Below are 63,768 nucleotides of genomic sequence, written 5' to 3' on the forward strand. Positions count from 1 at the left end.
ATGGTTTGTGCACGTGGAGGCTCAGTTCGACCTTCGCAGCATCTCGGCTGACGACACGAAGTATCACCATGTGGTGGCCTCGCTCGACCCGCTGGCCACCCATCGTGCAATGACTCTCCTCTGCCCTTTAAGAGCTGCTTCTTCGGCGCTATGCCCTCTCCGACGCTGAACGAGCCGAAAAGCTCCTCAAACTGTCAGGCTTGGGTGGCGGTACTGCTCTCGAGCTGATGGAGAACATGCTGTCGTTGCTCATGCCGGATGACGGGGGATTCCTCTTCGCCCCCCTCTTCCTCCGCCTACTACCAGCTGCCGTGAGAGCTGTCCTCGCCAACTCCCCGCTTCTGCCTGCGCAGGATTATCGCTCCCTGGCTGAAAAAGCGGATCGCATTCTCCTGGCTAGCCGCACTTTTGACATTCACGCCCTGGCTACGGACCCGCCGGCGGCACCTTCCACGCCTCCACCTGCCTCCCCCTGCCTCCCTCGCAGCATCCGCCCCTTTGCTGATGGCAGGGGTTGCTACACGCCAGCACAGCGGAAAGAGCATCTGTTTCTACCATCAGCATTTTGGCGCCAGAGCGCATCGCTGCCTGCCGCCTTGCTGTCACAGTCTGGCAGAGGCAGACTATAGGGAGTGGAGAGGTTGGACCCAAGTGCGTACACGCAAAATAACAAGACTTAATATTAACTGAAAACTAAAGCAAAGACAAAACTAAATCATAACCTAAACTGGGTGAGCTAAACATAACAAAACCCTGGAACATGAACATATACATAGACATAGAGACCTGGCATGGAGACAAGGTAGGATAGCAGACGCTTGGACCAGGCATGAATGAACACACACAGACTAAAAGCACACAGCAGGTGATCAGGGGAAGTGGAAACACATGGGGAAAAACAGCAGACACAAATAAACATAATGACATGCAATAGAAGAGTAAAACTAAACACAATGAACACAGGAACACGTGACCTCTTCAAAATAAAACAGGAAACACAATGAGACAGACATGACAATATGAACTTGACAACAAATGACATGCAGACATGAAACGGGAGACTTAATACAGGGGTAGAAAACACAAAGGGAAACTAACAAACAAAGAACTATAATGACAACCTAGGCATGATAGAATGAACTTAGAAAACCTAAAGGACTTAAACATAACAAACTAAAACCAAAACGCTGATCGTGACACTTGCGCTTTCACGGTGCACGGTAGCAGCCGCGACCGCTGGCAATACAGAAAGGCTGCTCTTCATAGAGGACTCGCGCTCCGGGAGATGTTTTCTCGTGGACTCCGGCTCCCAGAAGAGCCTCCTTTCCCCCTACCGCTGCCGAAAGGCTAGCAGCAAACTGTGGGCCGCAGCTCATTGCAGCTAATGGCTCTCCCATCACAACGTTTGGGGAAAGGTTGGTGACTGTTTGTTTTCATGGCCGGGATTTCCAGTAGAACTTTGTTGTTGCCTCTAGCTCTGTACCTATTTTAGGTGCTGGCTTTCTGTGTGCTCATGAACTGCTTGACGATGTTGCTATCAGACGTTTAATTGATGCTCTCTCGTTTTCTTCGCTACCCTGTTTTACTCGGGCCGCCGAGCCCCTGATTCGGGCTAATGTAGTGACCTCCTGGGTTGCTTTTCAGCGTTTGCTTTTAGAGTTTCCATCGCTGTCTGTCCCTAATTTCTCTAGCACGGTAACGAAGCACACGGTTGAGGCGCCGCCTCGACCCTGCGAAACTGTCCGTCGCTCGGGAAGAGTTTGCAGCCATGGAGCGTGCCATGGCAATGTACAGCGTTCGAACAGTGCATGGGCCTCTCCGCTTCACATGGTGCCCAAATCGGACGGTCGGTGGTGGCCATGTGGAGATTTCCGGCGTTTAAATAATGCCACGGAGAATGACCGTTACCCCATCCCCCACATTCAGGATTTTTTGGCCAATCTCGCCGGAACCTCGATTTTTTCTAAAATTGACTTGGTGCGGGGGTATCACCAGGTTTTGCGCATGCCATTTGGCCTCAAAGGTGCCGCCCAGACCTTTCAGCGGCTGATGGACTCCGTTTTGTGCGGGCTGCCGTTCGTTTTTGTTTACCTGGACGATATATTGATGGCCAGCTGCTCAGCGGCCATTTCATAGTTTACCACAAACATTCAGCATGTGGCTGGTAAGTCCGATCCAGTCGCTGACTGTCTCTCACGCGTGTTGGTTTCTCCGGTGTATGTCGGCGTCGACTACGCTGCCATGTCCGCTGAACAACGTGCTGACCCGGACATCCTTGTCCTTCAGTCAACGAAAACGGGCCTCGTGCTGGAGGACACCTCCGTGTGGGACGGCGGTCCGCACCTGCTTTGCCTCCGGGGGGCAACCGGGCCCCCGCCCGGTGGTTCCCCTTTCATGGCGTTGTCGTGTGTTTGACTCGGTGCACGCCCTCTCTCATCCCAGCGTCCGGCCTCTGTGTTGCCTTTTTATCCTCCAAGCCACTCATTTCCTGTTCCTGGTCCTGTGTACCACTGCCTGCCTGACACTTTTGTTCCGAGGTCGTTGGACTCTGCTCGTTTCGTTTTCGTCAGGCACGATGCCCATATGACTCCGCTGTGTCCACCATATGACGGGCCACACAGTGTTCTTAAACTGGGCGAAAAACATTTCTTTTTGGACTTTGGCAGTCAGCAGGAGGTTGTCTCTGTTGACAGACTTAAGCCTGCACATGTTATGCAAGATGATCAGGTTGTCCCGGCCCAAGCCCCTCGCCGCAGCCACCCATCTACCACCAGGCTGATGGATTCTGTTCTTTCCCCCAGGAGCGCCCCACAATCAACGGAGTCTGGGTTATCTGCAGCTTTTTCTAGCCGCCAATGCCAGCCTCGCCGCCGGGCTGGGTTTCCCTCTGTCAGTTCTCCACCCCCCCGATTCAGCCGTTCCGGCTGTTTGCTTAACCCCGGGTCCTGGACTAGCTCTGCTGGGTGTTCGGGGGGGGGGGGGGGGGCATGTCTGGTGGACCACTAGGGGGCTCCACTCACACCCAATGTGGAGGAAGTGTGTTGCTGTGTTTTGTGGCGCGATGTGTTCAGTTGATGTTGGAGAGGAATAAGGAAGGAGTGAGAACTGAGAGCTCCGTTTCATCCATGCTTACGAGCATGCAAAAGAGAAATTTAAAATGCATGCTGTGGAAGAGTTCGGGTCTTAGGAGGTTAAAGTAAAAATTAAGGACAGACTAGTCACTAACAGAAAGCCAGTAAGCAGACCTCAGAGACCCTCTTCCTCTTGGATTCAATAAACCTATCCTGTGGCAATCCACCAATATCTCTGTCATTCCCAGAAAATTAAAACTTGCTCTCCTAAATGTCAGATTTTTAGCAAAAAATACTTTTATCACTGATATCACTGCCAACAGTAAACTGAATTTTACTGCTTCTTACTGAAACCTGGCTTTATGACACTGGAAATATAGAGCTGATCGAAGCATCACCCACAAATTACACTTTTGAACATTGCATCCATAAAAACAAGAGGGGCAATGTGATTTATAACAACAAATTTTTTTATTGTAAAACTTTGCTACTTGAAAATTATCTGAGTTTTAAATATTTAGTTATGTAGATTAAATAATTCTATTTCGTCGATTTATTCTAAAACGTCAGTTTCTCCTGCTGTATTACTGCTTACTATATATCATCCTCCCAGACTGAGACACGGCTTCCTGGAAGAAATTAGTGAGCTATTTTTCTCTTTTCATAAATATTTTATTCATCTGTCAAAAACAAATACAAATTGATTTGTCAATAAGCATCATATCAATGACAGCAAAGCTGAATTCATTCATCAGTGAGTTTTCAAAGTGTACACTACTGTAATTATGTGATGAAATGATGGACACGTTCTGTAGTACCATTTATTAAATGATTGACCACATTGCCTCTGTCAAAACTATTAATGAATGTGGTTCATCAAAAGCATCCTAGAGAAACCGTGTAAAGGTAAACGTGGTAAACAGACACTGCTGGAGATCCTAGAGAATGATGCAATAATAATAATCATCATCATCATAAATTAATAAAAAAAAAAAGAAATAATGCACTTTACTTCTACAACAATGGAATCAAATCAGCCAGACAATCCTACATCTCCCAATTGATCAATAAAATCCAGTCTATTCCATTTTTTTGTCTTCATCCACTGATAAACTGTTTAATGCCTCCAAAAACATACCAACTGAATTTCTTTCAACAAATAGGTGTGATGAATTGGTGTCTTGTGTAATATCTTAGCCTCTCATAGTAATCTATCTAGCACTCCCTCACATAATGATCTAATTACTGCCACAGGCTCAATGCTCACATTCTAACCTGTAAATCCTAAAGAAGCAGTCCTTCATCAAGTCTTATACCTCTTTACTCGACCCCATTCCCATCTGTATTTCACTGTTTTAAAAATAATTTCAACAGCTCAACAATTCGCAATTTTAGTTCTGCACAAATGAAAAATTCAATCAGTTGTGTCTCTAAGGTCAGTCCTCGGTCCATTACATTACACAGTATTACTTATCACTTTCCTCTGATGATAAAAAAATCCATCCACAAATTAATAAGCTGCACTAATGACATCAACTGCTGAATGTCTCAACACTTCTTAAAAGTAAATAGATACAAGATAGAGATGAGACAAAACTTCTACAGTACTTGTTGTTGATCCAAAAAGTCCAAGAAAGAAAATCTGTTCACATCAATAAGGTTACCAGAGCTGCTAAAATGTGCTAGCATTACTATCTTTACAGCCATAGTTTATAAACTGAAAATGGACATACTGAACCGTCATAATTAACATGGTAAAAGATTTATTTTAAAATGATTCACATTTTTTATGACTTATCACACAGTATCAAGGGAGTACCGGGTATTTTGTCATTTTAAAGAAAACTGAATACAGAATACACCTTAAATTTGTATATGTTCCATATATACCAGACTTACCTAATCCAAGGCAGGATACTCTGAGCCCTGATTTACCCAGATTTCTGTTAACAAAGAATAAATAATAAGCAGTAGGAATAGATTTATTTAACATAAAAACTGTAACAAAATACATACATGAACACTTTGGAACTCAAGATTCAAGATAGATTCTTTATTTGTCACATGCATAGTTATACAAGTACAACACAGTGAAATGTATCCTGACACACTCCTCGACTGTGCAAAAGGGGAGAGAAGAACATTATATACATTAAGTGAATATATACATGGGGGGCACTATGTGCAGTAAGTGGCATTGAGTGCAGCAAGTGGGTGAATTATGTACATTAAGTAAGTAGCATTTTATGCTGTAAGTATTGTGCACAGTAGTAGCATTGTATGCAGCAAGTAGGTGAATTCTGTACATTAAATGAATTAAATAAAATAGACAATCTGAACTTTTTAAATTAAAAATATGAAATGTACATTGTGCCTGTGGGTGTCTAGAAGAGAGTCTCAGTGCTGTCTCAGTCACTTATGGATGCTGTACGAGGGTGTGTCTGTGTGTGTGTGATAGAAGCTCAAGCTCCTCTTGAGCTTCTATCTCAAGCTTCTAACTTGAGCTTCCTATCTCTTGAACTCTTTTAATTACAGAAAATGTCTGTTAAATTTCCATTATTTTAAAGTGTTATTTTAAAAGCTCCCAAAGAAGCAAAAATACTGAGAATACAGAAAAGGCGGCATCTGTTACCTTAGAACAGGGTATGAAGCTGTCCAGTTGGATACTGTCTGAGCTGTGCCAATATGCGCTCTCACAGTTTCACTCATGTTAAATGAGCAACTTATTCTTTTGAAAGCATGAGAGTGGTGATCACTGACCAAGTGCATGAGAAAAAAAATGTATATTTTATGTATATAAAAAAAGTTTGGTAACATTTCCTATTACAGCTCAGTAATAAAGTGGCAATAGTACACAACACACACAAAATACACAAGAATGTCATAATCTGGTAGTTTCTAAATTATTACCACTCAATTACCTGGTAGTTTCTGTGTAATAAGTGGGAAACAGAGCTGCAAAATGCAAAACAACCGGTTTCTATTTAATAACATATTAATATTTATTGAAGCAAACCTAAAAAGTGTGCATTATTACCTATAAAAAACCTGTGGTAGTTTCTCTTTAATCAGCATAATTGGAAACAGTAGTGATGGGTCGGTCGCGAACGAAATGGCTCTTAGAGCCGGGTCTTTGACGTGAACGACGCGAGCCGGCTCCTTATCGCGAGCCGCTTTTTTTTTTTTTTCTTTCTCTCACCCTCTCGCTCTCTCGCACTTTTTTTCCGCTTCACTCAGCATGCGAGCCTTGTGCTTTACGCTGGGCAGAGGGGGGAGGGGCGGTAGTTACACTCAGTAGCACAGGAACAGAGCAGGAGGGAGAGAGAGAGAAAGAGAGCCAGGGACAACAACGTCACATTAGAAAGGTAATCATCCACAACTATTTTCAGTTGCAGATGATAAAGGATTCAGAAAGTTTATTCATGCAGGTCCATATGAGAGAGAATATGCATGTTCTTTTTGTTTTCTTTCTCTCTCTTTCCCTCCCGCTCTGTTCCTGTGCTACTGCCAGTGTAACTACCGCCCCTCCCCCTCTTCCCAGCACAAAACACAAGGCTCGCGTGCAGAGTGAAGCGGAAAAAAAGTGCGAGAGAGGATGAGAGAAGGAAAAAGATAAAAACCCATGGCTCGCGATAAGGAGCAAGAAATACACAGCTGGACACTGTGATACTTATTCTTTCATGACATAAGACGGCTGTGTGATATGTGATATGTAAACTACTTTATCTCTGTGGAATGTAATAGCTAAGCTGTATGCCTGGGTAATGCTAGCAAGCTGTTGCAACTGCGCTTGTCTCCATATAAGACGCACCAATCCGGTTGGGTTTACAGTTCCTGATAAACTTGTAGTTTTGTGTCCATGACAAATGTTTTGTATAACGTGTCTGTAAAGTGTTCCGAGCCAGCCTAAAGTCATGTGGAAACTTGCTGTTTCAATGTTAGAATCTAACTAGCCTGAAAAATACATATAAAGCAAAAGAGCTACGGCCAACAAAAATGCTGGCAAGGACAAGAAGTGCAGTAATGTTGAAGGTAAAGTTTCCTTTCTATGATAAGACACTACGATGATGATGTGAATTATTTTATTTATCAGTTTTAAGGGGAAAGAGGGGCATTTGTCATTTGTTTCATTCATTTCAAGCTTTTGTTGTTTTATGCCAGTAGTGTGGCTTAATATTGAAATGCACTGGTGGAAAACGAGCTATTTGAGGGAATGAGCAGTTATGGTGAAATTGAGTTACAAAAAGAGTGGAGAACATATGCTTGTGTTGTATGAATAAATTCTGGCAAGACTGACCAGGCAAATGGCAGCATGTCTCCTGTGTTCACTTTCTCTCTTGTTTTACAGGATTGTATTCTGGCTGACGCCCACCATAGCGGGGCCTGTAACACTTGCTAGCATCTGGCACAATGCTATTATGTGCTGGATTGTCTCAGAGGCATCTTTACACAGCCTGCACTTGGGCTCTTGTCTGGTGCTGTAGACCCCATTCCCAATGGATCTTGTTTTGCCATGATTAGCGCCTCTGTGCTGCTGAGGTCAGCTGCCATCTTCCTAGTGGATTCATGGATGTTTGTTGTCTCAGTCTGGACCGTGGTACTGACACTGACTAGTCCTGGTCTCCTTTCTTCCACTTAGCGTACAGTCTCAAGGTGGTGGACTTGGGGTGAAACCCTCCATGCATGGTCAGGAGCTTCCTTGTCTTGATGTCAGTGGCTTCCATCTCCTCACCAGCTTATTATCCCAACAGGGTACCTGGTCACAGGCAGGGCGTAGGTGTTGATAGCCCGGATCTCTTTCGTTTCATTCAGCTTACTCCTCAGGACTTGTCTAACTATGTGCCAGTACTCGGTGGCTGCAGCTTTCCTAGCGGCCTCTTAATGGTTCCCGTCTGCCTGTGTGATTCCCAGATACTTGTAACTGTCCTCAGTATATGCAATGTTGCTTCTAGTAGTTCGATCTCCTCAGTTCTGAATACCTTCCCTCTCTCGTTACCATCTGACTACACTTCTCCAGTACGAATGACATTCCAATGTCATTGCTGTAGATCTTCATGGTGTGGATCAGTGAATCAATGTCTCATTTACTCTTGGCATACAGCTTGATGTCATCCATGTACAGGAGTTTGCTGACAATTGGTCCATTCCGTATGTCTGTGAATGTTCTCAGTCATCCAAGTCATAGTAGTCTAAGGAGCTTGGAAAGAAAAGTGTCTGGACTTGTTTAAGTTGCTTGAAGACATTTCACCTCTCATCTGAGAAGCTTCTTCAGTTCTAGGGTCAAATGGTGGAGAGTCCCAGGTGAGCTCATTGTAAAACCTAGCCCATGATGCCTTAATGCCCACTCACATCCTGGGCCATCTGACCTCAGGAAATCACATGATAGGGTGCCACTAGGTTTGACAATGAGCTTACCTGAAACCTTGGCTGATTGTGACCTACACCCATTTTCACACCTTGGCTCATGTGATTAGGTAGAGGATCATTAGGGGGTCCATTGTCCCTCTTGGTGGGTTACTCCCACAGTGCTTAAATCTGGGACTCTCCACCATTTGACCTTAGAACTGAAGAAGCTTCTCGGATGAGAGGTGAATCGTCTTCAAGCAACTTAAACAAGTCCAGACGCTTTTCTTTCCAAGCTCCTTAGGTCCATTCCATAGTTGGTATTTGTAGCCTGTTTTGTTAAGGATCTTACTGAGGGGGTTCAGGCCTATGCAGAACAACAGTGGAAATAGAGCATCTCCTTAGTAGATCCCTCGCTTGATGCTATCTTGTGATATTGGGTTGAACTTAGCCTCCAGTGTTCTACACCACATCCCCATCGAGTTCCTGATTAAGGCTCTTAAGGTTCTATTGATCTTGTACAGATTGAGGCATTCCAGGATCCAGGTGTGGGGCATCAAGTCATAGGGCTTCTTGTAGTCTCAGGTGTAGCTGGTGTTTGCTTCACTGGTATTCCTGCAAATTCCTTTCTGTGCTCCGCTCATGTATTTGGCCATGTGCCTGTTAATCTTAGCTGCTATGATGCCTGACAGGAGCTTCCATGTGGTACTGAGGCAGGTTATTGGCCGGTAGTTAGATGGGACTAGTCTTTCTGGGAATCCTTGAGGATCAGGACTGTCCGGCTTTTAGTTAGCCATTCTTGCTGTCTCTCATTGACTAACAGTGGGTTAATTTGTCCTGCCAGATGCTCATGGATTATAGTCAGCTTCTTCAGCCAGTAGGCATGAATCATGTTGGGGCCTGGTGCTGACCAACTCATGCTATGAGACCCTCTCTTGGATATCTGCCACTGTGATGGTTACTGGACCCTGTTCGGGGAGGTTGCTGTTGTCTGCTCTTAGGTCCTCTAGCCACTGAGCATTGCCATTGTGGATTGGGTCCTTCTCCCATATGTTGTTCCAGTATTGCTCAGTATCCAGCCTTGGTGGTGCTGTTCTCATGTTGTCAGCTTATTTAATTAATTTCAATTCAATTTTAATTGTACAGCACCAAATCATAACAACAGTTGCCTAAAGGCGCTTTTATGGTAAGGTAGACCCTACAATAATGCATGCAGAGAAAAAAAAAAGACAATTAAATGACCCCCTGTCAGCAAGCACATTGGCGAGAGTGGGAAGGAAAAACTCCCTTTTAACAGGAAGAAACCTCCGACAGAACCAGGCTCAGGGAGAGGCAGCCATCTGCCGTGACCGGTTGGGGTGAGAGAAGGAAGACAGGATAAAAGACATGCTGTGGAAGAGAGCCATCCAAGTACACCTTGGATGGTTCTGTGGAGAACAGCTGGTTTATTCTCCTGCCTTTTCTTTTTCAGGCATACCGCTTCAAGCGGCTAGCCAAGTTGTGAGTCTTTGTTTGGCATATAAAACATAAACACAAAACACACTTTAGTGAGTGAAAATTTTGGAACATATAATGAAAATTATATAGTAATGATATTAGAAAGGAACTTGTGAAATCCTCTATTATGATGCAGGTACTATATGTTCTCGTATACAAAGTTTTTATTAGAAAAGGTTGATCCCCTAATGGGAAGTGGACAGCATCAGGTCAGAGAGTGTTGAGTGTGCACTTATTTTTTAGACAGTGGATGGTTAACAACTTTAATATACATACATGTGAATACATGTTGCTATATAAACATACAAGGAGTTCCATATGTAAGCGCCTTGAGGCAACTGTTGTTGTGATTTAGCACTATATAAATAAAACTGAATTGAAATGAATTGGTATTTATCTTCTGTTTATATAGACAACATCTGGCGTCTCTATTTTCTTATTTTTCTCAACTTGATTAGGTATATCAATTTACCAACAGCAAGAATAGGCCAAATAATATTGCAACATATGTGTACTTGTATGTAAAGTATACCTGCTCACCAAAACAGTTTACAATAATTGAATAATGTTAAACAACCTTTACAATAATAAGTTTATTGTCTACCTTTATAGTGGTAGTATAAGAAACTAACAGTATCTCTTCTAAATTATCTGTAAGTGTATCTTACCTGTAAATCATGCCAGTGGTGTAAGACACACTGTCCCTAAGTGAAATGTGGTTCATCCTAAGGAAGTCCTCAAGATTTTTGAGCTGAGCGGCTGCACGAACTTCTCTCAGGCGCTGATAATCTGCTACGTGGTGACTGCGCTGTTGCTTTTCTTCCTGCTCCATTGCTTGCTCTGACAACAAACAGCTTAGGCCACTGTGCACACTCTCACTCATTGATGACAGGGAAAGTATCTTGCCAGACACTCCACTTCCACTGCTGATGCTACCGCTTCGATAAATTCCATTACTGTCTCGACCTCCAGGTGCCACCCCTCCACTGGTCCCAGGTTTGGGCATCTAGAAGTAAGAGGACAACTTTTTTAAAAATTAAACAAGAGCCCGAAAACCCTGTATTAAGTACATCATCATACATTTAGTAAACTGTAGCACACCCACATGCATATAAGTTTGTAATACAATCACAGCCTTTTTTTCTTGGTATCTACTATGCTGCTTTCAATATTCAAGTGCTAAAACTGAATAATTCATGGGTAGGGATGGGTACCGGTGTCCGGTGCCATGATGGCACCGGTTCTGACATAAACGGTAGTAACCAGACCGAAAAGCAGCGCACATTTCGGTGCTTTATTTCGGTGCTTTTTTTTTTCCTGAGCTGTGATACACTTTAGATTCTAGCCAATCATTTTACGTTTCCGAGGATAGTAGGCGGGGCCAGGTACGTAAGTTCTTTTAGAGCAGAGCTACAGATTAAAAATGCCCAAGGCGAAGCAGTCAAAAGTCTGGCTGTACTTCACAGCAAAATATGCAAACTCAGCAGCCTGCAACAAGTGCTTTAAGCTGATACTGTGACACTGTCAAAGGAGGTAACACCTCGAATCCGATGAAACACCTGGCGACGCATAGCGCTTTTTTTTTAAAGCCGAGAAATGCGCCGTATTTGATAGCTTGCTGCGAGACCTCACACCGAGCACATCTACTGCGGGTGTGGTGCCTGTTATCGGACCCGGAGCCCTGCTAGTGTAGCAGAAATGATGATGGCAGCAGCAGCCGTTCTTCTCTGCGTGAGTAGCTTCATGTTGTTCATGTGTAATTTACGTTGAGTAGGCTAACCACGTTATTACATTAATGCATGTAAGGTGAACTAGCAAACACTGTCATAGTTACATGCGGCTGTCTTCTTGTTTGATGGCAGATACTCCCTTCACCCTGGCCAAAAAGGCTAAAATGACCAAAGAAAAAGTGGAAAACAGCTAAACATGAGAGGTTTTTGGACAAAGTTTATGTTTTTTCCATTGTTTAAGCACTGCTTCCAGCCAAGAGTGATACCATATATGCCCCATAGCTGCAGAAAAGGCTAACATTGTTATCTTTTTACAAAAAAAACAGCTAAACATGAGAGGTTTTTGGACCAATTTTGTGTTCTCCATTCTTTAAGCACCGGTTTGAGCACCGTTTAAGCACCGGCACCGTTTCAAAAGTACCGGTTTGGCACCGGTATCGGATAAAACCTAAACGATACCCATCCCTATTCATGGGTGAGTGGGGATAAAGGTCTGCTGTGTGTTGGATTTGAAAAAAAAAAGCCAGTTTTTCTCAGTCAGTTTCATGCAGTGTTTCAAGTGTTGAAATATGGTGTTCAGAATGTGTGTATTGACTGTTGAGGTCAATAAATTTACATTTCTATTTTATTTATATAGCACCAAATCACAACAAAAGGCATTTCAAGGCACTAATAACTGCCATTTTCCCAGAAAAATTCTCATATTATAAATGACTGGGGAAATTTACTATGTTTTGTAGCCAGACATATTTGTGGTTTCACTGGAATGGCACCACACAAATAGACATTTGTGATCCATCGCTGAACAAAATTTAACCTACTGTAAGCTTGTTTTCTTCCGTTTAGGTGTTAGCACTCTTTTTGCTTTTGCTTTTCTGTATCCAAACCCTGTTTCATTCAGCCCATTTCTTTTAGTTCCATCACAAACACTGTCTACAGTTTTCCCCAATTATATTTCATTTATATTGCTGTGCAGTTTCTACTTTCAATTCGTCTTGCTTTCAATTTTCTGTCCAGTTTCACTCCTTCTTCAAAGTCTCTTCAGGTATCCTGTCACTCCACTCAAGCTGGCTTCAAGCTAAAGCACTGGAGGGTTTTGTGACTGGCCTCCTTGCTGGCCCCCACAGCACTTCATAACCACCACTGGGCTCCCAGTTGCCCCCCTCAACTAGTTATCCTTTTTAATTAAAATTATGTTTCTGAGATTTTGTAAAGTTTTGCATTCTATTTTTATTTATATTTACACAGCACCCCACTCCCCAAATTGGGATTGCAGCTAAGATAATCATGTTGTTTTGTAAATGTGAAACCAAAAAACACAAAGACAAACTGACAACAAACTGTTCGGCATATTCCTTGTGCTGCTGAGACTCCAGAGTGACCACGCCAAAAGAAGACACTATTCAAAAAAGATGTAACTCATAAATGAGGAGTGTTTTATCATGATATATTTCCAAGCTCTAGAAATCAAATTTTACTCAAAGAGAGGGTATCAAGCTTGCAACTGTTAACTTCATGAACCCACACAAAGTAAAATTTAGCTGTACAATACTTGAGTACAACTCAATCCAACCTTTACAATATACATACCATACAAATAAAAGAAACAGTATCATCTTTGCCCTCTCAATTTTTTAAAAACCTCTGACCTACATCAGAAAATCCTCAGTCACTCAATAATTTAAAAGCCTCTCTCCTCATGGTAATGATGATGGAACATGTAGAGGCTATTGTATTTTATTGTAGAGGCTACATAATGCAACATCATGGAGCGTCAGTTTTTTTTCTCCCTCTCATTATCAGTATATCCAAAACAATACTTACCCGAGATGTTGGTGTTCGGCTGATATAGGGATTCTGGACTACGCTGCTCATGGTAGAGATTGTGATTAGCAGATATAGCAGTATTTTGTAGTCAGCCTAATGCTAGCAGTTTCTGGACTGCTTTAAAAGTAGTTACTGAACAAGTTAATATGGCTTATCTACTCCCTCCTACTTGGTCACGTGGCACACAGAGCCCTATAACCAAGCCTGTCTGCACTGCAGTGGGCAAAAAATAATCTCACAAGTAAATTATTTAATAGCACTGAAACAAGCATCTACACTAAAAGCTTGTGATTGCCTAACAGGAAAGCATACTAAGGCCCTGCAATTTTGCTTGTCTCTACAGTAATGTGTCTGTTTTTTTTTTATTATTATTATTATTTTCAAACTAACAATAGGTTCAGGTTGCTATTCACCTTTGTGCACGTTTTTAAAAAACAATTGGTTGCATAGCTATGGGTTTTGTAATTTAATTGTCTGTCAGCTCAGCTCATATTATATTTATAAAAGCATGTGAATGAGAATATTTAAAGAAGGGTAACACAAGTATTAAAATTAGAAACTTAAAAACCTAAAGATTTAGCTGCTATTTAGGAATACAATTATACTTCTACTTCTGAGAATAGAATAGAATAGAATAGAATAGAATAGAAATATATTCTTTACTTTAGTGTGAATCTAGATGCTCCATCTGCCTGGAACTTTGCTGCCTGAACATGTGAATTTCCCCAATGAGGGACAATAAAGGATAACATAAAGAACAAGAAATAAGACACTGTAATAATATAAGGAACAACAGTGCGCTGTAGTTGTTCAGTTGTAGTTGTTTGTTAAAACAAATTTTAATATTAGACAAAGTTAACAGAATGTGTGATGGCATGTCTGAGCACTTTTATGTGTTGTGTTTGGATTCAATAACAGAGACAATTTTTCTTTTAAATGTGATTTTATTGTTGTCAAGGAGACGCAGGGCTCGACAAAAGAAAGGATGAGAGGTAAGTGTGTTAGCCTAACTGTTAGCCTAAAAATCCATCATCAGTATTATATGAATCATGATAAAACATGCCTACCATGTTTTGGGTTCCTGCATCTGGCCGTCGGGTTATTCTCTCCCCAGAAACATTTCCCTTGTGTTTTTTCCTATTTCTGTTTTCCTTTTTCCTATTTCCATTGTCGTTTTTCCTATTTCCGTTGTGTTCTTAAGTTGCAGTCCGTTTGGCCTCTCAGGACCACCGTATCTAACAGTATTAACAATCCAGTTTCCTTGAAGGCTTCCTCAAAATCCAAACAGAATCCAATCATCTCTCAAATAAACACAAAAGTCATCTCACCACCCCATGTTGTGAAATCCCCAAGTAAATCTGGGCACAAAGACAGGCAGACACAACAACAAGATTGGGAGACAGGCTGAACTAACTGTTTCTCTAACAACAACCCAGTAAGAACTGACTGCTGCTTATTTTATATTCAGGAGGGAGTAGAAAGTTATGTTAACTTGTTTAGAAGCGGCCCTATGAGGTCATCACCAGCAGCTGTGTGATTAATGGGAGGTGTGTCGGTACTAGGACGGGGCTATTGTGGCTCAAGAGTTGGGAGTTCGCCTTGTAATCGGAAGGTTGCCGGTTCGGGCCCCGGCTTGGACAGTCTCTGTTGTTGTGTCCATGGGCGAGACACTTCACCCGTTGCCTACTGGTGGTGGTCAGAGGGCCCGGTGGCAGCCTCACCTCTGTCAGTGCACCCCAGGGTGGCTGTGGCTACAATGTAGCTTGCCATCACCAGTGTATGAATGTGTGTGTGAATGGGTGGATGACTGGTTGTGTAAAGCGCTTGGGGTCCTTAGGGACTAGTAAAAGCACTATACAAATACAGGCCATTTACCATTTTACTTAAACTGCAGGAATGTCTGAAACACATAAAGACCTGGATGGCCTCTAATTTTTGCTTCTTAATTCAGATAAAACTGGGGTTATTGTACTCGGCCCAGAAAATCTTAGAAATATGGTATCTAACTAGATTCTTACTCTAGTTGCCATTACCTTGGCCTCCAGTAACACTGTGAGGAACCTTTGAGTCATTTTTGACCATGATATGTCCTTCAACGCACATATTAAATAAATATGTAGGACTGCTTTCTTCCATTTGCACAACAACTCTAAAATTAGAAATATCCTGTCTCAGAGTGATGCTGAAAAAGTGGTTCCTGCATTTATTACTTCTTGGCTGGACTACTGTAATTCATTATCATCAGGATGTCCTAAAAAAACTCCCTTAACTGAAGGATTTCTTCAGTTAATCCAAAATGCTGCAGCAAGAGTACTGACAGGGACTAGAAACACAGAGCAGATTTCTCCTATATTGGCTTCCCTTCATTCGCTGGTCGAGAACTAGTGAGTGTCTGTAACACTGTCTAGGATGAGACAACGAACATCCGCAAGTACATCAGGAAGATGGCCACAAATAACCTCTTGCTCAGTGAATACCTCAGGCAGCAGAAACCCAAGAAAGAGGAGCAAGAGGTGGGACAATCATGGAAGGACAAGCCCCTGTACAGTATGTACCACACGGCAAATAGAGGAAGTGGCTGAAATCCAGAAATCCTTCGAGTAGCTGGACAAAGGTGGACTAAAAGACAGCACAGACAATTATGGCAGCACAGGAACAAGCCCTGAGTACAAGATCCATAGAAGCTGGGGTCTACCATACCAGGCAAGATACCATGTGCAGGCTGTGTAAAGATGCCCCTGAGACAATCCAGCACATAACAGGAGGGTGGAAGATGCTAGCTGGCAGGGCATACATGGAACTCCATAACCAAGTGATTGCCATAGTATACAGGAACATCTGTGTCGAGTATGGCCTGGAAGTGTCAGATGCCCCCTCCAGGTCCGTGGGAGTACCTGGAGGGGGTTTCCTTCTGTGGCTGCTGAGCCATCCCTTTGGGGCGGGGACTTAAGTGCTTCAACTGAGCCTCAGCTGCGAGCAATCAGCGGGAGACCTACTTCAGCTGACTCAACCGGCTCCTCCTCGCCAGTTTGTTCTACTCTTCTCAGTGGTAAATGATGTTTCCCTTCGTGGTTTTCCTTGTGTGATTTGTCTCTTGGAGTAATTCCTGTCTTCCCTTCATTCAGCGGAGTTTCAACCCTGGCTTCACATTACTGGGACAGTCCCTGTCTCCCAGCCTGCTCGCCCGCCTGCCCTCTAACCTCCACGCTTCAGCTTGAGACCCTCCAGACGCTTTCCACGGACCTCTCTCCCCTCCCCTCAGTGATACTAACCTGGACTGGCACAAATATTCCCTCGGCTCTCTGACCTCTTCCTCGTTCCTGCAACTAGCCTTTTTGGGGCCCCCTCATCACTTTAGGCCACCTTTTCAAATAAATATCACTGTAAGCATTCCTCGCCCGTGTTTGTCTGCATTTTTGGGTCCACTTTCCTGGGCGAACAGGAAGTCCAGTGGTCAAAATGGGGGCCGTACCCTTGGGTGGTCAAGAATGACTGAGCTATGTTCCTGTGGGACTTACAGATATAGATGGACACAATGCTTGTACACTGGGTACAGTGGGTGCAGTGACCCCCAAGCTAGGCGAGTGGCTCCAGCAGATCACAGGAACAATATCCCAGATATCTGTCCAGAAGAGCAGGGTCCTAGGAACAGCAAAGACACTGCGCAGGACTCTCAGGCTCCCAGACCTCTGGTAGAGGACCCCCACTTGAATGATAAAGACCGCCTAAGGTCAGCTGAATTCAACGCTGGATATGGTTTCCCATCTACTGAAGAATCAAGAGGCTTTTTTTTGCTGCTTCAGACAAACAAAGCTCAAGCTAGCAACTTTAATGCCAGCAGAGCTGGTAAAGCTCCAAAAGCTGGTGACTGTCCTCGAGGAATGCAGGTAACTAAAACTAAATAATTAGAACTTATTGTTACTGTTTCTTCAAAAATCTCTATAGCCAATAGATATTGTGTAGATTAATAATAACTTTGTGACTGAGCTTCTTGGAGATGAGACATATGTCTCAAGTTCAGTGGTTTTAACTGCTATCTGCCACCTTCATCACAGCATGGAGGTCTCTGATGATGACTCAAACTACATGGTGAAATCTAAGACTGCTTTCACATAGGACCTATCCCAACGTGTAGCTACACTCAACCATCAGTGGCTCAAGATAGCTACTGTGCTTGACCCATGCTCTAAGGATTTAAAGTGTCTTGCAAGGGGAGAGCGAGAAGAGCCTCCTCCTCTCTTCATTGTCTTCAGACTCTGATTCAGATAAGGAAGCCCTGTGTACCAGGGCCCTGAGTTTGTACAGAGCAGAATCCACCATCAGCGAGACAGACTGCCCGTTGCAGTGGTGGTCCAGTAGAGCAGGGACCCACCCACAGCTATTTGCAAGTATTTGATTCGTCCTGCCACTTCTGTCCCATGTGAGAGACTGATTAATCAAGATTAATTAATTACAAAGGCTCTAATTAATTAGATAAATTTTTTTAATCGAGTCCCACCCATAACACATACACACACACACACACACACTACTGGTCAAAGTTTTAGAACACACCAATTTTTCAATTCTTTTTTAAACTGAAAATAATGCTTAATGTTTCATTGAATGCTGAAATGAAAACATAGTACAAATAAGTGATTGGAGTGAAAAAAGAAATCATGGACTCAATTTGTAAACGACTCATTAAAGTAGCCACATTTGGCAGATTTATATCTGCTGGACACACCCGTGGCATCCTTTATACAATACAAAAAAATATTCTCCAGAAAGTTACTCCAACATCCGTAGCAGAAGTTCCCATAAATGTGGACCTTGTAGGTTGCTTTGGTTTCACTTTTCTATCCAGTTCATCCCAAACCAGCTCGATGGGGTTTAAGTCTGGAGACTGTGCTGGACACTCCATGTTTTCAAACTCTCCGTCTTGTTCTTTTTTCCTGAGGTAGTTCTGGGATAGTTTGGACTTATGTTTTGGGTCATTATCCTGCGTATACCAGAGGGTATTGCACGGTGTTGGAGAATACTGTGGTAGCCATTTTGGTTCAGGGTGCATCTCGCTCTGAACACATCACCGACCCTGGATCCAGCAAAACAGCCCTTCCTCCTCCATGTTTGACAGTCAACGCCTCACACTATGGAACCATCCTTTCACCTACTCGACAGCATACAAAGATCCTGCGTGATGAACCAAAGATTTAAAATTTTGATTCATCTGTCCATAATACCTTCTTCCAGTCTTCAGTAGTCCAGTGGTGGTGTTTCATGGCACAGACAAGCCTCTTTGTCTTATTCTGACGTCTGGATTTCTTGCTGCATCCCGTCCTGTCAAACCTGCAGCTCTTCACAGTTGAAACTGAGACTTTCTTACTACGACCACTATTAAGCTGTGCTTGAAGCTGTTGTACCATGAGACGCCTATCACACAAGCTGCTAACTCTCAGAAACTTGTCCTCTGATTCAGTTGTGTCTTTGGGTCTGCAGACCTCTTCCTGACAAAGTTTGTTTCTGAGTGCCTTTGGATGGTGAAGGAAACTGTACTCACTGACACATTGATTTTCCTCTTATGGGACAATTAAAGGATTATTCTATTCTATTCTATTCTATTCTTTGCAATTTCTCTGTAGGAAAGATCTACATTTTTAACTGTTATTATGGTCTGTCTCTCTTCCATTGCTAATTGCCTTTTCCCCACCATTTATTTAGCAACACACTATTTTCTGCTGTACAGTACTGTTCAACTGATGCTCACGAGGGTATGGTACCACAGTGTGTTTCAACACCGCTTTCTTTGCAGAGGGAGGGGGTTGTAAGTAATCAAGAAAAGTAGTAACACCTGTAGGAATTTGTAGCATCAGCTTTCAAGCCTTGATCAACCTCCACTGCTGTAGAACAGTTTAAATTGTTAACCCATTTTGTGTTCCCTGGAAAAGGCCTTTTGGTATAATTCTGAAATGTACATTATTTTTCAGTTTTGGGTAACTTTCTGGTAATGGCGGCATCGTGAGGAGAACCGTGTTTTGCGTGCTCAGTTATTTTTTTTGTTAAATACTCTCTGTAAATCCAAAAAAGAACTTACGTTTTGACACAGTTCGCTTGGTGAACATATGAGAATGCTGAGATGCCTAAAAAACTGAACAAGGACAAACAAAAAACTATGACTGAGGCACAAGACGAAAGCGGGGTGGAGGAAGGGCAGATGGACGCCGTGTATGAACACGAACAAGAAAAGCAACCCATAAACCCAGAAATGCCTTCTACCTTGGACCTTCTGAATGCTATTCAATTGTTCAAGCAAGAGTTTCATACTGAAATGGGTGGTATTATGTCAGTAATTGGAGCTGTTCAAGCTGATATACAAAAATGTGGAGGGCGAACTGACGAGGCTGAAAAAAGAATCTCCAATGCGGAGGATGAAATCACCTTACTAAAGAATTATTTGGAATGCCTTGAAAGACAGTCCTTCTGACTAAAAAGGTGGAGGACTTGGAAGGAAGAAGTCGCCGTAATAACATCCGAATCCTCGGCATCCCTGAAAAAGAAGAAGATACAGATGCACGTACTTTCATGGAGTAGTTTTTAGCGGACATTTTGAAAATCCCCCCTCCTGTCCTTGAGAGAGCGCACCGGATAATCACAAGTCAAAGCCCTATTGCAAACCGATCGAGAACTTTTAGAATTAAGTGCTTAAGTTACAGAGACCGTGAAAGCATTATGAAAGCCACTAGGACGACAAAAGAACTGACGTACAAGGACAACAAGATAAGCTTCCTGCCGGACCTGCCTGCAGAGACGTATAGACAGCAGCGTCAGTACAATGGTGTGTGGAAGAAGCTGCGAGAGTTCGGACTGTCGAAACATCGGATCATCTATCCAGCGAGGCTGCTTTTGATCAATGAGGAACGTACGCATGTATTCGATACACCAGCGGACGTGGACGCCTACATTAAGAGCCTCAAACAAGTACAAGATGTTTGATAAGGTATATGATGGTAGATTACTAATTCTGTTCTAACTGTATTCATGAACCATACTCGACAGAACAATTTATTTTATTGCTAAAGGGTTGTTATACAATGCTGGGTTAGACATTGTTTGTTTTGTTCTCTTAATAAGATTCACTAGTAATTTCACTTATTGTGTCAAATGTGTCAGAGTAAGTATTTGACAAGGTGGATTTATTTCTATTATTATTATTATTATTATTATTATTATTATTATTATTATTGTTGTTGTTGTTGTTGTTATTATTATTAGTGTGAATGCTTGTAAAAGCATTCACAGTATTGTTGTTGTAATCTTTATTTTTCTATTTTATTATTATATATTCCGTACGTTTTTTGTACTCCTACTCCTTCAAAACCGTTCAACTTAGAAAAACCATTCAAACACCGTTAGATTCCTCTTCTTTTGGACATGACTGCTTCTATTTTTCTCATTTTTAACATTTATATTTTTAATTTTATTCAACTTTATTCAACAAAAACTTCCCATGTATTTCAATGGGAGAGTCTTCAAATTTTCATTCAACTTACTCATTTTTAAACTCTTACTACTTCCAAATACAGTGGGGCAAAAAAGTATTTAGTCAGCCACCGATTGTGCAAGTTCCCCCACTTAAAATTATGACAGAGGTCAGTAATTTGCACCAGAGGTACACTTCAACTGTGAGAGACAGAATGTGAAAAAAAAATCCATGAATTCACATGGTAGGATTTGTAAAGAATTTATTCGTAAATCAGGGTGGAAAATAAGTATTTGGTCACCTCAAACAAGGAAAATCCCTGGCTCTCACAGACCTGTAACGTCTTCTGTAAGAAGCTTTTCTGTCCCCCACTCGTTACCTGTATGAATGGCACCTGTTTGACCTCATCATCTGTATAAAAGACACCTGTCCACAGCCTCAACCAGTCAGACTCCAAACTCCGCCATGGCCAAGACCAAAGAGCTTTCGAAGGACACCAGGAAAAGAATTGTAGACCTGCACCAGACTGGGAAGAGTGAATCTACAATAGGCAAGCAGCTTGGTGTGAAAAAATCAACTGTGGGAGCAATCATCAGAAAATGGAAGACATACAAGACCACTGATAATCTCCCTCGATCTGGGGCTCCACGCAAGATCTCATCCCGTGGGGTCAAAATGATCATGAGAACGGTGAGCAAAGATCCCAGAACCACACGGGGGGACCTGGTGAATGACCTGCAGAGAGCTGGGACCAAAGTAACAAAGGTCACCATCAGTAACACACTACAACGGCAGGGAATCAAATCCCGCAGTGCCAGACGTGTTCCGCTGCTAAAGCCAGTGCATGTCCAGGCCCGTCTGAAGTTTGCCAGAGAGCACATGGATGATACAGCAGAGGATTGGGAGAATGTCATGTGGTCAGATGAAACCAAAGTAGAACTTTTTGGTATAAACTCAACTCGTCGTGTTTGGAGGAAGAAGAATACTGAGTTTCATCCCAAGAACACCATACCTACTGTGAAGCATGGGGGTGGAAACATCATGCTATGGGGCTGTTTTTCTGCCAAGGGGACAGGACGACTGATCCGTGTTAAGGACAGAATGAATGGGGCCAAGTATCGTGAGATTTTGAGCCAAAACCTCCTTCCATCAGTGAGAACTTTGAAGATGAAACGAGGCTGGGTCTTCCAACATGACAATGATCCAAAACACACTGCCCGGGCAACAAAGGAGTGGCTCCGTAAGAAGCATTTGAAAGTCCTGGAGTGGCCTAGCCAGTCTCCAGACCTCAACCCCATAGAAAATCTGTGGCGGGAGTTGAAAGTCCGTGTTGCTCGGCGACAGCCCCAAAACATCACTGCTCTTGAGAAGATCTGCATGGAGGAATGGGCCAAAATACCAGCTACTGTGTGTGCAAACCTGGTAAAGACCTATAGTAAACGTTTGACCTCTGTTATTGCCAACAAAGGTTATGTTACAAAGTATTGAGTTGTATTTTTGTTATTGACCAAATACTTATTTTCCACCCTGATTTACGAATAAATTCTTTACAAATCCTACCATGTGAATTCATGGATTTTTTTTTCACATTCTGTCTCTCACAGTTGAAGTGTACCTCTGGTGCAAATTACTGACCTCTGTCATCATTTTAAGTGGGGGAACTTGCACAATCGGTGGCTGACTAAATACTTTTTTGCCCCACTGTACGTTGACATAGAGCCACCATTCAAACTTTAAAACGAAGCCAGGACATTCAACTATTCAACTTGTATTTATCTTTTCAATATCTATTATACTTTTTCTTCAGTTCCAGTTTAAGTTTCATGATGTTTTTTCACCCGTTTCAGAGTTTATAATGGGTGTGTATGGGATGGAATGTTGGGGCTAGAGTGAGACAGCTCAACTGCTAGAGTGAGAGGAGCGAAAAAATTAATCTTGAAATCTTCTGTTTAAACTGCTGCTGTGTCTGCAGCGTTTGGTCTACAGGTATGATTTTACTCTCAAAACGTAGCAATCGCTGTCCTTCTTCATCCAATGTGTTTATTATTGTAATAGGTGTTATGGTTCTTTCATAAATGTCACCAAAGCACAGCCTGCTCCCTCCAACTCTTCCATAGACTCTAATGTTAAAATGGCTCAGAAGGTTCTTTTGAAAATCAGAAGTACAGGCTGTCTTTACACTGTCACCACGTCCATATAATAAACTCCACAGCCATGAAAACTGAGAATTCAGTAGACCAGACATTGCTGCCGCTCCCGGTGAAAGAATTTTGTCAATACGACTTGTACTTTTAATTTGGGAACAATTTGTTTGGGGCTGACTTTCTGTTCATTTTAAGCAGCAAAAGTGAGGTGCATGTCTTTGTCCGTGTGTATGGAGCCATTGGGTGCAGTCCCTATAGCAACCAGGCTCACACCTGCCTGCCTAACGAGCTCTGCCTCTCACTGTGCCAAGATTCATCTTAAACACTTCTCTTTCAACTGCTGCTGTGTCCACAGTGTTTGCTCTACAGCCATCATTTTACCCTCAAAACGTAGACAATGTTGTTTTCTGTCCAACACAGTGTCTTTGAAAGCTCAGAGATGTAAACCTTGTAAACTGTGTGGATCCAAGTGGAGGGATCACATTTTAGTCATTCAGTGATTCAAAGAATATGAACTTTTAATATTCATTCAGATGTTTTCTGACTCTAAATTTTCTTTTCTCATTTCTTAGGTTTTTCTAATTTACATTTTAAACATTTTCAGCTATTTTCCAACTTCTTCTCTGTGGATGTCAGCTTTTAGCAGTTCAGCACTTTTGTTTTCAGGCGAAAATTTCTGTTTTTTTCATCTCATTCAACATTTTTAACTTAAAATTCAGCAATTAATTCATTTCAGTGGATACATTCAGATTCAAGCATTCACACTGCAGTTTCTTCAGAAAATGCACTTTCTAGTTATTATTATTATTCTTTTCTTTAATTAAATTATTTTATTCGATTGTAGTTACTCTAACAACTGTTGCTGAAATGTGGGTGAATAGTTCCTCGGTTTAGGGTGGACCTGTTCCAAGAAGAGGGCGGAAGTATTTTTGGGGTTAAGGGATGCCTGTATGTTCATACACAGGCTGGGGTGTGGGAAGGGTTGCTCTCTCAAATCGGTAAATTCTCAACATGGTACAATGCTTTTTGTTTTTGTTTTTTTTGTTTTTTTTAATATATGTATTTATTTACTAGTACAGCTTTAACATAAGTGAATATATATAGCAGAAGTCTTGATTGACTGTGTTTCTTGGAACTGTAGAGGTCTGCGTAAGTTAGTAAAAATAAAACAAGTCATTAGCAGAGATGGGCAGTAACGCGTAATCTGATTACTTTTTTCAAGTAACGAGTAAAGTAAGGGATTACTATTGCAAAAACGGTAATTAGATTACCGTTACTTTCCCGTTGGAACGCTGCGTTACTGCGTTACTAAAACCGTGATTTTTTTGCGAGAATGCCTCATGACAGTGACGTAAGCGAGTGCGACGTTCGTGACAACAGCTGTGTGCAGATCAACAATGGATCATATATCGAGTGCGGGAGAGAGTGTGAGCGTGCAGCGTTTAAAGCGTGGAAGTACTGACCTTACTTTGAGTTTGAGTCCATAAAAAGTGACAAAAACATTAGCGTCCGTTGTGCGTGGGAAGAAAACTTCTTTTTACACCGAAAAAAAACCTAAACAAGCTCCGAGTGCGCTACGACGTAATGGGAAATTCACATAGAAACTCGCGGATTCTTCCACTGACCGCTGCGGCACACCTGCACCAGGCTAAACCTCGCCTACCCACTCTTGCTTTACAGGTGAAAATAGAGCAACAGGACCACCAGTCTTTGACTTTATTTATTTTCTGCTGTGTTTTACTTGCATCTATTTGAAAGACTGAGTGTAAACACAAAAAATATTTTATTTTATGTGCTGGAATGTGCAGAAAATAGGTTTAAATGTTAAACTAATTTCTTCAAGTCAGAGAATGATGCATATAATTAAATTTTTTCTTGATGCATAAAGTTAAAAGATTAAAACTGATAAAACAAGTTTAAAAAAAGGAACTTTTCCATTTGATTACATTTTGTATGATGGATTATGCAGAAAAAGTAGAATTGGGTTGAAAGACCTATCGCTTTATCACTTATTCAGGTTGTAAATCATGTTTTTAAAAGTAATTAATTACTTTTGAAAATAAGTAATCAGTAAAGTAACAGGATTACTTTTTTGGGGAAGTAATCAGTAATTAGTTACTGATTACTTTTTTCAAGTAACTTAACCAACACTGGTCATTAGTAGGATTAAGAAATTAAAAGCCAAAATTGTGTTTCTACAAGAAACTCATATGCTAGGCAGTGAGACAAATAGAATGAAAAATAGATGGCCAGGTCAAATCTTTTCAGCGCCTTACTCCTCCAATTCCAGCGGCGTTATGATGATTCACAAATCTATACCCTTTCATGTTGAGCATGTGCTTAAGGATTCTAATGGGCGTTTTTCAATACTACAAGGTAACTTACAATCTACCAGACTAAATTTAATTAATATTTATGGCCCAAACGCCATTATGGTGCGATCGTGGCTCAAGAGTTAGCAGTTCGCCTTGTAATCGGAAGGTTGCTGATTCAAGCCCCGGCTTGGACGGTCTCGGTCGTTGTGTCCTTGGGCAAGACACTTCACCTACTGGTTTTTGGACCAGGTGTGGCCGCTGCGACCTAGCGCACCGCCATCTTGGCCAAATTGTACTTGTGCAAGACAGGAGTTGACACATGCATAACCTATAAAAATTGGTAATCCAGGTAAGAAAATCCCCCAAATTCTATTTATCTGGACATAGTATTTTCAGTGGGACAAATGTTTCACCACTCTTAAAAGTGACTTCTGCAGTCTCAGCTAACAGCAGATTTCCGCAACCTTAAACAATACAATTACATCATTCCCCAACAATGACCCATGAGCTCAGTTTCATGATCGTTAATATGTAAATTCTCATGGCCACTAATCAGTATCAGTGAGTACTATTCACAAGGAGTTGGAGAATAGCTGCAGTGACAGCATTATAAGATCCTGAAAGACCCTCTCCTTGCTTCATTGGTGGTCATAAAATGGCCTTAGTGGAAATAATTACAACTACACAATTTGTGAAACAAACTGCAGATATGGAAATGGATCTGCAACTGCAGATGGAAGTGTCAGCCTGTCTCAGTACACCAAAGCCGGCAAAATCCAATATCAGCACCAAGGAGAGGAAGGCATTTCTGTTGCTCAGTATCCACTATGTAATTATATAAGGAGTCTTTCAATTGTGCTGCACTTTAATGTTGCAGCTGGAGTTAATTTACTTGAATCAGAATCACAATGAATTTGATTCATGTTACATTCATCCTACTATTCTACTGATTTAAAGTTTTACATTAAACACAAAGTAAATTGTTTGCCTTCAAACCATAGTGGTATATAATTTCTGTGGAGAAAGTTGAAACAGAGAGAGATTTAAGTTCCCCTGGATTACCTCTCAATACATCTAAGAGAGAAAAAAGGCTTAACCTCTAGTCTTTTATGTATTGAAATGATATAGAAACAGTTTACCTTGGTGTAAATAGTAAATCATCTATATTCTTAATTCTCTTTCATCTTTATTCTGCAGGTATGTGGAAAGCAAGGAAATGTGTCACCAACATATCATAATACATAATTCTGAATAAGAGAAATGGTATTAAGTGTTGTAGTTGCTGAATGCAAAACCATAATTCATGTATAATTTTAATACAGGTGAAAATATAATCGGGTATATTATATACAAGCATGTTTAAGTTTAACCTGGTTCAGGGGGTTAGGAAGCTCATCTGTAACCAGAAGATTACCGGTTCGATACCCCAGTTCTCTCTGTCCTGGTCGTTGTGTCCATGGGCAAGTGGTTTTATGATTTTTTTTTTTACTTGTGCAAGAGGATTTGTATTTGGAACATAGAGATGAGATATCACTGGCCAAGGCATGCCCATTTCTCTCTCTAATCTCTTCCCTTTCCAAAGATTAGAAAAAGAATCTGTGAAAATACCAAATGTACAGTGACAGGGTTAGACTGGCCATGAAGCAGCAACATTAGGGTGATCATATTTTGATTTCCAAAAAAGAGGACACTTGGCCCAGTCATGAAGAACTTTAATAATATAGTTTGCTTAATCATAATGTTTCAGGAGACTCTTTTAGACTCGGGTTCGGAACATTCTGAAGCTAGGTATGTAGAAGGATGCAGAGGTAACCATGAAGAAATCCTTGCTAATTCACTTTATTCTAAAGCAGTGAAGGAACCTTATGGGAGAATGGATGGTCAAAATAATAACAACCACTCAGGATTCTACACCCCATTTTCTAACTTCACCTGCTGTCTGCAGCTCACTATCTTCACCAGTACAGCAATTCTGCTCACCAGCTGATTCCCCTTCGCTTGAGGGTGGATTGGCCACCCACTCGCCAGCTCCATCACCAGCCTGTCACCCACCACTGCAGCCTGCTTCTCATGCAAACAAATTTGGTTCTCGGCAGCAGAATCAGGGTCAACAGCCAATAACCTTCTATCATCTTAAATGTTCTCGAACATTTAAGGCCCTTGGACTTGGCTTTGGGGCTCATAGACTGTCTGTTGCTCAGCCTTCCAGTTTCAGAGTTGCCTAGGGTGACCAACTGTCCTCTTTTTTTGCACTTGTTGACTTGTAAAAACCTGCATGACCTTTTTTTCCCAGCATTCATTAACCTCACAAGGAAGGCATCATTTAAATATGTTAAAGTTTTCTTTAACTCACAGTCAGAATACAATTATTGTACCTGACCATTTTCAGAAAATTTGTATTTGTTTTTTTTTCCTAAGCCTCTAAACACTGATCTATGAATCATTCAAGCATTAAAAAATGACCTAATTCAAAGGATGAACCACTACTGCTGTTAAAAGACAACAGCAAAGTACCAGTTTTAAACTACATCTTTAGATACTAGCAACCTGTCACAAAAACACATAATTCTTTCACATTTCTTTAGTCCACAAAAACTGCCAGCGATGACATTGTTTGACACCTACAAAATGGTATTTTTGCACCAGTGTATTGGAATCTGAGCATTTCATTTTTTTCTATTCCCTGTGGCACCATCTAGTGGTGAATGTGACCAGCAAAACTGGTGAAAAAGTGAGCTTGGGGTTTCATAAAACACTTTAAATGCATTGTTTATCTCTAATGGGTCTACTATGATATTTTCATTTGATATGAAACTATGATAGTTTCAAGTTTTGTAATTGCCTTTTCAGATTCCCGCTGTTTTATACAGGAGTTTGCTGGGTTTTTCACCTTGGTCATAGAATTGTTGCTTTAATCTCAATAGATTTATAGCAGCTTTTTCGATTGTCATTTCGTTATATTGTGTTCTCAATAATAATAATTCTTTTACATTGTTCTCATTATTTTGGCCTGATTGAAAGCTGGTCTTTTCTAACATTTTTATTTTTTCTTCCACATATTTTACTTTTGGTTTCTTTCTCTTGTTGTCTTACTAGAATAGCTTATGATTTGCCCTATTAAGTATGCCTTGAAGGCTTCCCATCTCACACTTGCCGAAGTTTGATTTGAATTGTGCTCAAAGTATTCATTAATTTGCTTGCCTAAAAACTCAAGAAACTGTTTGTCCTGCATCCACTTCAGTTGAAACCTCCATTCAATTCAAGTTTTGATCAGTTTTCGCTCTATGAAAGTCAAAGTAACGGCTGCATGGTCAGATATTATTATTTCCTTATACTGGCAATCTTTTATATAATGAGCCAGCTCAGTTGATACCAAAAAGTAATCTATTCTGGAATACACTTTGTGTGTACCTGACCAGCAAGAATATTGTAATTTGGTTGGATTTTGATATCGCCATATATCAGTTATATTTAACTCCTTCATAAATTGTTTGATCACCTTTCGTGTTCTATTATGAGTGTTATCCATGCCTGATAATTTATCCTTCTGTGAATTCAAAGCACAATTTAAGTCCCCAGCAATTATACATTTACCTTGTAAATCTGAAATTTTAAGAAATAAATTGCTATAAAAGTTTGGATTAATAATAATGGATTGCATTTACATAGCGCTTTTCAAGACCCTCAAAGCGCTTTACAATTCCACTATTCATTCACACACTGGTGGAGGCAAGCTACAGTTGTAGCCACAGCTGCCCTGGGGCAGACTGACAGAAGCGAGGCTGCCATATCGCTCCATCGGCACGATACTGGCTACATCAGCAAATGCATTGATGATGTCACTGCCTCCAAGACCATCATCACCTATGCAAACCATAAACCCTGGTACTCTGCAAAGCTACGCAACCTGATGAAAATCAGAGACTCTGCCTTTAAGTCCAAAAATAGAGAAGTTTACACTGCTGCTACATCACTATCTGGTACGAGAACTACACCTTCACTGAAAAGAAGTCTCTGCAGCGGATAGTGAGGACAGCAGAGAGGATCATTGGAAGCCCTCTCACATCCATCTCCCAACTCTATGACAGACACATCATTCGACATGCGAACAGCATAGTGAAGGACACTTTCCACCCTTCACCTGCACTGTTCTCCCTCCTTCCATCTGGGAGACGGTTTCGAAGCATAAAAACCGTAACGAACAGACACTGCAAGAGCTTCTTTCCCCAAGCAGTCAGAGCCCTCAAATCACTACCATAAACATACACTTGGCCGGGTGGCTGTAGCTCAGGTGGCAGAGCAGGTCAGTCACTAATCAGAAGGTCGGTGGTTCGATTCCAGGCTGCCTCCTGGCTGCATGCCAAATATCCTTGGGCAAGATACTAACCCGATGTTTGCCTACTGGTGGTGGTCAGAGGGCCCTTTGGCGCCAGTGTCTGGCAGCCTCACCTCTGGCAGTGCGCCCCAGGGCAGCTGTGGCTACAATGTAGCTTGCCATCACCAGTGTGTGAATGATTGACTGTCATTAGGGACTAAGCGCTATACAAATGCAGGCTATTTACACCTCTACAAACACCTTACAATAATCAACACAAATCCACTACAAACTGGACGTTGGAGCAATATTCTTATTTGCACTCTCAGTCACATAGTTCTGAACACACACCTATATTATATTTGCACATTTTGCATTTTGCACATGTCTTTGTTATGTCTCGTCAATAATATCCTGACTATAACTTGAAACTGGTATTCAATACCTACTGCACATTCCACTTTGTATTGTCTCTGTCCTGTCTTTGTTTATCTTTATTTATCGTACAGTTAATATTGTATAGTTTCCATTATAGTATTGTATAGAATTGTATAGTTAGTAATTAGTACCTTTTTATCCCTTAATTTTTACCGAAACTTAGCATGTTATTTATTTGTAATTCCTAGTTTTATATCTCTTGGAGATATATCCTTTATATATTTATAAATTCACCATGGGGGGCTTAGGGTGAAACAGCATTTTAGTACACTGTATACTGTGTATACTACTGTATTGACAATCAAGCTCTTGAATCTTGGACATATTAAAACGGCTACACATTTTTAAATTTATTTTCCTCTGTGTGGGGGAAATAATTATTTCATCCCCTATTGACTTTTGCTCACACACTGATGAATGAATTGTCTATTAGTCTAATAGACATGAAACTACCATAAAGATTAGAGACATAATATGACCGCCCAACCAAACCACTATCACCCAAAAAAGTGCATGTTATTTGTGTTTTGAGCCAAATAGAATATAGACATCAATCAAGACCAAAGAATTGTCAAAGGATGCCATAGACAACATTGTGAGCCCACACAATGTTGGAATTTGTTTAGCTTTCTAGATTATCAGTAAACATTAGTTTAATGAACTATATTGGCAACAGAAATATATAGTTTTGCAGTGTGTCAACAGGGCCATGAGTATAGATATGGCTGTGAAGAATTTAGCATAGTTATTGTTTTCTCTGTCTCCTACACGCACTATAACCCCCAAATTAATCTTTCCCTAAATTAAGTTGTGAAACCCTGGTAATCCTGTTTCTTGAAATCTCCCACAGTCCATTGCTTCAATGGAAGCAATTACCATAAGTCTTTTCATATTTAAAAATTACATTTACTTTTCAAGTCTGCAATATCCTCATCCCAACTGAGCATGGCGGGTACCTACGAGGGAACTACAATGGGGGGTGGGGTCACACTATTTCTGATACAAGGCTTTTGTAATCCTAAACTGTGGTGTACATTAAATCCCAGTGTAATTACCTTCCTTCCTAAAGGCAGGTTGGCTAGAGCTAATATATTCCCAAGACAGATCAAAGGGACAATGTCATGTCAGATTTCATTCTTGTAGATCCCCTCACAAACTGAATGTTTTAGTGTAGATGTTTTGGAAATCTGATTATGTATGCTCTAACAATAAAACTATGTCAGAACAACAGTTTAACACGAAAATTAAAAATAAGTTTTAGAAGGAAAACATGCTGGAAGAGAATTTTCAGTTAAGAGAACAATGCAGAGCATATTTAAATAGAAGTTAAGACAGCAATGTTCAAGACTTATTTACCTTACTCATAAAATATTTATTCTCCATCTCTGATGAACGCAGCTTATCAATTTCCATTCATCCCTCTGCACTTTATCCTTATCAGGGCGGTGAGGTGGAGGGGCTGGAGCCTATCCCAGGTACCATAGGCAGGGTACACCTTGGAAAAGTTGCCACTCTGTTGGGCTAGTTTATTAGATCAAGGCAGGTTTTTGATCTGTGCTCATATCTACAGATAACCTGAAGCTGAGGTAATGGTATCATATTTGAAATGGAAGAAATGTGATTGGTGCATCACTGCGCTGGTAAAGGAGGTCACTGCATCTCATGTTACATTTTATTGGTCTCTCGAATCTCTGAGGGATGTTTGAAAAAAAAAATGGACAAACATTATATTAGTACTAAAAATGTCCAAATTTTGTGAAGCAAATACTACCTTAAGAGCCTGAAATATGTTTAAAAGTAATAACCAATTAATGATAAGACAGAAACACTGTCACGGTTTGGCGGGGCAAACCGTGGGGATGTAGGGAAGGAGGACCCAGGCGCGGTGCTCTGTGTATAAGCAGTGCGTTTATTTACAGTGAGTGGAACAATAACAGTAAATCCCCGTGACTCCCGTGTCGTGCCCTCTTGCCAGTGCTTGTGTTCCTGTCTCCGCTTCTCCGTGATGAGCACCCCGTGCTCGCTGTCCTCTCGTCTCCCTGCTACTCCTGGGAACATAAGAGAAAGGCAGCTAGCAGACACACTATAATGCAGCAGTGATTGTAAAATCACTAAATTATGATGAGAAAACCATCCTGAAAAGGTTTCATGGAAGGGCTATGTGGTTGCTGAGTAGGGACTCAAATTCACGACTTGGAGACGAGACTAAATTGAAAGAGTCTTAGGGTCCTACGGTTAAGCCTAGGACTAGTACATGTAAGTAAGTAAGTAAGTAAAGTTTATTTATTAAGCGCTTTTCATAGACAGGTAGTCACAAAGCGCTGCACACAGAGATTAAAATAAACAGTACGGTAAAAAGCAAAATGCACGATATACACAATATAGAGTTTAAATGTAAATTAAAAATATAAAAATGTAAAAAGCATTGGTCAACAGAAAGCTTGTTTAAACAGTAACGTTTTTAACAGTTTTTTAAAGGATTCCACAGAGTCAACCAAACGTAGTTGTAGAGGTAGACTGTTCCACAGCCTTGGTGCCACAGACTGAAAGGCTCTGTCCCCTTTCATCTTCAGACGTGTTCTGGGAGCAACCAACAAACTCTGAGTTTGTGAACGGAGACGGCGAGCAGTAGTGTATTTTGAGAGAAGCTTGGATAAATAATCTGGGGCTTGGCCATTTAGTGCTCTGTACGTTAAAACAATAATTTTAAAATGAATTCTAAAATCTATTGGGAGCCAATGTAAAGAACATAAAATAGGAGTGATGTGAGCTCGCTTGCTAGAGCGAGTTAGTAGTCTGGCTGCTGCGTTTTGTGTAGCTTGGAGGCGAGAAAGAGATGATTTATCCAAGCTGGTAAACAATTACAATAATCTAAACGCGATGACACAAATGCATGGACAATTTTTTCTAGTTCAGCTGAGGAGACCATATATCACAGTTTAGAAATATTCCTTAAATGAAAGAAACAGGAACGAGACAGAGATTTTACGTGTGAGTCAAGGCCCAAAGAAGAGTCAAATATTACTCCAAGATTTCGAATATTTGGCTTAGCAGAAGAACAGAAAGGGGCAAGAACCTGACTGATTTTAGAATATAGATCAGGAGGAGCTATGATCATGGTCTCTGTCTTATTCATGTTTAAAACAAGGTAATTGTTAGAAAGCCAATCAGAGATTTGAGTTCAATTCAATTCAATTCAATTTTATTTATATAGCGCCAATTCACAACAAAAGTCGCCTCAAGGCGCTTCATAAAGTTAAAGCCTGGACTAGGGTGGACAGCCTATCTGGCTGATGAGGCTTAAAGGACATATACAGCTGAATGTCATCGGCATAGAAATGATAAGACAGGTCACTAAAAGACTGAATAATGCCAGCTAAAGGAAGTATATAAAAAGAAAATAATAATGGACCCAATACTGAACCCTGTGGAACCCCGCAGGTTAGGGCAGCAGTGTTAGAGGAGAACCTATCAGTCCTAACAGAAAAGGTCCTGTCTGATAAGTAGGAAGAAAACCAGTCTAAGGCGGTGCCAGATATACCAGCCAGAACCTTCAGCCTGTTGAGTAGGATTTTGTGGTCAATGGTATCGAAGGCTGCGCTAAGATCTAGCAAAATGATCACGGAACAATTTCCTGCATCAGATGCCATTAGTAGATCATTATAGACCCTTAAGAGAGCGGTCTCCGTAAAGTGCTGCTTTTGAAAGCCAGACTGAAAAGGGTCAAAAATCTGCAATCGGCATAGTAAGGACCTGAACTGATTTTCTACAATTTTTTCTAGTAATTTACTTATAAATGGCAATCTTGAAATAGGACGATAACTACTAGGGGAGGTAGGATCCAGATTCTGTTTTTTTTTTTTTTAACAGAGGGGTTACCTCAGCATGTTTAAAATAGGACGGAACACAGCCTTGCCTCAGTGAATTGTTGATGATGGATAGTAGTGTGGGACCAATGCTGGTGAGAGTCCCAGACAGGACAGAGGGAGGTAATATATCTAAGGAGCATGATGAGGATTTCATTTTACCTATTACTGAAATTAAGTCATTGAGGGTGATTGGAGAAAAAGAAGTAAATGACCCGGGACAACAAGGGGCATCTTCACAGGGGGAGGCACTTGAGGAGATTTTGGATCTCAAGTCCATCACCTTATTTACAAAGTAATTGAGGAAAGTGCTACAATCTTCGTCAGGAAGTAACACAGCATGCTGAGTTGAAGGAGAAACAATACTGTTGATAGTATCAAATAGAATTCTTGGGTTATTTTTATGACGATTTATGAGATTATTGAAGTAAGAGGATCTGGCCTCTTTAACTGACTCATTATATAAGTGAAGAAGTTCTTTGAAGTGTTCCCGATGGACAACCAGCCCAGTGGACTTCCAGAGACGCTCTGCTTTTCGACAGGAGCGTCGAAGACCACGGGTTTGATTATTTAACCATGGTGTGCAGGAACTAACAGTGCAATGACTAGTTTTGAAAGGAGCAACCTGATTAAGAATGGCAAGACAGTGTTCATTAAAAGAATTAATAAGGATGTCAACATCATCAGAAGAAGGTTTAAAATTAAAAAGAGAAGAAAACTTAAAAATGACAGAGTCATCAATAAAGCGCCTGCGCCTATGTACCATAAACAATACTTGTTTTTGACCATTCCCATTGCAATCATCAAATTACACATAGGCGCATAAGCATAAGCAGATAGGTCGCAGCTTAGTATACACAACACACACACACACACACACACACACACACACAAAACACAAAGACTGAAAGCTCTTTTCCCTATTGTGATGAGACGAGCAGAAGGAACAGCAAGGTGAATGGCAGATGAAGATCTCAGAGAGCGGGAAACAGTAGTGGTCCTCATTTGCCTGGAATGATGTCCATCACCTGCTAAAATACTGGTGCACAACACAAAAGCGGGTCACTGCCATCAACTATAACTTCTACAGATTTACTTTTAATAGAATCCATCTAAATCGAATAAGCACCTTAAGGGAAAGTTATCAAATCAAATTTGCTTGATTGGTTTACATTCAGCCATTACCCATTGCATTACTACCTTAATTAAGCCATCTGGTTGACTCCTGTTCTCTAATTTTCTTTAACAATTCTTCTGGACTTTTGGAGTCCGAGCAGCTATTTTACTCTTTAAGCACACTGTAATGTTGACCATTCAAAAACAAAATTAAAAATCTTCTGGATTTTTTCTGTGATGTTATCATCTTCTTGTCACACCTTTGGAATTCCAATAGCATCAATGTATCCTGGTGGGCTTAGCTGATGTTACTGCTGTAGTGTGGCTATTGCAGTTTCTTATTTTTTTCCCTATTCTGAGTAAACTTCTTGGCTTTTTACTCTTAATTTATTTTGTCTTGATGTTAAATTTGTCATATCTGATTGTAACTTGTTTATTTTGCGGATTATGTATTTACTTTCTGCTTTTAATTTATCATTACTTATTTTACTTCATCTGTTACTTTGTTATTATCATTTTTTCTCTTATTAGTTAATTGTTTTATTTTTTTAAAATGTATTTATACTTTTATTATTATGACTTTGGTCTTTATGTTAAGTAAGTATAGTATCTCTGCTTAATATAGTATTTCTGTTAATTATAGTATTTCTGCTAAATTATAGTACTTCTGCTTTTTATAGTATTTCTGCTAAATTATAGTATTTCTACTTTTTATAGTATTTCTGCTTTTTATAGGATTTGTGCTTAATATAGTATTTGTGCTTAATATAGTATTTCTGCTAAATTATAGTATTTCTGCTTTTTATAGTATTTCTGCTTAATATAGTATTTCTGCTTAATATAGAATTTCTGCTAAATTATAGTATTTCTGCTTTTTATAGTATTTCTGCTAAATTATAGTACTTCTGCTTTTTATAGTATTTCTGCTTAATATAGTATTTCTGCTAAATTATAATATTTCTACTTTTTATAGTATTTCTGCTTTTTATACGATTTGTGCTTAATATAGGATTTGTGCTAATTAAAGTATTTCTGCTTTTTATAATATTTCTACTTTTTATAGTATTTGTGCTTAATATAGTATTTCTGCTTAATATAGTATTTCTGCTAAATTATAGTATTTCTGCTAAATTATAGTATTTCTGCTTTTTAAGGTATTTCTGCTTTTTATAGTATGTCTGCTTAATATAGTATTTCTGCTAAATTATAGTATTTCTGCTACATTATAGTATTTCTGCTTTTTATAGTATTTGTGCTTAATATAGTGTTTCTGCTAAATTATAGTATTTCTGCTAAATTATAGTATTTCTGCTTTTTATACGATTTGTGCTTAATATAGGATTTGTGCTTAATATAGTATTTCTGCTAAATTACAGTATTTCTGCTTTTTATAGTATTTGTGCTAAAACATAGTATTTCTACTAAATGTAGTATTTATGCTTAATCATACTATTTCTATATATTACTGCCAGGTCCCCAGGCAGCCAATCCTCTGTGAGGACTGAGACACTTAGCCCTGAAATTTACATATCAGGGCCTGCACGGCTTCCCAGCCAGCCAATCATATCTGAGGTCTGCCGTTTCTTCTCTCGTCATATCTCAGCAACGGTTGTACAAAGAGCAATGAAAATCACAGTCAAAGTACACCAAGGTCCGCTGATTCACCCAGTACAAGAATTATGCTTCTAGTCCACCTAGATTTTGAGTTACACTACGTTTTGTAACTCCAAAAAACGTCGTTTTTCGCCTCGCACCGCGATCTAATTCTGACTGCTCATCACCCTGTTTTCCAGTCGCCTGCTCTCTTTCCCAGTGGCGCAGTTGGTAATGACATGGGTCTGCAAGCCAAAGGTCATGGGTTCAATCCCACCTTGGTCAACATGTTTTTTTCCCTACAAATTAATACACTATCACAGACCAGTAATTCATATTCATCATTTATTACAATTCTGCAAACTTTTGTCATTTTACCAGCTTTTCTAATATGGACCTCACATTCTTGTTAACACTCCATGGCACAAATACTGTTCCCTTTAGGCTCTGTGTATGTGTGTGTGTGTATCAATATTTCTCCCATTTTAAATTATTAGTCCTCCATAATTGTATTTCTGTTAAATCAAAGTACTTTTACTACATCTTTGTACTTCTGCTCAATCATAGTATTTCTGCTAAATCATAGTATTTTTGCCAAATCATGGTTTTTGTGCCAAATCATAACATTTGTGTTATGTTATAGTATTACTACTAAGTGGAGGAATTTCTGTCATGTTACAGTATATGTGCTGATTACAGTATTTCTGCTAAATCATATTATTTCTACTATATTATATTTCTCTTTCTTTATGTTATAATATTTGTGCTAAACCAGAGTATTTGTGCTGAAACATAGTATTTCTGCAAAAATGATAGTATTTCTGTCAAATTATAGTATTTGTGCTAAAACATAGTATTAATTTAAAATTACAATATTCATAGTTCATCACAGTGTCTCTGGTAAATCACAGTATTTCTGCTATGTTGTACTATCTTTCTAAATCATAGTGTTTCTGTAATGTTAAAGTATTTTTGGCTAAATATATTCTTTCTGTTATCTTATACTATTTCTCCTAAATTCTTGTATTTGTGAGAAGTTATCATGTTTCTGGTAAGTTACAATATTTCTGCCAAGTTCTGCTATGCTATTGTATTTCTGCCAAGTATTATGTTTCCTCTAAGATATTGCAGTTCTGCTAAGTTATTACATTTTAGCAAAGTTTCTTTGCTTCTGCAAAGTTTTTACAATTTCTGCAACTTTTCAGCTTTTTCAGCTAGTTTTTGCAGACAGCTTCAGCTTTAAAGCATCCACACTGCATTTTCGCAGGAAATGCAAATTTTTCTAGTTGTGTGGATGCCCTCAAAGGCATCCACACTATTTAGTTCATGTTTCTCTTTATTGTGTGAATGCTGTAGGCATTCACACTATAGAGTTCCTGTTTCTCTTTATTCTTTATTATTATTATTGTGTGGATACCCTCAAAGGCATCCACACTATTGAGTTCCTGTTTCTCTTTATTAGTGTGAATGCTTGTAAAAGCATTCACAGTATTGTTCTTCTACATCTTTATTATTAGTGTGAATGCTTGAAAAGCATTCACAGTATTGTTGTTGTAATCTTTCTTATTATCTATTATTCCATATTCCGTACGTTTTTTGGCATCTATCTCCTTCAAAACCGTTCAACTTAGAAAAACCATTCCAACACCATTAGATTCCTCTTCTTTTGGACATGACTGCTTCTATTTTTCTCATTTTTAACATTTATATTTTTAATTTTATTCAACTTTTTTCAACAAAAATTTCCCATGTATTTCAATGGGGAGACCCTTCAAATCCTCATTCAACTTACTCATTTTTAAACTCTTACTACTTCCACATACGTTGACATAGAGACACGATTCAAACTTTAAAACGAAGACAAGACATTCAACTATTCAACTTGTATTTATCTTTTCAATATCTATTATACTTTTTCTTCAGTTCCAGTTTAAGTTTCATGATGTTTTTTCACCCGTTTCAGAGTTTATAATGGGTGTGTATGGGACGGAATGTTGGGGCTAGAGTGAGACAGCTCAACTGCTAGAGTGAGAGGAGCGAAAAAATTAATCTTAAAATCTTTTCTTAAAACTGCTGCTGTGTCTGCAGCGTTTGCTCTACAGGTATGATTTTACCCTCAAAACGTAGCCATCGCTGTCCTCTTTCATCCAATGTGTTTATTATAGTAATAGGTGTTATGGTTCTTTCATAAATGTCACCAATGCACAGCCTCCTCCCTCCAACTCTTCCATAGACTCTAATGTTAAAATGGCTCAGAAGGTTCGTTTGAAAATCAGAAGAGCATGGTGTCTTTCCACTGTCACCACGTCCATATAAGAAACTCCACAGGCATGAAAACTGAGAATTCAGTGGACCAGACATTGCTGCCCCTCACAGTGAAAGAATTTTGTCAATACGACATGTACTTTTCATTTGGGAACGATTTGTTTGGGGCTGACTTTTCTGTTCATTTTAAGCAGCAAAAGTGAGGTACATGTCTGTGTCCATGTGTATAGAGCCATTGGGTGCAGTCACTATAGCAACCAGGCTCACACCTGCCTGCTTAATGAGCTCTCTCTCACTGTGCCAAGGTTAAACCTAAAAATGTCTACTGCATCTAAGCAGTTGTAGTAAGATTAACTTTTTCAATATGTACAATAAGACAGATTTGACAGGGTTTTTCCACAGATTAATAGTTTGTCAGTAGTTAGTATATGCCAACTAAGTAGAGCATTGTGATTGGCCTGTTAAATTCAAGCTTATTGTTTAGTGGTGGACTTGTCTTCTGCAAACAGGTTTTTCAGATCTGGGCAGTTGGAGTCACTTGATGACTTTAAAATCATCTTTTCTGACTGGATAATTAAAGGTCACAGCATCTTCCTGTCTCTAGTTGATTTTCCCACACTTTAACTAGCGTTTAACTAATCCAATCTCATTTAATGTCTCTGTTTATAGTCTGTATAGTTTATCTCCCCACTAACACACTTAAAGTAGTCTTAAAATAAAACCCACAAAACAGTTCAATGTAAAATACTTTTTATTTGCTCATGTAATGCCAGTTGCCCTATTTTTCTGTATGTCACTCATTCGCTTATACTCGGGCAAAAAGTACCAATTTGTACACTAATGAGTCTAGTGTATTTTTTCCCCTCTATCTCTCTATGTCTCACACACAGAGACCGACACACAGACATGTATATGCTCATTATAGCTATTCAAACTGATGGTCAAATTTCCAAGTACCACCTGAACGCCTCATCTGTTTCTAACCCATCACTGGACCAACTGTCGTCATTCCGCTTTACTCTCTGCTGTGGTAAGTACAGTACAGTTTTATTTTTATGATGGTAAAAATACATGTTTGACATTTAAACTCACATATCAAGTCCAACAGAGTTCAAAAGAGTTCAAAGAATAAAGAAAGAAAAAAAAAAGAATAACCTTCGCTATCATTTATATAGGTTTATGACTTTTTGCTGTTAGCAGCAGTGCTAATGCAAGCTTCAATGCTAATGCTAGCAACAACGCTAACTCTAGCTATAGTGCTAACACTAGCCTTAGCAGTTGTTAACTAACAAAAAGAATATTCCTATGATATCCCTGTGATATTTCTTGGCGGTCAGTGAGACAAAAGTAACAAATGAGCTTTATTATTGCCATTGTGGCTCAGTTTTAACAGTAAGAGTGCTAGCGCTAGCAGCATTGCTAATGCTAGCTACAATGCTAACGCTAGCTGCAGTGCTAACACTAACTGAACTGCTAATGCTAGCCAGAATGCTAGCGCTAGCAGCAATGCTAAGGCTAGTAACAGTATAACAGTAGCCTTACATATGTGGAAATACTTCAGTTAATTAGTTTGAATTATAAAATGGCTGCTGTGTCTGTTGGTGTGCTGTATTATTCTATAACCTGCTGACTATAAGTTCAGTGTATCATGTCGTGTGGGCTTTGTATTTCTCTTAGTCAGATAACACTGTACAGACAACTAACATATTATTTCTTGTCTTACACTTTCAGGAACTTGACTGACACCTGTGCTTTGCCTGGTAGGTGTGCACATACTGCAAGAGTAAAAAAATAATAATCTGACTAATATAAGCTGTAAAGTGATGGGTTCAAACTTTGTGCTAGACCTTTTAAACACAATTTTATAATAAATACACATAAGTGAAGCTTAATAATTGAGCTAAAATATTTTTTTCGTACATTTTTGTAGTCACACTACATGTGATTAGTTAATGATTCACTCAATCATATTTGTATTTAAGAATATTATTGCTGAATTTAATTAAATATTTATTCTTTTAAAAAGTGCCCAATTATGCAACTTTTTGCACATGGCAGCCAACAACAGTTTAGCTTGAATATTTGTTTTGTCCTTTATTTAGTAGTCACAATTAGTCCAAACAATTACCATGTGATTTCATTTTAATAAAATTATTATTTTTTTCTTCTTTTTTGTTCACAGTGTGCAGAAGAAGAACAAGGACCAGATTTCCAGTCTTCTCTCTCACATCCCAACCCCCCAACCCCTCTATCCTCTGTCCTACTCCACCTGTTGTCTCTGCCTTCTTTCCATTTGTATTTCACCCTGTGGTTTGTGCGAAATTGTGCCAAACTAAGAATCTTATTGCGGTTTGATTTCAAAGCCGTGTCTCTCCTGCTCTGTCTGTTCTCTCTGCTAAATTTTCTCTCTACCTGTTTTTCACTCTTGGCTTGCTGCTGAAAAACGCCAAGCCAATAAAGCAACGAAGAGTGCATATTTTGCCTCAACCTATGAACAAACTGAACAAACAAAGAAAACTCTGCGGTTTGATTTCCAAGCCGTGTCTCTCCTGCTCTGTCTGTTCTCTCTTCTAAATTTTCTCTCTACCTGTTTTTCACTCTTGGCTTGCTGCTGAAAAACGCCAAGCCATTAAAGCAATAAAGAGTGCATATATTGCCTCTACCTAAGAACAAACTGAACAAAGAAAACTCTAATTCACGGTGTGATTGTAATTTCCAAGCCGTGTCTCTCCTGCTCTCTGTTCTCTCTTCTAAATTTTCTCTCTACCTGTTTTTCATTCTGGGCTTGCTGCTAAGTTGTGCCAAGCCAATAAAGAGAGTGCATAATATTCTCTCGACTGATGAACAAACTGTCAACTGAAAGACAACTGTTTCAGACAAATAAAAACTGAAATATAAAAACAAAGACAACATCTCCTGGTGTGTGCCAGTCTTATCTTGTGAACATATTTTCTAAAGACTAAGAAACACTTGCAGGTGTGTGAAAATGCCAAGGAAGCAGAAAAAGTCACAAGCTGCAAAACAACGCTGGAAGAAGTTTCATGAGTTTCACAGTGTACCAATATGTGAACAGGCTGAGTTTGATTTTCCTCAGAGCTCTGCAGAAGACAGTGTGTCTACAAAGACCAATTCTGACAGTGTCAAACAGGCAGGTCAACATGTTCCTGCACATGTACAACAGGTATCTTATGCTGATGCTGTAAAGATTGGACTGCAGCATGAACTTAATGAACAACATGAGGTGTCAAGTGACCCACAGGTGGGTTATGCTGATTTTTTGAAAAGAGGCTGTCACAGTGATGTGGCAGGACCATCTCATGCAGAAAGAGTGAACCTTGAAAACCAGCCCTCTGTTATACATGTCTGTGCTTCTCACAGCCAGGCACATCCTAAATATGGAGACTCCAGAAACAAGCAGTGCACATGTAACTCACTCACATTTCTTGCATTCCTTCATGAGAATGAAAACATGACTACAGCTGACCTTAATCTGGTCTTGGATAAAGGTGATGTGATGTACAAAGAGGCCAAGAAAAGATTTCCTAAAAATATTCATTTGGCAACCGATGAGCTGCCAGACAAAGTTGATGCACGCAGATCTATGTATCATGTCGACATGACACAGCCTTCCCGGTATGGGACATTTGAAGAACCTCCAGAGGAGGCAGTAGATACCTTTCTCAGCTTAGAAGCAGGACTGAGCTGCCTGTTGTCAGATGTGCAGTATGCCTTACTGATTATGAGTGGATTGTGTATCGCAGTGTTCAGATCCACATCAGGCAAATATGGTTTCTTTGATCCACACTCCAAAACACCCAGTGGTCTTCCTCTACCACTATGGTCACGTAATCGTGGTACAGCTGTGATGCTGAAATTCACACTACTCAGTGACATGATTAAGAGGATCCAAGATTCTTATGAAATGATGGAGATATCACCCTTCTTGTAACTATGAGCTTAAGCCTGTGCAGTTCTACAGTATGAGCACAGTCAACCTGAGTGATACTATCACAGACACAGTCTGCAGACCAACAGCTGCCACTGCTGTGGCTACCTACTCACTCTGATACAACTGTTGATGAAGCAAACCCCTCTACTCCAAGGAGAAACACAACCACTGATCTTACTGAGATCTCTCATCTTTCTGATGAAGTTTTTCCGAAAATCTGTAAACTGACAAAAGTTAATAAACATCAAAGGCGAAAAATGAAAAGACGATTAATGGCATCAGAGAAAACCAGAAATCAAAGAAAAGAAAATCAAAAAAGGAAAGAACGACAAAAGTATGCTTCAAACAAAGAATACCAAGAAAAGAAAAAATCTTGCACAAGCGAGACATATAAAAAGAACCCTGAAGTTAAACGGAAGCAACAACAGTATATGAAAAGACGTTACTGTGAGAATGATGAATTCAGGCAGAAAAAACAACAATATATTAAAAGACGTTATTATGACAATGCTGAATTTAGACACAAACAAAAAGAATATATTAAGAGACATTTTTCTGAAAATGCTAAAGTTAGACAGAAACAACAACAATATGTTAAAAGACGTTATAATGAAAATGCTGAATTTAGACAAAAACAAAAAAACTACATCACTAAAAGGTATCGAGAAAGCCCAGAATTCAGAGAGAGGCAGAGATCTCGAGTTACTCAGCGTTATGCACGTGACAATGCATTCAGAGTAAGACACAGACAACTGATGAAACAACTAATGCGAGAAAGGTATCAAAGTAATCTTGCATTCAGGATTATGCACAATATGAGATGTGCAATGAAAATAAAAAGGAAATACAGATGGGTGAACAGACAAACCCAAGAGAGTGACAACAGTGTGATCAACGAGGCCATATCTGTGTTCAAATCACAAATCAAAGTTGGACCATCATACCCATGTACTGTATGCTTCAAGGCTTCATTTCCAAACCAAGTGCGACCCTGCAGAAGGTCAAATTATGTGAAAAACCCACATGTGGTTGCAACATGTTTGACAGGAAGGTTTGTTCATGTTTGTGATGAAAACTGCAGAAATGAGCAGTGCAATGTGCCTGATGAGAGAAAGAGAGAGTGGATTTGTCACACCTGCCACAATCATCTTAAAAATGGTTCCATGCCAGCACTTGCTGCTGCCAATAAACTGGATCTTGCTGATATTCCACCTGAACTGTCTCATCTCAACATACTGGAGAGACATCTCATAGCCAAGTGCATACCATTTGCCAAGATTATTCCTCTTCCCAAAGGCAGACAGAGAGCAATTAGAGGGAATGTGGTCTGTGTCCCATCAGAGGTACAGGAAACTGTGGAAGCACTACCTCGATTGAGAATTAATTCTCAGGTGATGAGAGTAAAACTGAAGAGACGCTTGTCTTACAAAGGTCATCAGCTGTTTCAGACTGTAAGCTGGTCTAAACTTGTGCAAGCACTGCATAAACTCAAGCAGATTCATCCACAGTATAAGGATGTGACCATCAGAGATGATGCTGAGCTGTGTGATCCAACACTTCCTGATGAAGATGATGAGGAGGATGATGATGAAAACATGAATGAGGATGATTATGATGAGGCTGATTTAATGGAAATTGACAGCTGTGAGAAAAATGCACTGAGTGAAGCACAAAATAAAAATGAACAGGATATTGACATGTTACCCTGTGAAGGTGAACAACCACGTGAACAGATGAGAGATGATTCAGAGCAAGCAGATGGACTGACTAATGGTGGTTTTGCACTCGAGTCCTGTTTGCAGCCCCCTGATGTGGCTGAGGAGATATTATGTTTCAGTGAAGGAATCTACTCTGTTGCTCCTGCAGAGAGAAACAATCCAATAAGTTTTTTCAAAACACCTAAACTGGAGGCCATGGCCTTCCCTGTGCAGTTTCCTACAGGCCAAAACACACTGGATGAAAGAAGGCTGATCAAAGTATCCCCCAGTGGGTATTTCAAATCAAGACTTTTCTGCATTGATGATCGTTTTGCCAAAGACACAAACTATTTGTTCTTTGCACAGTTTGTGACTGAAATACACTTGGCTACTTCCAGCATGACAATACAGTTAAGGAAGGCAAAGCCTCTGACCAGAGATGGGAGAAAAATAACCTCAGGCATGTTACAAGATAAACACGAGGTGGAGAAACTGGTGCGAAATAAAGATGCAGTGAGATTCATGCAGCCTCTGAGAGGAACCCCAGCCTATTGGGAGAAAACAACAAGAGATCTTTTTGCCATGATCAGACAGTTGGGAACTCCCACGTTCTTTTGCACATTTTCAGCTGCTGAAATGCGCTGGCCTGAAGTGATCGAGGCAATAACAAGGCAGCAAGGTGAACAAGTCAATTTTGAAGGACTCGACTGGTCAGCAAAGTGTGACATCCTGAGAAGCAATCCTGTCACAACAATGCGCATGTTTGACAAGAGAGTTGAAGCATTATTCAGAGATTTACTCTTATCTCCTGCAGAGCCACTTGGCAAAGTCATTGACTACTTTTACAGAGTTGAGTTTCAGCACAGAGGAAGCCCACACATACACTGCCTCCTGTGGGTAGAAGGTGCTCCTGTGTTTGAGGAGGATGATGAGCAAACTGTTGTTGATTTTATAAACAAATACATCACAGCTCAGCTGCCTGATCCACATAAACAACCTGAACTGTACAAGAAAGTAACAGAAGTGCAAAAACATAGTAAGAACCACACAAAGACGTGCTTTAGGAGTTTAAGCTCCGGGTGCCGTTTTGGTTTTCCTAAACCACCCTGCAATGAGACAATGATCACAAGACCCAGTGAGGATGATGCACTGGAAGTAGAAACAGCAAAGAACAAGCTCAGACCACTGAACCAGCTGCTGAATGAGCCTGAAACTGCTTCCATGAGTTTAGAGCAGCTCTTGGCAAGATGCAAGTTGACACATGCAGAATATGAGAGATACCTGAATAAAATGAACACAAGGAGTACGATCATACTAAAGCGTGATCCAAAAGACTCTTGGATAAATGGCTATAATCCACATCTGCTTGAAGCCTGGAACAGTAATATCGACATAAGCTTTGTTCTAGATGCTTTCGGCGCTGCAAATTATTTAATGAAATATATATCAAAAAAAGAGGGCGGGCTATCTGAGTACCTGAAAACTGTCATTGAGAACTCCCATAAGGACAGTGTAAATGAGTGCGATGAAATGAGAGCCGTCATGCAGGCATATTCAAAGAAGCGAGAGATCAGTGCACAGGAGTGTGTTGCTCGTGCATGTGGTCTTCACATGAAGCAATGTTCACGTGCTGTAATATTCATACCAACAGATGATAATCCTGTGAAAATGAGTCGTCCCCTGTCAGTTCTGGACAACACAACACCTGAGTCTTCCAATGTTTGGATGACATCTTTGAATGACAAATACAAAGCCAGACCTGAAACACCAGAGTTTGAGGAGATGTGCATGGCAGACTTTGCTGCTACTTGCAGGATTGTCTATGGCCAACAGACAAAAGGTAAAGATGTTTTGCCCCTTCTCAATGAGATGGGATTTGTGCAAAGGCGCAAAAACAATAAGCCTGCTATCATCAGATTTCACCGCTGCTCACAAGAAAAACATCCAGAGCAATATTACGGAAGACTGCTTAAACTGTACCTCCCTCATCGTTCAGACCACGAACTGAAAACACCATCGTTGCCAACCTATCAGGCTTTCTATGGTGCTGGCTGTGTACAGGCACCAGGTACTGACCGTCTTGAGTACGTGCAACACATTGTCAAAAGAAACAGAGAAAAATATGAGAAAAACAGTGAGGAGATCGAGAGCGCTGTTGAGGAATATGAGCAGAACAGAGGTGTGACTGACGAATGGTGTAATCTGGCACCTGAATCAGATCTCGTAAGGTTGCCACTTGTTGAACAAGAAAGAGAGCGAGACAATGAAAATGAACAGGAAGATGTGCCCGACTACAGCCGTCAGGCTGATGCTTCAACAGAAGTCAGAGCCATCAGGGAACCCCCTGCTATTGATCCTACATTGTTACGTCAGATGTTTCAGAATCTGAATAAGAAGCAAGCCTGCATATTTTATGCAGTTAGAGACTGGTGCATTAAAAGAGTCTGTGCTCTAAATCCAGAGCAGTTTTTCTTTTATATTAATGGTGGTGCTGGAACAGGAAAATCACATCTTATCAAATGCATCTACTCAGAAGCATCTAAGATACTGAGCAAAGTGCCCAGATATGCAGACGACGTTGACATATCAAAACCCACTGTCCTGTTAACTGCTTTCACTGGGACTGCAGCATTTAACATTTCTGGAACAACACTGCATTCTCTTCTCAAGCTGCCTAGAAGCTTAAAACCTCCCATTCAGGGACTTGGCAATCAGCTGGATGAAGTCAGATCAGAACTTTTGAATGCTGAAATAATCGTCATTGACGAAGTGTCTATGGTGTCAAGACATCTCTTTGCATATGTAGATGCAAGACTCAAACAGATCAAAGGGACTCGGAGACCCTTTGGAGGCATGTCAGTCATTGCTGTTGGAGACTTCTATCAGCTACCCCCAGTGCGACAGTCTAAACCTCTCTGTGTGCACGACCCGTCCGAGATCGACCTGTGGCGGGAGCATTTTCAGATGATCACTCTGACTGAGATTATGCGTCAGAAAGATGATGTTGTCTTTGCTGAGATGCTGAACAGAATTCGTGTGAAAGGAAAGTTGGATGAGCTTTGCGAAGCAGATAGAGATTTGTTGTCACAGGCCATAACTGAACCAGCCCTTTGTCCGACTGATGCGTTGCACATTTTTGCAACTAATAAAGAAGTGGATGCACACAACTCTTCAACACTGGCTCTGCTCCATACTCATGTCATTGACATCCATGCAGATGATTATAGAAAAGATCCTAGAACTGGCAGAATGGCACTTCAAGACAGACCATTCAAAGGAGGTAAAAACGAGTTACCAGACACGCTGAAAGTTGCAGAAGGAGCTCGTGTCATGCTCACCAGAAACATTGACATACAAAATGGTTTGGTTAATGGAGCTTTTGGAATACTACTTAGAGTAGTTTACTCTGAAAATGACCAACACATCATCAAGCTTGGACTTAAAATGGATAATGAGACATCTGGAAAGAATAACCGCACACCAGCAGACGACATGGTGTACATTGAGAGAGCAGAGGAGAATCTGAAGCAGAAAGGAGTGGTACGAAGACAGTTCCCAGTGAAGCTGGCCTTTGCATGTACAATACATAAGGTACAGGGTATGACAACCACATCAGCTGTTGTCTCTCTTAAGAGCATTTTTGAGCCCGGCATGGCCTACGTAGCTGTCAGTAGAGTGACGTCTCTCAGTGGACTGTATCTTCTTGATATGGAGGAGAAAAAAATATTCACCAACCCAGAAATCACTGCAGCGCTTGAGAACATGAGACAAGCCAACCTTGATGACATGATGCCTCTTCTACACGTGAGACAAACACTGAGCAGGTCAGACGTTTTCACCATTGTTCATCATAATACAGAGGGACTGCCAGCTCACATTAATGACATCAAGAGTCACCATGAATTGTGTCTAGCAGATGTTTTGTGCCTAACAGAAACACACCTGCGGGGCTCTTTTGTCGCAGAGAGTCTCCACTTGGAAAATTACAATTTGTTCAAACGCAACAGACACCTGTCCTACACAAACTTTCCCCAGATGGCAAACAGAAGTGGTGGTGGAGTTGCTGTTTATGTGAAAAGTGACATTCAAGTGCATGAAAAACAGTACATCCATAATGTAACTGACCTTGAATTTCTGGCTTTAAAGGTTGAAGCACCAGTCAGTGCTCTGATTGCAGTTGTGTACAGACCTCCAGACTACACTCTGAGGCCATTCCTGAAAAACCTGGTAAGCCTATTAGACTCATTGGAGATCATGGACTGTCATCCCATCATAGTTTGTGGTGATTTTAATGAGAATGTTTTATCCAGTGCAAACAAACCAATCATGGAGCTGTTTGAGTCTAGGGGATACGCACAGGTCATCACTGCCCCTACCACAGAGAAGAACACACTGCTTGACCTTATTTTCATTTCTCAGCCAGAGCGATGTCTCCATTCTGGAGTCATGAAGACCTACCATAGTTACCATGACCCTGTATACTGTGTATTGTCCTGTGATGATTCATGATCTAGATCTTTGAATACAGTAAGTAATTTCTATATTTTTGAATGACATAAGAAAGTAGAGCGATATTTAAAAGTTGGCTTAAGAAAAAACGCCCTGCATTGCAGTATAATGTTTGAATTCTTTTACATAAAATACAATTAAATGAATTAAGTAATGATATCAGTAAAAGATGACAATTTTATTTATTACAGAAAATCTAAAAATCAGTAATCTATGAATGTCAGAAAAATCAAATATACCAGTTTAAAACGAACAGTGTAGACATATCCTCTCTTCAGCCAGGCTTCAAAATCCTGCCAGGCTGCCCCAGTCTCACTGTGGCTGGGAGGGAGGGAGGGTGGACCAGAGGATTGCCCAAACAACGCATATATGTTCAACAGCTTCTTCGTTGTTTCTGAGAGAACAACACAGACTAAAGGTTTAAAATACCTAATTACAGCAATAATGACAGTTAAGCCAGTTTATGTGTGCCTCTATTTTGAAATAATATTTACAAAACTGTTACTGATTTCGGTTTGTTATAATCTTTAAACTTTTTCAAAAGTATACAATTATATTCTTTGACAAATCTTTCGATGAAACATACATTTTTATGAGCTTTTATCATGTTTCAGCCAGTGCATTTATCAGGGTGGGTCTGGGTTCATAACTGCACATTTCTGGCCAGAAATGTTTTAGCAGTGTTACATATGTAACACTTGCTTTTTGTTACCAGCTGATACCCTACATTTGTATAGACATTGGATGATGTGAGGCTGGGGAGTTGAGTGGAGTGGGTAGGTGGGAGTTGAGTGGGGGGATGGGGTGCGGTGGGAGGTTGTTAGGTTTCTTTTTTTTTCTTTTTTTTCTTTTTGTTAAGAGAGACACAGTTCTCCTGTGTCTTCTCCAAGCTTCACATGTAAGATCCAACAGTGTGAAGCACAGAGCAGCCAGAAACTGTAATGCCACAGATCAGAGAGGCTTCATCATCACCATCTTCGCCGTACAATCAGAGCGTGAGACTTCACATCTGGAGCACAGGAGAGATTCTGTGATAAGTCCTCCTCCTAGCTTGTCCCACAAGCAGTTGGTGAGATTTACTCACAACAAAAAGGGTTAATGACATTATTTCCATGAAAACATGTATTAATTCTTTGTAAAGTGTTTAAATTGTGTTTTCACTTGACCTTAGGAGTGTTATTTTGAGTGTATTTTAATGTCTGTACTCAGGTGTTTCCCTCTGTGATCCATCCCCTTCAGAGCTGAGACACTCAGGACTGAACAGACTGCACAGTTTCTGTGACTGAGCCTCCAAAACACCTTCTTTGAAACCACACATGATAGAAGGGCTTCATATTTGCAGCAGCACTACTACAGGTATTCAGTTTATTACAGGATGTGTTTGTTTCTTAGGACCAGCTCTAAGTGCACACTACCTAACATATACACCTTTCTGTTCATTACAAACCAACTACTCTGGATCATATGGCCAGTTGGCAGGAATGTTGCTGCAGGAAAACATCCCTGGAGATCACCATCATTGTCAGACTGACTGTGCCTCCTCTGTGCAGTGTCAAGAGCCTCCCTAAATGAGAGTGTAAGTTAACATTTTCATTATTTTATTCCCTTTGACAAGTATCACTGATATTTACATTTACAACTACATATGTTCCTGTTTTCTGCTCTTCGTTTAAAGTCCTCAGCCATCCTGCTTCTGTGCTGCTTGCAACACATCAAACACTGGCTGGATGACAGGGAGGATCCACTCTGAAGTCACTGGACATGATGAGGATCATCTGGGACTTTATAGTTTCACAGAAACGTTGTGCTCTGTGATTACAGGTTTTAAATGGACATAATGACTGCCTCTCTACTGGTGTTGGCCAGAGGGGCCGATGGCGCGATATGGCAGCCTCGCTTCTGTCAGTCTGCCCCAGGGCAGCTGTGGCTACAACCGTAGCTTGCCTCCACCAGTGTGTGAATGTGAGAGTGAATGAATAGTGGCATTGTAAAGCGCTTTGGGTGCCTTGAAAAGCGCTATAGAAATCCAATCCATTATTATCATTATTATTATTCTCTCTGATCAACAGGCTAAAGGATTGTTTTCATTGTTAGTGCTCTGTACAGTGTATGCTTATTTAATATTTCATCACAGAGCAAACCTTTATTTATTTATTTAACATATTTTTTATTTTGTTTTAATGTTGAATTAACTGTGGGGATTTTTTTAACTGGGGACTTGGGATGTCATATGACCAGAAATGTGGTAACTGGAATTTAACAGTATGGAAGAAAAAAATCTGCTAAGAACAAAACACACACAAAACCCCCAAGAGAACTCAAATTCATTCCATGTAATCCAATCTAAAAAAATTTAAACTGCTGAATAGCAACACAAACAGTGTTAAAAAAAACAGTGTTAACAGAATGATTATGATGAGTTTGAACCAAAGTTTCAGGTCACATGGCACACTAGGTGTGTAGTGTGAGGTATCAGCTGGTAAGTATAGTTTTGGTTTTTTTTTCATATTTGTGTCCTTAGAGTTCAGATAGATAAAGCCTTGTGTATAATAATTAGTCATAACCACAACTCAAAGTCAGGGACTAACTAAATTTGGGACTTTGTGTCTGAGCCCAGGTTAAAACACTGTGTAAAAAAGCATTTAGTGCCATGGCTGAACAATGCTGTAAACTATTGATACTTATTTATCCATGTTCACAAAAAGGACTAATGTGTTTATTTGATTATTTGTATGTGTTAAACTGTGTCACCACCTTAGGCTTTCATTTGAGTTTACTCAAAAATCTCTATACAGTTCTCTTTTACCACTGTGTGGACTCTGTTTACATTAAAACATAAAAAAGAATGAGTAATAAAAAGATGTGTAGACAGATCAGTAGATTAAGTAGACCAATAGAAACAGCTGTTCAGCCATGTTCTAAGAAACCAACACAGTTTAAAGGTTCAGGATTGTGGTTTTAAAAGTTGAATTTTCATGTATTTCATATGTTGCTTATTATTTTTATTGACTTATTTAATTTAGTTATTTTTATTTATTCTCCTGTGAAGTGTTTAACAAAGAAAAGCTACTTTAATTTCAATTTTATTTGTTTATTATTTTGTAATTTGTTCTTTAAGAATGGAGTCTGTGCCAAAAACTAAAGTTGAACAGACACATGACAGGATCAGATTATTAACACCTTAAAACATTGCAAACGTCTCCTTTTAAAATGATTTTTATTCTATTTTGAGAAAAAAAAAACATTTGTTGAATTAATTTAAGTCCTTTTCAGAAAGAAGCTGTAAAATATGACTTAAGATTTTTATGTTATTTTCTATGACATACAAAACAAATTGATGTATGTAATACCATTAAACATGATATACACATGTGTATATGTCTGAAAAACATTATGCTGTATATTAAAGCTTGTATTTTCTCCAGAATGTTTGTTCATCTTTTCAGTTCAATTCAACAAATTTGTTTTTACATTTATTTTTATTATTATATTTTTTTTTATGAATTAGAGATTTATAATACATAATTCAACTCTTTGAGTGATTAGAAGAATATGAACTTTTGCTATTCATTCAGAGGTTTTCTTTTGTCATTACTCATCTTTTTCTAATTTACATTTTAAACATTTTCAGCTATTTTCCAACTTCTGTGTGAAAATCAGCTTTAAAAAGTTCAGCACTTTTGTTTTCAGGTGAAAAATTCTGTATTTTCCAGCTCATGAAAATTCTTTAACTTAAAATTCAGCAATTAATTCATTTCAGTGCATACATTCAGATTCAAGCATTCACACTGCAGTTTCTTCAGAAAATGTACTTTCTAGTTATTAGTGTGAATGCTTGTAAAAGCATTCACAGTATTGTTGTTGTAATCTTTATTATTATTATTGTGTGGATGCTTTAAGGCATCCACACTATTGTTTTCCTGTTTCTCTTTATTCTTTATTATTGTGTGGATGCTTTAAGGCATCCACACTATTGAGTTCCTGTTTCTCTTTATTCTTTATTATTATTATTATTATTATTCTTCAAGTTGCTCCCGTTTTTTCGTCCGTTAACTACTTCCACAATGTTTGTGCTATTTTCACCATTCAAATTTTAAACTATTCTGCTATTTCTGCTAATTTCTGCTATGATTTTTTGCTATTTATAACTATTATACTTTTTAAAATATTAAGCTTTTTTCCTTTAATTTGTCCCATTGAAATGAATGGGAAACTTCCGCAATTCTGCTAAAACTTGCTCGTTTTTGAAACTTAACTACTTCCTCATACTTTTGACTAGAACAACCATTCAAACTTTAAAATGTTCTCAAATCATTGGGCTATTCATGTATGATTCAGCTTTTTCATATCTGTTACCGTTTTCATCTTTATCCCTCTTTAAGTTTTGAGTTTCATCTTTGTGATTTTTCACAAAATACATGGGTTGTTATGGTTGCTATGCACTTGGTTCTAAGTGAGGCACTGTAGGTTTCGCAGTCTTCTCTTCATGTCCGAACAACTTCTTGCTACTTGCTCAATTTTCACTCAACTTCCACAAATTATACATCAAAACGTAGGTATTTTTGCTGGCTTTCAGAAAATGTCACTGTCATTGTTGTGGGATTTATAGAATTTTGGCAAATCTCCTCAGACCAACACAAAGTCTCAAAACTCTCCATAGAAAGTCAATGGAGAGTTTGTTCAAAATCACCGCTTGATTTCTGTAATGAGAGGCATATTCGAATCGTCATATCTCCTTAACGGAGCGAAGTTAAGACATGAGGCTTGTCCCGATATATCTTCAGACACTCCTGACGCTCACAATTCAAGAATTATTTTCTCACCTATTACCATTTGGCCATGAATTACGTTTGTTTGAGGGTAGGAAATTCGTCCTTCGCTCAGATTTCTTCAGCTTTCAAACTCTGGAAATGAACCACTTTTTTCTCTCGTCATATCTTTTTAATGGATTTCCACAAAGACCTGAAAATTTCCATGACTTCTCCCTTTTCTTTCCCCCAGTCAAGTCTGTCCCGTATTCAGCAAGTGAAAATAAAATAAAGAATAAAAGGTGAATCAAATGGACCATTACGGCAAAGCTGGGATGGTCAATTTGGTAAAGAAAATCCGTTGGGCATCTTTCTTCGCCTTTAGACAATAATTCTGATGGCAAAAGAACCAAACGGGACAGGCAAAAAGAAAAAAAAAAAAAAAAAAAAAAAAAAAAAAAAAAGTTATGACCTGCAGTCTATCTGGGTCAGATATAAACCAAGTTTTGGTGTAGTTTATTTTAGTTGTGCTAATGTTTTAAAGTCAGTTACAATAATACTGCCTATTAGCTAGCATTACGGGTGCTATGATGTTACTGATAGTGAACTTTAGTTTATTCATAAGGTTAGTTAGTAGAGTTGCCAACGGAATCAGGCCGTATTCAGAGAAATTGATTTTGAATTGAGGTGAAAATGAATGCAGTTTGTCCCGTACTTCAACTAGAATAAAAAAGACACAAAGCTGGAGTTATTCTGTCTGTACGCTGTCAGCTGCCTCTTCTTCTTCTCTCATTCTCTCCCCCTCCCTCTCCTGTTGCTACTTCAATCACAAAACTGATCAATGATCAGCTGATTGGCTTTTCTGACCAAGTCCCATCTCTCTTGTTTGTTTATCGCCTACGTTGCGCCAGAAAGAGGAAACATGGAGGTGTCGAGCTAAACAACAGCAGCACGTTTAAGCTTGATCAGCAGTTGTTAGAATTTATTTAACGTTACTATCTAGTATCAGCTAATGTTTGCTGGAGCCACAGCTGTAAAAGCTGCTGGTCATGAGGAAACATGAAGATGAAACCAGGAGATGTCCGTACTGAATCATCAGAGCTGAACAGGTGATGGAGAAACAGGTTGACCTTTTAGGTGACATGAATGAGTTGAAGGGACGTTATGAATTGTTTCTGACATATAAATAACATCAGGATCCTTTTCTACGTAGCTGACAGCTGGTATCTGTGCAGGGGCGGGTCTAGGAAAGTTTTGCCAGGGGGGCAGGTAGGGCATTAACAGGGAGAGGGGGGCACAAAGAAGTACTTTTCTTTCTTATACTCATTTAAAATGTCTAGCTTTTACTAGATAATTATCTGAATCTCACAACCAAAGTTTTTTTCTGATGTCAAATGTATAGAAATCATCATTGTATATAGTGATTTTTTTTTCAGGGTCCCATCATAATTTCTTCAGATGTAAGTGCTGTATATGATGCCAGTATTTTCCCACATTTTCTAGATACTGCACCAGTACTGTGTGTAAAATACCATCAACAAGTCAATCGAGTTTTATTCTTTCTCACATTTCTTTCTGTCTCCTTTCACTTTTTCAAGGTTGCCATGTTAGAAAAAATATTTTGTGCTCTCATGCTGTTAATTGATGTGGTAAATAAATGTGTGGTAGATAGTTCAGGAGGTTAACTCGACAAAGCAGTCTTTGGTTTCCACTAAGTACTGTTAAGAATACCAGAATAGGGAGGATGCTGTAGGTTTAAGTTTCTTAGATTGATACATATATACCAACAAGACAGTGTACATCACTGTCGCAATAGTGTTTGTTTTCATTCAAAGGCTTTATGGTTTTTCCTATAATGCCTGGTGGGCCGGTCTCTCAAAATGCACAGGCTGATTTTTTGTCCCAGTCCAGCCCTGGGGTAAGGTTGCTGTCCTCAAACCATGACACCAGACCGTCTGCCTCTCTCCTTTAAGCCGCCTCGTCCCCACTAGTGATGCTAACTGTATAACTGTAGAAGAATCTCTTCCTTAAACTAAAGTCAAGTCAAGTGGCTTTACTGTCATTTCAATCATGTGCAGTGTTACAGCACACAGTGAAGCAAGACAACATTCCTCCAAGACCATGGTCCTACATATAACATATAGCAGACAATCAACACAGGACTACTTAAAGTGCAAGTGTGCAAAAATTCCTTAGTGTTCACCTGGTTCTCCACCAGGTGAACACTAAGCCATTTGGTGCTCTTGACGACTTCCACAGAGGATCCATCAATGTAATCTCTCAGTGCTCTCCTGAAGTCAACAATCATCTCTTTTGTTTTGTCCACATTCAGAGACAGGTTGTTGACTCTGCACAGGTCCGTTAGCTGTTGCACCTCCTCTCTGTATGCTGACTCATCGTTCTTGTTGATGAGACCCACCACAGTCGTATCATCAGTGATCTTGATGATGTGGTTTGAACTGTACATTGCTGCACAGTTATGAGTCAGCAGAGTGAACAGCAGTGGGTTGAGCACACAGCCCTGAGGGGCTCCAGTGCTCAGTGTGGTGTGTGGTGTGTACTCTGTCGCAGGGCTAAAACAGAGACTGGCAACCCATTCTACTATATATACATGTGCAACCAGTATGAGGCTTTTATTGCGTTACCCTTACCCCAACAAAAACACCCAGATAGAAAAAGGGTGTTTTTGTTCATTTGCTTTTAATATTCCCCGTTGAAAACAGAAAATGATCATTATCTGAACTTTCTTTACACCATTAAAAAATTCTAAGAAGTGCCACCAGAAGAATCACTAAAAATGTATGTGCATGACTTGACTCAACAAAAGCTTTGGTGCTCCTGCTTCACAGTGACAGTTCGAACATTCATATTTTGATAACAATGGCTACTCTGAACTTGAAGTTTTATTTAGATTTGGAAAACACAAAAAAAAACAATGATGCCATTAACTGCTGCAGGTACTCTATGAGACATTTTACCTCTGCAGTGGCATTTGGTCCTGCAAATTTCTTCATCTTGTTTAAAATCCACTTGCAAGCCCAGCACTTTCCTGGAAGCTGCAAATATAAGAGACACCCATGCATGTTAGGGTTATTGGTGACGTTAATTTCATTAAACAACATATATCTTTCAATTATTGCACCATGGTGAAAAAAAAAAAAAAAAAACAGTTCAAAGGAATCCTTAAAAAAAAAAAATTCCCGGATATTTATGCCGAAGATGAGTGTATCCAAACCTCTGACCACAACTGTATCTGTATATTTGTGATATGCTGTATGTGTACTGCTGTTTATTAATAATAATGATTAAAATACGTTTTTTTTTTAGTTTTTTTTTAAAAAAAAGGCATGGATGTGAGAGTGAATGTTTATTAACCTGATGTTATTTTTTAAAAAAAAAAAAAAAAAAAAAAAAAAAAAAGAAAATTTCCATGACTGTTCACTAAAGCCTGCTGTCTCTTACGGTGAAAGAATGATATTGATACTCCAAATAGATTTCGAGTTACAAAGCGTTGTTTGAGGGAAAGTCAAGACAGTTTTCGCTTGACTCTACTCAGTTATGGTGCATTACAAGTCAAATATCTTTAATAATTCATATTTTAATGATAAATTGTCAACACTTGAAGATTCCCCCATCTCTTCTGAACAAAACGGTGTAAGAATTACCGTTCTAGCCCCTACGGTTAGGAAACTATGGCCATTTGTTTGGAGGGTAGTCCTCACTATGAGAAATAGACTGCAAAAATCCTGTCTCTGCTGTGTGTGTAAAAACGGCTGCACCTGTTTTGGCGGGAAAAAGTAGACAGCCTCTCTGATTGGTGCATTCAAATTCAACAGCTCCCAGGCTGCTTGACTGACCTAGAAAGTTGCTTCTCTCTCTTTTTGTGTGTGTTTGTGTGTGTATGTGTGTGTGTGTGTGTGTGTGTGTGTGTGTGTATTTCTGCTTTTTATAGTATTTATGCTTAATATAGTATTTCTGCTAAATTATACTATTTCTGCTTTTTATAGTATTTCTGCTTTTTGTAGTATTTCTGCTTAATATAGTATTTCTGCTAAATTATAGTATTTCTGCTTTTTATAGTATTTCTGCTAAATTATAGTATTTCTGCTAAATTATAGTATTTCTGCTTTTTATACTATTTCTGCTTAATACAGTATTTCTGCTAAATTATAGTATTTGTGCTTAGTGTAATATTTCTGCTAAATTATAATATTTCTGCTTTTTATAATATTTCTGCTTTTTATATTATTTCTGCTTCTTATAGGATTTCTGCTTTTTATAGTATTTGTGATTAATATAGTATTTGTGCATAATATAGTATTTGTGCTAAATCACAGTATTTCTGCTAAATTATAGTACTTCTGCTTTTTATAGGATTTCTGATTTTTATAGTATTTCTGCTAAATTATAGTATTTCTGCTTTTCATAGTATTTCTGCTTTTTATAGTATTTGTGCTTAATATAGTATTTCTGCTAAATTAAAGTATTTCTGCTTTTTATAGTATTTGTGATAAAACATAGTCTTTCTACTAAATGTAGTATTTATGCTTAATCATACTATTTCTATATATTACTGCCAGGTCCCCAGGCAGCCAATCCTCTGTGAGGACTGAGACATTCAAATTTACAAATCAGGGCCTGCACGGCTTCCCAGCCAGCCAATCATATCTGAGGTCTGCCGTTTCTTCTCTCATCATATCTCCGCGACGGTTGTACAAAGAGCAATGAAAATCGCAGTCAAAGTACACCAAAGTTCGCTGATTCACCCAGTACAAGAATTATGCTTCTAATCCACCTAGTTTTTGAGTTACGCGACGTTCTATAACTCCAAAAAACGGCGTTTTTCGCCCCTCACCGCAATCTAATTCTGACTGCTCATCACCCTGTTTTCCAGGCGCCCGTTCTCTTTCCCAGTGGCGCAGTTGTTAGTGACACAGGTCTTCAACCAAAAGGTCGTGGGTTCGATTCCACCTTGATCAACATGTTTTTCTCCCTACAAATTAATACACTATCACAGACCAGTAATTTATATTCATCATTTATTACAATTCTGCAAACTTTTATCATTTTACCAGCTTTTCTAATATGGACCTCACATTCTTGTTAACACTCCATGGCACAAATACTGTTCCCTGTAGGCTCTGTGTATGTGTGTGTGTATCAATATTTCTCCCATTTTAAAGTACTAGTCTTCCATAATTGTATTTCTGTTAAATCAAAGTACTTTTACTACATCTTAGTACTTCTGCTCAATCATAGTACTTCTGCTCAATCATAGTACTTCTGCTCAATCATAGTATTTTTGCCAAATCATGGTTTTTGTGCCAAATCATAACATTTGTGTTATGTTATAGTATTACTACTAAGTGGAGGAATTTCTGTCATGTTACAGTATATGTGCTGATTACAGTATAGTATATCTGCTAAATCAAAAGTCAAGACAGTTTTCGCTTAGCCTCTACTCAGTTATGGTGCATTACAAGTCAAATATCTTTAATAATTCATATTTTAATGATAAATTGTCAACACTTGAAGATTCCCCCATCTCTTCTGAACAAAACGGTGTAAGAATTACCGTTCTCTACGGTTAGGAAAACTATGGCCATTTGTTTGGAGGGTAGTCCTCACTATGAGAAATAGACTGCAAAAATCCTGTCTCTGCTGTGTGTGTAAAAACGGCTGCACCTGTTTTGGCGGGAAAAAGTACACAGCCTCTCTGATTGGTGGATTCAAATTCAGCATCTCCCAGGCTGCTTGACTGACCTACAGAGTTGCTTCTCTCTCCCTCTGTGTGTGTGTGTGTGTGTGTGTGTGTGTGTGAGACAGAGAGAGAGAGAGGGAGAGAGAGAGAGAGAAAGCCTTTTAATATAGGATTTGTGCTTAATATAGTATTTCTGCTTTTTATAATATTTGTGCTTAATATAGTATTTCTGCTTAATACAGTATTTCTGCTAAATTATACTATTTGTGCTTAGTATAATATTTCTGCTAAATTATAATATTTCTGCGTTTTATAGTATTTCTGCTTTTTATAGTATTTGTGCTTCTTATAGTATTTCTGCTTTTTATAATATTTCTGCTTTTTATAGTATTTGTGATTAATATAGTATTTGTGCATAATATAGTATTTGTGCTAAATCATAGTATTTCTGCTAAATTATAATATTTCTGCTTTTTATAGGATTTTTATAGGACAATCCTCTGTGAGGACTGAGACATTCAAATTTACAAATCAGGGCCTGCACAGCTTCCCAGCCAGCCAATCATATCTGAGGTCTGCCGTTTCTTCTCTCGTCATATCTCAGCAACGGTTGTACAAAGAGCAATGAAAATCGCAGTCAAAGTACACCAAAGTCCGCTGATTCACCCAGTACAAGAATTATGCTTCTATTCCACCTAGCGTTTGAGTTACACGACGTTTTGCAAGAATACTGTTCCCTTTAGGCTCTGTGTATGTGTGTGTGTATCAATATTTCTCCCATTTTAAAGTATTACTCCTCCATAATTGTATTTCTGTTAAATCAAAGTACTTTTACTACATCTTAGTACTTCTGCTCAATCATAGCATTTCTGCTAAATCATAGTATTTTTGCCAAATCATGGTTTTTGTGCCAAATCATACAATTTGTGTAGTATTTGTGCTAAAACATAGTATTAATTTAAAATTGCAATATTCATAGTTCATCAAAGTGTCTCTGGTAAATCACAGTATTTCTGCTATGTTGTACTATTTTTCTAAATCATAGTGTTTCTGTAATGTTTAAGTATTTTTGGCTAAATATATTCTTTCTGTTATCTTATACTATTTCTCCTAAATTCTTGTATATTTGAGAAGTTATCATGTTTCTGTTAAGTTACAATATTTCTGCCAAGTTCTGCTATGTCATTGTATTTCTGCCAAGTATTATGTTTCCTCTAAGATATTGCAGTTCTGCTAAGTTATTACTTTTTAGCAAAGTTCCTTTGCTTCTGCAAAGTTTTTACAATTTCTGCAACTTTTCAGCTTTTTCAGCTAGTTTTTGCAGACAGCTTCAGCTTTAAAGCATCCACACTGCATTTTCGCAGGAAATGCAAATTTTTCTAGTTGTGTGGATGCTTTAAGGCATCCACACTATTGTTTTCCTGTTTCTCTTTATTCTTTATTGTGTGGATGCTTTAAGGCATCCACACTATTGTTTTCCTGTTTCTCTTTATTCTTTATACTTTATTATTGTGTGGATGCTTTAAGGCATCCACACTATTGAGTTCCTGTTTCTCTTTATTCTTTATTATTGTGTGGATGCTTTAAGGCATCCACACTATTGAGTTCCTGTTTCTCTTTATTCTTTATTGTGTGGATGCTTTAAGGCATCCACACTATTGTTTTCCTGTTTCTCTTTATTCTTTATTATTATTGTGTGGATGCTTTAAGGCATCCACACTATTGTTTTCCTGTTTCTCTTTATTGTGTGGATGCTTTAAGGCATCCACACTATTGAGTTCCTGTTTCTCTTTATTCTTTATTATTATTCTTAGGACTTCCGTACACTTTTCGCCGTTGAACTACTTCCACAATTTTTGTGCTATTTTCACCATTCAAATTTTAAACTATTCTGCTATTTCTGCTAATGACGGCTATATCTTTTGGTATTTTTTGCTATTATACTTTTTAAAATATTAAGCTTTTTTCCTTTAATTTGTCCCATTGAAATGAATGGGAAACTTCCGCAATTCTGCTAAAATTTGCTTGTTTTTGAAACTTAACTACTTCCTCATATTTTCACTTAGAACAACCATTCAAACTTTAAAATGTTCTCCAATTATTGGGCTATTCAGGTATAAATCAGCTTTTTCAAATCTTTTACCGTTTTATTTTTATACCCCTTAAAGTGTTGAGTTGCAAAATTGTGATTTTTCACAAAATACATGGGTTGTTATGGTTGCTATGCACTTGGTTCTAAGTGAGGCACTGAAGGTTTCGCAGTCTTCTCTTCATGTCCGAACAACTTCTTGCTACTTGCTCAATTTTCACTCAACTTCCACAAATTATACATCAAAACGTAGGTATTTTTGCTGGCTTTCAGAAAATGTCATTATCATTGTTGTGGGATTTATAGAATTTTGGCAAATCTCCTCAGACCAACACAAAGTCTCAAAACTCTCCATAGAAAGTCAATGGAGAGTTTGTTCAAAATCACCGCTTGATTTCTGTAATGAGAGGCATATTCGAATCGTCATATCTCCTTAACGAAGCGACGTTAAGACATGAGGCTTGTCCCAGTATATCTTCAGACACTCCTGACACTCACAATTCAAGAATTTTTTTCTCACCTATTACCATTTGGCCATGAATTACGTTTGTTTGAGGGTAGGAAATTCATCCTTGGCTCAGATTTCTTCAGCTTTCAAACTCTGGAAATGAACCACTTTTTTCTCTCATCATATCTTTTTAATGGATTTCCACAGAGACCTGAAAATTTCCATGACTGTTCACCAAAGCCTGCTGTCTCTTACGGTGAAAGAATGATATCGATACTCCAAATAGATTTCGAGTTACAAAGCGTTGTTTGAGGGCAAGTCAAGGCAGTTTTCGCTTAGCCTCTACTCAGTTATGGTGCATTAGAAGTCAAATATCTTTAATAATTCATATTTTAATGATAAATTGTCAACACTTGAAGATTCCCCCATCTCTTCTGAACAAAACGGTGTAAGAATGACCCTTCTAGCCCCTACGGTTAGGAAATTATGGTCATTTGTTTGGAGGGTAGTCCTCACTATGAGAAATAGACTGCAAAAATCCCCTCTCTGCTGCGTGTGTAAAAACGGCTGCACCTGTTTTGGCGGGAAAAAGTACACAGCCTCTCTGATTGGTGGATTCAAATTCAGCAGCTCCCAGGCTGCTTGACTGACCTGCAAAGTTGCTTCTCTCTCCCTCTGTGTGTGTGTGTGTGTGTGTGTGTGTGTGTGTGTGTATTTCTGCTTTTTATAGGATTTGTGCTTAATATAGTATTTAATATAGTATTTTTTGCTTAATTATAGTATTTCTGCTTTTTATAGTACTTCTGCTTTTTATAGTATTTCTGCTTAATATAGTATTTCTGCTTTTCATAGTATTTCTGCTAAATTATAGTATTTCTGCTCTTTATATTATTTCTGCAAAATTACAGTATTTCTGCTAAATTATAGTATATCTGCTTAATATAGTATTTCTGCTTTTTATACTATTTCTGTTTAATATAGTATTTCTGCTAAATTATAGTATTTCTGCTTTTTATAGTATTTCTGCTTAATATAGTATTTGTGCTTAATATAGTATTTCTGCTAAATTGTAGTATTTCTGCTTTTTATAGTATTTCTGCTTTTTATATTATTTGTTCTTGTTATAGTATTTGTGCTTAATATAGTATTTCTGCTTAATATAGGTTTTGAGCTTAATATAGTATTTCTGCTTAATATAGTATTTCTGCTTTTAATAGTATTCCTGCTTTTAATAGTATTTCTGCTTTTTATAGTATTTCTGCTAAATTATAGTATTTCTGCTAAATTATAGTATTTCTGCTAAATTATAGTATTTGAGCTTAATATAGTATTTCTGCTTTTAATAAGATTTGTGCTTAATGCAGTATTTCTGCTAAATTATAGTATTTCTGCTTTTTATAGTATTTCTGCTCAATATAGTATTTCTGCTAAATTATAGTATTTCTGCTTTCTATAGGATTTGTGCTTAATATATGTCAGGGTTCTGGCTCTGAGCAACCCAGGATCCCTGAGCAGTTATGGACTAGTTATATGTATTACTATGTATTTTTGGTGTTGCTTCCCCTTTTGCTCTATGCTTGTACATATGTGGAGACGCTTGTTAAATTCCCCTGGCTGGTGGACTCCCTCAATCCAGTTGTCCTGGACT

At 39.2% G+C, this 63,768-nt stretch overlaps 2 protein-coding genes and 4 long non-coding RNA genes across 13 annotated transcripts in view; 1 reads left to right on the top strand and 5 right to left on the bottom strand.

Moving 5' to 3' along the window:
• LOC146494797 (voltage-gated potassium channel subunit beta-1-like) overlaps positions 1-13,628 on the bottom strand; it is a 137,410-nt gene extending 123,782 nt beyond the window's left edge. For 2 of the 5 annotated variants that reach the window (XR_014871423.1, XR_014871424.1), the window contains exons 1-3: positions 13,466-13,624; positions 10,580-10,917; positions 4,971-5,014 (exon numbers count right to left, since the gene is read on the bottom strand). Coding sequence is in view for 3 of the 5 variants with exons in the window: in XM_085145098.1 (XP_085001224.1) it covers positions 4,971-5,014; positions 10,580-10,917; positions 13,466-13,516 (433 nt within the window). In the remaining 2 variants the exon portion in view is untranslated. Of the gene's footprint in view, positions 1-4,970; positions 5,015-10,579; positions 10,918-13,465 lie in introns of all 5 variants that reach the window. The other 3 variants (XM_085145098.1, XM_085145099.1, XM_085145096.1) reach the window with 3 other exon arrangements.
• LOC146494798 (uncharacterized) overlaps positions 1-19,179 on the bottom strand; it is a 142,961-nt gene extending 123,782 nt beyond the window's left edge. Inside the window, exon 1 of the long non-coding RNA XR_014871428.1 lies at positions 18,890-19,179. This is a non-coding gene — a long non-coding RNA (uncharacterized LOC146494798). The remainder of the gene's footprint in view (positions 1-18,889) is intronic.
• Positions 19,180-36,530: 17,351 nt separating this feature from the next.
• LOC146494801 (uncharacterized) lies at positions 36,531-37,490 on the bottom strand. The gene is made up of 2 exons (XR_014871591.1): positions 37,141-37,490; positions 36,531-36,845 (listed from the first exon to the last, which is right to left on the bottom strand). It is a non-coding gene; the product is annotated as an uncharacterized LOC146494801 (long non-coding RNA).
• Positions 37,491-37,891: 401 nt separating this feature from the next.
• Positions 37,892-41,834, bottom strand: LOC146494802 (uncharacterized). Its single transcript, XR_014871590.1, has 2 exons — positions 41,747-41,834; positions 37,892-41,566 (listed from the first exon to the last, which is right to left on the bottom strand). It is a non-coding gene; the product is annotated as an uncharacterized LOC146494802 (long non-coding RNA).
• Positions 41,835-43,185: 1,351 nt separating this feature from the next.
• Positions 43,186-50,979, top strand: LOC146494803 (uncharacterized). 4 transcript variants are annotated; one of them, XR_014871588.1, is made up of 3 exons: positions 43,186-48,852; positions 50,374-50,490; positions 50,607-50,640. XR_014871588.1 is itself a non-coding variant. In XM_085146401.1 (2 exons), exons 1-2 carry the CDS (start codon positions 43,186-43,188, stop codon positions 50,377-50,379), a joined length of 5,673 nt encoding a protein of 1,890 aa, XP_085002527.1. In that variant the 3' UTR covers positions 50,380-50,640. The 4 variants fall into 4 exon arrangements, 2 of the variants coding, with proteins under 2 accessions (XP_085002527.1, XP_085002526.1); XR_014871589.1 differs by lacking the exon at positions 43,186-48,852 and adding an exon at positions 50,810-50,979 and having other exon boundaries at positions 49,703-50,490; positions 50,607-50,710; XM_085146401.1 differs by having other exon boundaries at positions 50,374-50,640.
• A 6,805-nt stretch (positions 50,980-57,784) lies between these two features.
• LOC146494804 (uncharacterized) lies at positions 57,785-60,062 on the bottom strand. Its single transcript, XR_014871431.1, has 2 exons — positions 59,525-60,062; positions 57,785-58,261 (listed from the first exon to the last, which is right to left on the bottom strand). It is a non-coding gene; the product is annotated as an uncharacterized LOC146494804 (long non-coding RNA).
• Positions 60,063-63,768: the final 3,706 nt, after the last annotated feature.

This window comes from Neolamprologus multifasciatus, chromosome 20 (assembly GCF_963576455.1).
Source record: "Neolamprologus multifasciatus chromosome 20, fNeoMul1.2, whole genome shotgun sequence".
NCBI lineage: Eukaryota > Metazoa > Chordata > Actinopteri > Cichliformes > Cichlidae > Neolamprologus > Neolamprologus multifasciatus.

What these genes read in the sequence shown, in the direction of transcription:
- LOC146494803 (XM_085146400.1), top strand. Translation starts at nt 43,186, where the DNA reads ATGAAAAGACGATTAATGGCATCAGAGAAAACCAGAAATCAAAGAAAA. An exon ending in GGCCATTCCTGAAAAACCTG is followed by an intron (nt 48,853 to 49,044) that starts GTAAGCCTATTA and finishes TTCATTTCTCAG; the next exon opens with CCAGAGCGATGTCTCCATTC.